Source organism: Terrapene carolina, unplaced genomic scaffold, assembly GCF_002925995.2.
Source record: "Terrapene carolina triunguis isolate 2854851 unplaced genomic scaffold, T_m_triunguis-2.0 Scaffold210, whole genome shotgun sequence".
Taxonomy (NCBI): domain Eukaryota; kingdom Metazoa; phylum Chordata; order Testudines; family Emydidae; genus Terrapene; species Terrapene triunguis.
Genome location: NW_020664561.1, coordinates 30,842,508 through 30,914,596, shown reverse-complemented (window position 1 = coordinate 30,914,596; position 72,089 = coordinate 30,842,508).

Here is a 72,089-nt window from a genome sequence, read left to right as displayed (position 1 = left end):
ACTAACATGCGCTGGTCAGAATGGATCTCCAACATTATTGTAAATGGCACACATTATCTGGTCCATAACAGCATATTTTGCATCAGCTCCTTGGCTTTTGCTTTGTAGCAGCATTCTATCATTTCATATTTGCTGCATACTCCATCAAGCTAATAAAACAGCTGTTTATTATGCATGACCTGCTCTGTTGTGTGACTGACTGATAACTGCAGCATTTTAAAGCCTACCACTATATTATTAGACCTACTGCCAGGCTCTTCATTATATTCCAGAAAAATTTCTTGCCATTGAACCTTTAGAGGAATGGTAATTTTTTTTTTTTTGGGTGTCATGGCAAGCTTACATGATGGTAAATGCTAGAATCTTTCACAGCCAGGATCTAACTACATAGTGTTCAGATGAGATGAGTTTGGACACAAAACAAATCAAGAAAACATACTTCATGATACTATATTGCCCTATTTGCATTGGCCAGGGAACTCATTAGAACTTAGCTCTATTCCAACAAGAAATTTGAACTAGCTTAGAGGTGTCCTTTGTTAAAAAGGTGTCACCATAGGCAGGTAATAAAAATCCTATTTAGGGGTTACAGAAATAGAGGGCTTTCCTCCAATCGGTGCAGGAGAATGCAGTGAGGGGGTTCCTTTTCTGGGAAAATTCAATCTGTTTGACGTATTCTCATGCATTCCAAAGGCATAATATTGGCTATTCAGAAGCATCCTTATGAGCCAGGGATAAGAGACATTTTTGGCAGGGCTGGTTTAGCAGTATCCAAAAATGGGGGAATTCCATCAGACTTCATTTTTAACATTGTTTCCCTCCTCCCTCTACTCCACGACAGAAGCAAGATTTGTTATTGGCTAATAGAATCTGATTATTTAAAACACAATTTAGTTCTGATCACTTTTTAATCCACGCTACTTTTTAAAGTTACCTTAAAATGAAGTATCACATCACCAATAGTAGTGAAAGCCCCCCCATTATTAAACCATGGCCCCTAAAGTCTAAATGGCTTAGAGCCTTCATAACCAGGAGACTTTCCCTGTGGCAAACTATCACAGCTGAGATCAACAGATGTGCTTGAGCTGGACCCCCATCAGCACAGAGGAGAGGGAGTGATTGGCAGGGCATTATCTGCAATAATCTTTTTCTTCTGAAATACGTTCTCTACCCCTGGGTGGCCAATAGTTGAATCTGTTGATGTTCAGGTTCAGTTTTGGAATGTGTGTGTGAAGGCTGCATAGGAGGTGATGAAAAGAATCTGGGCCGAACCTAGGTGCATGTGAACCAAGTGAAAGAGCTGAAGCTATGCCACTCAAAGCAAATGCCATGACAAGATGAAAACCACTATGATTCTCAAGTCAGTTTCTGCTCACTGAATGCTGCTGTAACTCATCCCTGTTGTTAACCACAGCTGCATCCCTCCAGCCTCCCGTGCTTCCTCAGCCCAAAGGCCCCTTGCTTTGCGCTCAGAAAAGCCATCTGCTCAGTCAACACAAATGATGTGTCAAGTATCCTCTCCAGAGGACTGGGGAAAGTGGCAAGGAAGTAGCGCAGCACTCAGGGGGCCGGTGGCAGGAGCTGCACTATACAAGAATGGGGAGGGGAGTACTGGGAAGTAGGCCTATTTTGGGGGTGAGAAGGCTCCTCATGGTCTTGTGTCCCTGGTGCTGAGTTGTCCCCAGTCCTTCACTGACTACATTCTCAACAGGATTATGAAGTGCTGAGCAGAGTAGAAAAGTGGTAGATTGGACAGTTGTCTAGCATCAGTCAGTGTTATGGCCAAGGTGCTAAAGAAGAACAGCAGACTGTACAATAGGAATATACATATCAAGTAGATTTTTTCATATAAGATGTACAGCCCAAAGGTAGAATTAGATAGGATGAAATTCTTTGAGCTACTCAATTATATTGCACTTGTCACCCTGGTACCAGAGTGCATCACACATTCTAACAGTAAATATGTTAGGGATATTATACACATGTGCACAACCCCATGCTCTGGGTGTCCCTAAGCCTCTGACTGCCAGAAGCTGGGCCTGGATCACTCTAAGGGCCTTCTTCGGTTCATTCCCTCTGAAGCATCTGGCAGCTGCCACTCTCAGAAGTAAGTGGATACTGTGTTAGATGGACCATTGGTCTGACCCAGTATGGCCCTTCTTATGTTCAAACACACAAATAGACACTTCCTGTGTTTCTTTATCCTCATCACCCAATTAATGACACACCTTGGAAAACCTGTCACTGCCAGTAAGAACAGAGTGCCACAAGAGCAGAATCTGTAAATAGATGAAGTCCTTGCACAGGCAGACACGCATTGCTTTCAACTACTTTGATTTCAGATTTGGCCCAATGGCTCTGGATGGCACTTACTCAAATAAGATAGTATGTAATATTATTCACTGTCAATAAAAATAGCTCCGTCCATCCATCACTGTAAACATAGACAAGAGAATAAGTCAAAGGCCAAGATTCTCAAAAGTGCCTTACATTCAGGAAGTGCTTTGTGCAGAGATGGGCTTTTCTACCTATTTCTTGTATTGTGTATTGTGATAAATTACGCATTTCTAAGTTGTTGTTCATATTCATCTAATATTTCTGTAGGAATTGTATGCATCTTAAATAATACATAACATTCTCTGGTATCATTTTTCTCACAAGCAGTCCTTTGAGTTTTAAGAATTAGAGAGTGTGGTAATAACATTAGCCCATATTTTTCTCAGTTTCCGGGGGGGTGTGGGTGTGTGTGTGGGGGGGGGGGGTAATAGGGCCCGTTGCCACATGAGCCCTCATGGCCAGAGGTGCTTTTGCATGCCCTGCCCCTGTTTTACCTTTCACCAGGGTTCCTTCAACAAACTCTCCAGTATCTTTCAATGACAGCCCTCCTTAAGGTCTTTATTATTTTATTATAATAAAATTAAATTAAATTAAATTAACAAAGTTCTCAAAGCAAACACAAAAGAACATTCTTTCACCCTGGCTTAAACTGTGTACAGTGCCTCCTCCCTGAGGAACTGTCCCTTCCTCTTGGACCACTGCAGGAGACCCTCTCTCCCCCTGCAGCTGTCTTAATGCAGGAGCCCCATCCCTATAGCCTTTTACCCTGGGATCACCTGGCTCAACCCACAAGGTGTGGCTCATCTTGTAATTAGGACTGGTTTAGCCCCAGGCTCTCCAGCCCATGGACAAGCCACCCTGTTACAAGGGGGAAATCAATTAATTACTGAGTCTGTTTGAAAAGTAGTTTGTAGAGTGTGCTTCTAGCTGTGGAAGGGGGGGAAAATGAACCTCAGTTTTACCAGTTTTAGTGTCTTTTATGTATTCTTGAATGGCATACATTTCTTCTTGGGATCATTTATGGCTGGAGTGTCACAACTCAATGGCCCCCTCCTTCAGGGGGTCCCACGGGGAGGCAGATCAGCCTTGTATGTTGCTAACACTGGTGCAGGCATTGCAAAGCATGTCGGGAAGGGTCAAAAGTGCAAATGTGGAGTGAAAGATTCCTTTGCAGGTTGCGAGAGGCCAAAGGGGAAGGAAGGGAGCAGAGAACGGGTTAACTCGACACTTCAGCTAGCTCAGTCCGAAGATAAGACGCTGACTCCAGCCCAAGGCCGCAGCACACATCTGACTCTCGGCTGCAGGCCAAGAAAGACAGGGACCTATTTCACTCCGACCAGCCGTGAGAAAGGAGGATTCAGCTGAACAGGACTGCAGGGGCTGCAAAAACGACCGAGACAGTGAAGGCCACTGTGGGGGAAAACAACAGTTTTCATGTCCCTGAAGCCAGTGTGTTTTGGGAAAGCTGAGGAAGCTGCAGAAAGCTGGTATGGACTGGTACAAAGAACATGGGGGAAAGAGGTCTCTGGACGAAACGCCCTCAGAAGAACCCAGAGCTTAAAAACCCTCCAGAGAGCCGAAGCAAGTCAAAGATCAACAGTGGACCCTGGATGACCCGTGCACAAGACAAGAACTCCTGTCCACCCTTCCCCCTCTTCTTCTTACGTTACACCCAGGCTTGGCCAGCCTCGGGTAGTGCGGGTGCGAGTATGAAAGTGGGTTAGGGCTTGGGGCACTAACGCTTTCTTCCTTCCTCTGAGTGACGTGCGGAACCCCCAGCACTCTCTGCTGTTATTTTATTGTTTTATTAATAAATCTTTAAAACTTAGACACTTGGTGTGCTCCTCCATCTCCTCCCCTAAAGATCCTGTGGCCTCAGCCTGATCACCTGATGCCCCGGGCAGATTAGTAACATAAATCTGTCACAGGGGCACCATAGATGCATTCACAAAACATAAATACATTTTTCTCTTCTCAAGATGAAAAGAACCATACACAGGTCATACCAATTATATTCAAAGCTCTGGTTTCTATGCCTTTGTTTTAATTGTAATAGGAGTAATTCCATTTGCAGCCAGATATATGGTAGTCCAGGGGTGGGCAAACTTTTTGGCCTGAGGGCCACATCGGGGAATAGAAATTGTATGGTGGGCCATGAATGCTCATAAAATTGGGGTTGGGGTGCGGGAGGGGGTGAGGGCTCTGGTTGGGGGTGTGGGCTCTGGGGTGGGGCTGGGGATGAGAGGTTTGGGGGTGCAGGAGGGTGCTCTGTGCTGGGATCTAGGGGTTTGGAGAGGGGGAGAGGGATCAGGGGTGCAGGCTCCGAGCAGCGCTTACCTCAAGCAGCTCCCGGAAGCAGTGGCATGTCCCTTCTCTGGCTCCTACGCATGGAGTGGCTCCTAACCCTGCTAGAGCACTGGAGTGGGGCCATGTGGCTGTTTCCGGGAGCTGTGTGGTGCGGACCCTGACCCTGCGTCCCAGAGCCGGGCCATGCCGCAGCTTCCGGGAGCCGCATGGTGCGGCCCCCGACCCGGTGCCCCAGCTGGAGCGCCGGAGCGGGGCAAGCCCCAGACCCTGCTCCCCAGCAGGAGCTTGGGACGGCTTAAAATGGTTTGCAGTCTGGATCTGGCCCGCGGGCTGTAGTTTGCCCACCCCTGTGCTAGTCTCTGTACAATACACACATAAAAATGGTCCCTATCCCCAAAGATTTTATAATCTAGGTGTAAAACAGACAGACATGGGAACACAAAACAATGAGACAATACTGGTCATCAAAACAAGATGCTGTTACAGCACTACAGCTGCCTAACCATTGCAAGTTTTTTGTAGGCATTGCAGCAGAGGAGAATTTTAAGGAGTGATTTGAAGAAGCACGAGTCTGTGCATATTTACTTTATTAAATATGAATATTTTATAATAGTAACCTGAAGTACCAAAAGGATTTTGAAAAAAGGTTGTTAAAAACTCAAAACAGAATTCAAATACATTTAGGCCTAACTTTGTTTGCTCAGAGTGCTCTTTACTTAGATATGGAAAAAACCTATTGGGTTATCTAATCAGTCTCCCCACTTTGGAAATTACCTAGATGGCACTGGAATATATTCCTAATGTAACAGTGTGGATTATAATCCTCTCCTAGAGTCAGTTAGAGGGTTCATCTCCCCAAACAGTGAAGTCATTCTTTTGCCTTTATAATCTGAAACATTATTATCCCAAAACTCAGCAAAGTTTAAATCACTGAAAAGATATATAATAGGATTAAAAATCATCCTATACCATTTAGATCATTGACTTTGTCACATCCCAAATGATACTTAATTACTTATTTTTCCTAAATACTGGACTGTTTCCTTTGGGTTTGAGCCTTTAGAGTTTCATGTTTTCCAGTATTAGTCAATAACTAGGAGGACAAGAAATTTAAAGAAAAAAATTGAATGGCAAGATTCTCACATATCCATCTGGTTTGAGGAGCTGGGGCTATTAGAAATATACCAAATACTGCAAGAGTTTCCAACACTTACTATAACTGATTGTTCCATTGCCTTTGCAGTAAGATACTTAATATTTAATGCCTTGTACTCATATTCTGGATCTTTACCTCTTCCTTTCCCCCTCCCTCTCATCAGATTTCTCCCACAGCAATATCTCCTCTCCCGCTCACTTCTTATCTATTCTGCACTCAAGTTCCAACATATATTCTGTTCATGCCATATACTTTTGAGCTATTACAATATCTATTTTTACTTATTTACACACAACCAGAGAAGCATTTATCCTATACACCAGGTTTATTTGATAATTTAAAAACCTACAACTCCAAAAAGAAACTATATACAACACAATAGTAATGCCATTTCAGTACCAATAGAATCAAAACAGCCAAAAACAAAAAACCCAACCAACCACTGCATACTGAGATTCTTTCACAACCTGAAAGTTAGTTTGAAATCTTGTTTAGGCTAGAAATAAACATGAGTTTGAAGAGTCTCACCCGTTTTTCCATATCACATATCCAACTTCACAAGTCAGCCTGGCTAAAGCCTCTTCTGAAGAGATGCCTAGGACTAGCATCATGGGAGAGTTATAGGGTGGGACTGAGATGCATTTACAGAGCTGTATGGGAAGGCTTAGCAAAGCTTGTCTGCCCTATGCCTGGTTCACACCACTGGTGTGAGAGTTTCACTTTCCTGAGCACAAAACTCACCAAGTTTTACAATAATTGAGTAAAACAATTTAGAAAGCAAAAACAAAGGAAAGAGGAAGGGAGGTAGGAGTGGACTCACCTCTAGTCTGCCCTCTCATGGCTGGGTGTGGCAGTTCTCTTCTGTGTAGCACCTCCTGCTGACAGCCACTCAGGTACCAACATTCATTTTGCCTCATTTCTTGACTCAGTCTTTCAGGCCGGTCACATTTTACTCCCACCCCTTCTGGGTCAATAAACAAGAGTCCAATAAATAATTCCAAGACCTGGTATCAGGTCAGGTCTCCAGCCCCTGAGTCTGGGCCCAGTAGTCCTTACATCTCCCTCTCCAGGCTCTGAATTATCAGGGAGACTTCATGCCACCTTCCTGCTGGTTGATAGGGGAAGTTAGGCCCACCCTCTACACTGGGCTCAAGACCAGTGACCTTAGGACAGGTAGTTAAGGTTCACTCCACCAGATTCTTTTCTGCCTCCTCCCTGGACTTCTTCCTACTAAGCCAGGGGTGGCCAACCTGAGCCAGAGAAGGAGCCAGAATTTACCAATGTATGTTGCCAAAAAGCCACAGTAATACGTCAGCAGCCCCATCAGCTCCCCCTGCCCCCGCTCTCAGTGCCTCCCTCCCACCGGCAGCCCCACCACTCAGCGCCTCCCCTTCCCTCCCTGCACCTCCCGATCAGCTGTTCCATGGCGTGCAGGAGGCTCTGGGGGGGAGGGGCAGGAGCGAGGGCATAGCAGGCTCAGGGGAGGAGGCAGGAAGGGGTGGAGTGGGGGCAGGGCCTGTGGCAGAGCCAGGGGTTGAGCAGTGAGCACCCCCCCGGCACACTGGAAAGTTGGTGCCTATATCTCCAGCCCCGGAGTCGGTGCCTATACAAGGAGCCACATATTAACTTCTGAAGAGCTGCACATGGCTCCGGAGCCACAGGTTGGCCACTCCTGTACTTTCTCCTTTCTCCTCATCCTGTAAGAGGCTTCCTGTTTCTCACAGGTCCCTCTGTTCCTACTATCAGAAGAGTGACTGCAGAAAGAATGTCTGTCTATCACCCACCTCCCATTCCAAACTTCTGTTTATAACATCACCTAGCCCACTCCCCCTCCCCAGCTGGGTTTCACATTAATTAGGTCTGGTCCACCCTCCAGCTGGGCTAACTGAGCTTGCTGACTCCTGTTTGTTCAGTTCTGTGTGGTATAGGACCACCCCCCATCACAGATGGCTTTATTAAAACTGGCACTCAGGAAATCTGTGTTTAGTTCGCAACTCTGCCACAGACTCTCTGTGTGACTTAGGGTGGTACCACTTCTGTAAAACAGAGATAATATTGCCTTTCTTCCACTCTTTGTCTATCACACTGATTTATATTGAAAACTCTTTGGGATGGGCACTTTTACTTACTATTTATTTGTACAGTGTCTAGCATAGTAGGCCCTGATCTCAAATGGGGCCTATAGGCACATATTTAATACTAATAATTAAGAACAACAACAAACTACTTTAAAATATTAAGGGTAGAGCATAATCTATGCCGGTGGTCCCCAAACTTTTTATCTTTCTCCTCCCCTTGCCCCTGTCTGCGCCCCGCCCCCCTTCAGAGCTGGGCTGGGAGCAGGACCATGGCTCTGGAGGGGGGGATGCCGACACGGTAAGGGGGCCGAGGCTGGGGCCACAGCTGGAGGTGGGGCCAGGAGTGGGAGCAGAGCCTTGGACCCCCCGGCAGCTGGGGCCCTGGATGTAGGGCCAGCAGCAGGGGCACCGGGTGCGGGACCCGGGACCAGCAGCCAAGGCCAGGAGCGGAGCTGGGTGGCACTGCCTGGGCCCCAGTCATACCCCCCTCCAAACATCCCTCGGCATGCCCCACAGTTTGGTGACTTGTGATCTATACAAAACAAAGGAATTTTAAGTAGTTTCTTCCATCCCGTGCTTAACTCAGACGATCTTGCCCAAGTATTGCAACAAATGTTAATCCAATTGCTACAGTTCTCACTCATATGAGTAATCCTCGCTCTTATGAGAAATACCACGAATCCTGGTCAAATCCTAAACTCCTTATTCAGCCCTTATTTCTATCAGCTTCAATGTGAATTTGCCTTAGTAAAGACTTCAGGATTAGGCCCAGGGAGACTGCTTGCCTGAGAAGGGAGTATTAGTGTAAGCAAGGGTTATAAGGTCAGGACTATTAAGAGTTACTTTCATTTAAAGATGGCTGAAATCTTGGGAGTTAAAATAGAGGTCTTGTTTTCACTGCTAAAAAGGTGCATTTTTTTTATCTCAGGGTAACTAATGTATGTGAGCTATCCTGAGGTAAAAACACAGTGAAGACCAGTCACTTTAGTTTATCATAAGGTAAACTTGCCAGGGTGAGACCCAGGAGGGAGTATAGTTCTGTTTACCTGGTAAAAGAAACAGATGGTAAAAGTAAAGTGCCTGCTCTTCACTGTGGTTTTACCTCATAACTCATGCATGTTAGTTACCCTGAGGTAAAAAACAATGCACTTTTTTTTTAGCAGTGAAGACAAGGTCTGAGTTTCTGCACTTTTGTCACTTTGAGTCAAAACCTTAATGTTACTTTAACGTAGGTTGTTTGATGGCATTTACTAGACATATGCTCACAGTCACTGCACAATCTCTTCTCCTTGGCAAGACCACAAATGCTCAGACTGCAAGCAGTAAAGAATGAGTGACTGCTTTTTACAATTCTAAGAGCTGTAAAAAAGATAAATAAGACCTGGTAAACGATTTTAAGCACTCATTTACACATACTTTTAGTCTGTGTGCGAGAGGTCTCTGGCTTTCTCTCCCTCCCTATGTACATTTATAGCTACACATATATTAATATGTTCAATCTGAAAGCAGTGCCAGCATTTTAAACATGTATTTACTTTCCCATACACAATCGGATATACTAATATCTGAAATGATATTAATTTAATTTTAGTGTGGGTATCAACTGAAGCAGACTATTGACAGGCTGTGATCACTGGATTTTTCATGAATCAGTACTTTGAGAGTATACCAGGCTTTGTTACTTGGTCATAAAATAAGATAGAAATCCTGTATTATATTTTAGGATCAGTTTCAAGGTTTCATTAAATGTTAATGTCACCTTTATCCGAAGTGGGTGCATCTTGCAATATATTTACAGCGGTAACAGCACCATGACATTTGTATTCCAATCAATACCTACAGTCAATAACTCCAATCTGGCTTGGGATGCTGCAGAGAAAGCAGCACTGACAGCAGGCTATAAGGAAGCCTTGGGACACTGTAGGAGAAAAAGCTGCAGGCTGTTAAGGTGTTTGGTCCTGGAGAATTACAGAGGAGAACAGGACCTAGAGCCTTGAGAGAGCTTTGCTTCAGATTGTTTAAAATGAAGAGATGAAGCAACTGAGAAAGAGAGAGAGAGAGAGAGGCTTTTAGCCACAGACAAACAAGACACAATTTCCTTCTGTCTCCCCATCTAAAAAATACAGGATTCCATTCAAAATAAAGTGAGATGTTGTTTCCAGGGTGAGAAAAGAAATCTACAATAAAGAAAATAAGTAGATAATAATAGTTCACTAAAATGGAAGTAGCTGTCAGGTTTCATAAATTTAAATACCTGCTCCCAATATTGATTAACTTTTTACCCATACAAATGTATAATACAGTCATGCACTGTGTGAAAACAATGGCTTGGTGAATTGCATGCTATATCCATTCATAAATATAACATGCTCTGCAAGAATAACATGGAAAACAAACCACTCATTGTATCATTATATTCGTTAAACTGTTACACAAATTCTACCTAATGCCACTGCTTCAAAAGAGTGCATAGAACATTTAGCCCTTAAAGACTTAGGGGTATATTCTCTGCTTGAGTTGCATGTATAACTTCCATTAGTGTTAATGGAAGTATGCTTATGCATCAAGAGGGGGAATAGATACTGAAGATGTTAAAATGACCAACAATATGCCTGATTTTCGTCTTAAAATGGAATAAATTAGAATTAGTATTTACTTGGGGAAAAAACCTAAAACATCTCCTGAAGTCAACAATATTAATTTAATAGGAAAGCAACAGTGATGGGTAAAAATAAAATTCAGTCAACAGAAATGGGTTTGCTGTCCTCATTTTATGTAACTCATTTGAACACTCTATGGCTACATCTACACTGCACACCACTGGCAGTGACCAGATGTCCCGATTTTATAGGGACAGTCCCGATTTTTGGGGCTTTTTCTTATATAGGCACCTATTACCCCCCACACCCGTCCCGATTTTTCACACTTGCTATCTGGTGACCCTAACTGGCAGCAGTGTGCAGTGTACATGTAGCTATGTGCCGCAGTGCAAAATAGGCTGTGTCCACACTGCGATGTGTAGCTATGTGACAGAGTCACAGGTCCGATGCTCTGAAACCGCTCTGTATGAAGCCAGACAGGACTCTGGGTAGTGTGATTCTCCTCAGGGCACGCTGTCCAGGGCAAGGAGTCTCTTCAGCTATGGCCTTCCTGGATCTGACCTCAGCATTCAGCATCCCTGTTCACACCATACACTTTCCGCAGTGGGTCCCTGGGGAACCTAGAGCGGCCCTGCACCCCAACTCCACAGTTAGCTGTGACTCTCAGCCAGTGTGTAACACAGAAGGTTTATTAGTCAACAGGAACACAGCGTAGAAGAGAGCTTGTTAGCACAGAAATCAGTGACTTTCAGCAAAGTCCATCTTGGGGGGACCCCAGGCCGGACGCCCTAGACTCCCCCCTCTCTGAGTTCCCAACAGCAGACTGTCCAGCTTCCAGCGACCCAACCTCCAACATGCCTATTGCCCCTCCTCCTGGTCTTTGTCTCACTTCCCGGGCAAAGTGTCACTGGTCGCACCCTTCTCCTGGTTCTCAGGTTATGAAGGGCACTATCCATCACTTAAGTGCAGGCAGCTGGAGCCGCCTCACTTGCCCTGGAGGGCCTCAGCAAAAATCACACACCCTTATTCCCACCACCTAGGCATTGGTGCAATACACAGGGAAACTGAGGTACACACAGTATTCGTGCAAAACAGTAAGACTCACATAATAAGGAGGAAAAACCCACTTCATCACAAGCTACATGTGTCAGTGAAAGGCTCTGGCAGAGGGGAGGCAGTAGGGAAAGGCTTCAGCAGTTCCCTGCTGCTGGAATCTTTTCCTGCTCTGGGGAATGGCTCCAGTAGCTGCCACAGCCTTTCCCTGATGCCTCACCCCTGCTAGAGCCTTTCCCAATGTTTTCCCAATGCACTCTCCTACATGTAGGGTATACATACCCACGCCCTTCAGGTGTGTCTGTACTCTATGTACCTAAGCCATGCCTCACTGGCTACACTGCTATTTAAACCCGTGCCAGGAGGGCTATGCGGCTATGTACTCTACATACCGCCAAAAGAAGTGTTCAGTGTAGAAATACCCTAAGCTATAAATCCTTAGCATTGTGCTTGTAGTCCCTGGCTTTACTAAGTGAACAAACATATCTGAATCCCGAATAGTTCTGAAAAATTAGACTGTTGCATTTTTTAACTTTCTAGGACATTCACCTTAATTAAAGCTAGATTCTGGAACTGGATCTGAGGTATAGAAAAAATCCTAATCATCAATAGCACAAGATTTTCTGCATTGCAGTTGTAAGTGCTGTGGTACAATGATGGGTATTGACTCTCAGTGTTTGTCATGTACTGGTCAGTTACTATGAAAACCACAGCCCTGTAGCTGATCCTTGTCTACTCCGGAATAGTCATTTATTGGGTATGTGGGAAGTTCCCTGTACCTTGAAACAGGAAGTACTGAAATTGTAAACAAAGGGACAGATTTTAAAAGTATTTTAAGATGCAAATAGGACCTCTCACTGATTTCAATGGGATTTTGGTGCCTAGGCTGTTACAAAAATCCAGTTTGGCACCTATCTGCATCTTTAGGCACCTAAAATACCTTTAAAAAACTGGCCCCCAAATGTTTACTTAGTTCTGTTTTTGCCTTTCAGGATAGAAGCATGGCACATGGTTGTCAAATGTGCACGGCGAGAGAGATTTAGGGCCATACAGTGGCTGTCTCAGCACAGATGCCCTAGAGCCTAATCCAGAGTTCATTGAAATCAATGGATAGAATACCATTAACTTTGTAAACTCTTTATTTAGATTGAAAACTCTTTGTGGCAGGGAATGTCTACTACTCTGTTTGTATAGTGCCTCATGCAATGGGATCCCATTCTCAGTTGGTCCCTAGGCACTGTCATAATAATAAATAATAACATTAGATTTTATTTTATTTAGTTATTTATTTTTACAAACAAGCATCATCTATCATTTCAATGGCTATTTTTGTCATCACTGTTCCTTTATTAGGACTCAGTACTTTTTGTGGGTGCTAGTAATTATGAGGGACAATCTACAAGTGAGACAAGCATTCCATCTCCAATCATTCTCGTCTGTGATTAAGCTTCTGCAAGATATTTTATGTCACAAGATCAATGTCTGGAAAATCCATGAAACACTGGAGCCTTCCACCATTTGAGGCCAGAAGAAAGTACACAACATATTCTGTATTTTCTGTAGACTTTTAAGAGTAAAAAACTTTTTCATTTATCTGCCACCTTAAAGGTTGTAAGATTGTCTAAGGCTGATGAATGGAAGTGTGATGAAGTAAACGGATCTCTTTGAGACAGGTACCGTGTCTCTCTGTGTTCGTACAGCACTTATCACAACGGGCCCCTGATCCTGATCAGGGCTGCTGGGCACTTCTGCAATACAAATATTATTCAATATAAATATTACCATTATGGGAGGCAGTGTGCTCTAATGTATAAGGCACTAGAGAGGGAGTTGGAAGGAATGTATTCTAATCCCAGTTGTGCTACTGTCCTGCTGTGTCTCACCTTGAGCAAGAGTCACTTCATCTTGCTGTGCCTGTGTCCCCATCTGTAATAGAAATGTTACCTTCCTTTGAGGCCTACAGAGGAGAAAATGTGTAAGAGCTTTGTATGATTAAATAAGTAGAAACACTCTGACATCATGCTCTCACACTAAGTGTGCATTCGGTGCAGTGGGAAACTGTGTTCATGGTACTCAAAGTAAAAACACAAAGCAACAACATCAGAAAGCTAAGTGCTGCACCTATGCTGCTGTTAGTCTTGGCAGGCATCCAGATAAGAAATCAGTCATCTGTTGACAGCTGTGCAGTAAGATGAGGCAAGAAGAAGGGAAATGAGAGAGATGGAGAAGAGAAAGGCATGGCCTCCAATAATTCTGTTTGCATAGGTTCCCAACCAGCACAGGTAGCAAATGCTATGTTGTGGTGTTTTTAAAAATAAATATTCAGTTTACTGCTGTGCTGTCCACTCAGATTATTTTGAACTTAATAGCTGGTTGTATTTGTACACATGCTGCTCTGGCTCGGTTTTTGACAGATTGCCAGTTTGTAATCCTCCCTTTCAGGCTTTCATTGGATCTGTTTCATCCTGATGTTGTGATAAGTCTGCAAAATAAATAAGTAAAGACACATATGCACCCAAATCCCTTTGAAGTGCCAAGGCATTGGCCTTGCTTGCAAACCAGTGTGCTGTGTCCACCAGTGTCTGAGTCAGTTCTTACCCAGGTGTCAGTTCCACCTCTTTGTCTTTTCCAAGCTGCCTGTGTGTCAGTAAGTATCCCTCTGCTGAGTCAGACATGATTACGCAGGTAATGCAAATGCTCCCACTTCATTTATGCATCTATTCTGTTGTGCTCACCATTCACTTGTCATTCACTATGTCTGTGTTCTTGTCCATCCTCCTGATTGAGGGTAAGGGCCCAGGCAGGGACACATGTATCCTGGAGATGAATGAATGGCTGCACAGATGGTGTCAATGGGAGGACTTCAGCTTCCTCGACCATGGGATGATGTTCTGGGAAGAAGGACTGCTGACAAAAGATAGGGTCCATTTGACCAAGAAGGGAAAGAGTGTCTTTGTACACTGATTTACCAACTTAGGGAGAAGGGCTTTAAACTAGATTCAAAGGGGACAGATGAAAAAAGCCCACACGTGAGCACAAAACAGGCAACTTTAAGAGAGGGCTAGATGTTGGGGTGTGTGGGTGGGGGGCGGGGGGAGGGGCGGTTGGCAGAAACATGGAAAATGACAAAAGAGTCATTGGAGCAACAAGAGGGAAATCAATGGGGGAATCTGCTCAACATCTTAGATGTCTATACACACATGCAAGGAGTATGAGAAATTAATAACAAGAACTGGAAGAACTGGAAGTATTAGTACATAAGCTAAATTATTATTTAATTGGCATCACAGAGTCTTGGTGGGATAAATCTCATGACCTGTTTACTGGTATAGAGGGGTATATCAGGAAAAATGTGGAGGTATTGCATTATACATCAAGTATATATACACTTGTTCTGAGATCCAGAAGGATGTGAGCAGCAGACCAGTTGCAAGTCATTGTGTAAAGATAAAAGGAGAAAAAATAGGGGTGATATCATGATAGGGATCTGTTATAGACACCAAATCAGGAAGAAGAGGTGGATGATGCATTTCAAGAACAAATAATAGAAATATTCAATATACAAGACCTGATAGTAATGGAGGAATTTAACTACTCAGACATCTGTTGTAAAAGTGAAACCCAAAATGTTCAATAACTTCTTGGAATGTATTGATAACAACTTTTTATTTCAGCAAGTGAAGGAAGTAACCAGGGGTACAGCCATTGTAGACTTGATTCTGACCAACTGGGAGGAATTGGTTTCAAATTTGAAGGTGGAAGGCAATTTGGGTGAAAATGATCATAAAATGATACATTTCATGATTCTAAAGAAAGGAAGGAGGGAGAGTAGCAAAGTTAGGATAATGGACTTAAAAAAAATAGCAGACAAGCACTTTGGAGGACAGGACTAGAAACTACCTTGCCAAATTAGAGCATTAGTCTGAAATCAGCAAGAATAATAAAATAACACCACCACCACTTTTGAATTCTATAGCGTCTTTTCTTCAAGGATCTCAAGATGCTGAACAAACATTAGCAAATTTAGCCACACCAAACCTTTGTAAAGTAGGAGGAAGTATAATTTATGCCATTTTACAGATGGGGGAACAGAGGCACAGATTTGCCTAGTGTCACATGAGACGTTTCTGGTACTGTCAGAAGTAGGACCCAGATCTCATGACTCCCAGTTTGATGTCTTAACAACTAACACCAAACTGCTGGATACAAACAGATCTTGTAATTTCCCTGGCTGTCTAGCTCTAAGACTAACTAACCACTGCCTGCACTGTTTAGTATCATCACATCTGGTCTCTGTAAATCAAAGCCTGGGACAAGCATTCATGGAAGGGAGTGCTGGGTGCACTACATACTTTATTCAGTACATACATGAACCGCATTACAAAACACAATTTCCCCTCTGTTTTCATATGTAAAAAATATAAGATAACAGTAAAAGTAAAGTTTGAGTTTCTCCCTTTCTGAAGAACAAGGAGCCTATATTAAATTAGCCTATTTATTGCCTTTATATTAAAGGATAACCTTTCCTTTAAAGGGACTGAATGTACAGGGGTTTGTTAAAACATTAACTATAGTCACAATGGGTGGCTTCAATGGGCACTGTCACAGGGTAACTGAGGGCAGAATTTAACTCTCACTGCAAAGAAAACTAGAAATGAAAAAGAACGGTTAAACCTTTTAACAGCAGTAAACTGCAGTGGCAGAGGATCAGACAGGAAGAACACGTGCTGAAATAACCAAACAACCCACACATTTTTTGCCTGAAAGTTTCTAAAATTCCAGGAGATGGCAGTAAGTAACAGTGAGAAATTTGAATGCTGCATAGTAAAGATAATTTCTATCACTGAAACTAAAAGGATACTGGATTCATTTAGGAACTAAATGGCACAGATGTGGCAGGTACATGAAGGCATCTAAACAAATGAAACACATTTTTCACAGGCTGGTGGCTTCTAAGTCAGTCTTAGAAGGTGACATTTTCTTGATCCCTATACTGCCTCTTTGCATCTTTTCATTGGACAGGCACCACAGCTTTATGCCATGATGCAGCGGTGTGAGAACAAGGATTATTAGCGTTACAATATAGAAAACAATTCACTGTGTTAGATTAATAAAAATGCAGAATGTGTTTTTAAATTGCTCATTTTACATATAACTCTCTTTCACGGAGGACGAAATGAATTGAAGTGGGGTATGCAATTTAATTCATTACTGCTGTCAAATGGTAAGCAGCACTGCATTTGATTTGTTTCTGTGCCTCTTGCAGGTTGGTGTGGAGGTGCTAGTCATTACACTTCATTTTGTGAACTACCCAGGTGTTGAAAACAAATAAAAGAAAAGGTTACAGGGTAGAGTGGGAGCAGAGCTCGTTTTCTATAGATGTGAATAATATGATGGAAGAAAGAGCAAAGTTATATACCAGCTAGTCCCTAGTGCACTGATGCAAAGGTTGACTCCTTTGTCTAATTAGACTACATCAGCAGTAAAATCCAAATCTGAATGCATTCACTGTCACCTCAGTACAGTATGTCTTTGCTATGAAAGTAGAAGTGAACTGCTTTTTGAGTAATTATACTGAACAGTCTGTGAGCCAATTCATTAACAAAAAATTGTGTAAAATCCATCCCTCCTGCGAAAGCAACCACGTAGTTTGGTGCTTAATAAGACCCACCTTGTCAGACATCAGGTTTTTGTTGGCAACCTTTCGTCTGTGAGAGACGGTGGGAATTGAAGCCTATGATGTAGATGGTTCGCGAAGTCTCATGTGACTAAATAGTCAAATCTGAGGTTTACATGATCTTTGGCAGTTATTGCAAATATATGTATCTTGGTTGGGAGCTGCTTGCTTCCTACGGGCTCTTCTCTCTTGAAGCTGTAGGAGCCAGCTTCTGTCATGGACTTTGATACCCTGATGGAGACAAGACTGGTGCAACCCATTAGGCGACCTAGGCGGTTGCCTAGGGCGCTACAATTTGGGGGGCGGCGACCGCGGCGGTATTTTGGCAGCGGGACCTTCCGCCGCCTCTGTGGGGGGGCGGCGGCATTTCGGGGCGGGACCTTCTGCCGCCTAGGGTGGCAGAAAAGCTGGCGGCGCTCCTGGATGGAGACAATGGCACCACTTGTTACGATCACTTGCCAAGATTTCCCATTCGTCAGGATCAATTCCAAATTCCTTCCTATCTCGCTTCCATGTGATTTTATAGCAAAGACTGGGACGTCCTGTTGTTCATGTTCCCTTTGATATCTCCCTGTATAGCATGTCCTTGGTTATGCGGCCATCTTCCAACCTATTCAGATGGCCCAGCCAGTGCATTCGTCTTTGTTTGAGCAGGGCTGTCAGACTTGGTAAATTTGCCCTTTGAAGAACCTCTGCGTTGGTGACTTTAACTGCCATTTGTGTGGAGTATGTGGCGTAAACAACGTAGGTGGAAACCTAGCTCCTGGCATTACCCTGAATCACCAGAAAAGTCCTGCATCTGTTGGAGGATACTAGAATACAACATCTTATTACAAAAAGGGTTTTGTAGTAAGAAATGTAAAGTCCAGAAAACAGGGAAAGGGAATAAATGGCTTATACAAAATCAGGTGTATGTAACCAAACAGCCTCACCTATTACATGAAAGTAAGATTACGTTTATCTGCTTAATAGTGTATTAATGTTTCTTTTTCACATAACCAAGAACTATAGTAGCCAACTAGCCACAAGGAAGGAGTAGGTATAGGACAACTTTGCATATGCTATCGATGTGCTTCATACTAAAATAAGGGTAAACAAATCTTAAGCTTTGGGGCATAAACTGATTACCCCAGAGGTCAGGAAGGACCTTTTTCTCTCTATATACAGCTGTGCAGAATTGATCAGGTATATTTTTCTGAAGCATCAGATATTGCCAGTTCTGGAGGCAGAATAACAAACTGTATGGACTGATGATCTGATCCGGTATGGCTAATCCTATGTTGTTATTTCTCTTGCACTTTTTTTTGTAATATGATTTTATTGTAGTGTTTATGTGGGTAGAAATGGACACAGCTGGTACATTGCTTACTTGCTTAGAGCACACCCTTCACTGAGAAACAATGAAAGTGAATCAGAGTGAATGGACAGCACAATTATTAAAGCAACAACAAAACCTGTTTTGTATTTGGATTTGGAATGCAGATCAAACAGATGGCATGCTGTACATTTAACCTATTGGTTACGTTAGGGGTGTCATCATGTACATTTTTCATGGACATCTAACACTGTCAAGCCTAATAAACTTTTAGTTACTGTGCTGTTTCCCTGTGTGGACTGTTATTTCTTTGTTTATAGCCTGCTGGGTTATATAAGTTGTGACAACTTGTTAGTTCCAAGATACGTCAGAAAAAGGGTGATGACTTTTTTACAACTTTGTTATTTTTTCACACATGCCCTTTTTTATGGTAAGGCAATTGATTGAGTTCTTCATCCAATACTGTAGTTTACATTTGTTTCCTTATCCAGGGCATGGTGAGCTTCTTTATAGCCAGGAGCAGGATCCGTGTGTTCCTGGAGGCAGCAACCAACCCTAACTTCTCTGGGAATCTGAAAGTTTTACAGCAGTGAAAATTGATTGCAAAACCATTTCAGAACACATGGTTTAAATTAAATATATCTAAAACATACACCACATAATAAGGGTGCATCAAGTGTAACACTTATACAAATCTTTGTTCTGTGATGGCATCACGCCCAATAACAATTTTCACAATAAGCTGCATTACAGTTGGACCTAGGGGTTGCAAATAAGATAGGTGCCCCATTGTGCGAAGCGCGGCAGAAACGCATAATGAGAGACAGTCATAAGAGTTTACAATCTAAATAAACAAGATAGGCAAAAGGTGGGGGCAGAGAGGGGAAAGAATTATTATTATCCCCATTTGACAGATGGGGAACTTAGGCACAGAAAGAAGAAGTGGCTTGCCCAAGGTCACACAGGAAGTCTGTGGCAGAGCCAGGAACTGAACCCCAAATTCCTAAGTCCTAGTCCAGTGACTTAACCACAAGGTCAATACCTTTTTACACCAAAGTTGTGGAATCCTTTGTTTGTCCCCTGATACTGAGGGTAGTAATTTTAAAAAAATAGAATGATACATATTGTTTTGGGCAAAGGGGATTAAGTCCAGAGCACTCAGCTGCTGAATTCAGTTATCAGATAGAAATGGTAAAACAGAATCTTCGTGATTTAAAACATAAAGAACAGAACAAAACAAACACTCACCACAAACACACAAATACCTACTATTTGCTTTTTCTTTAGCACAAAGTGCTAGAAGTCAAGAAATGGAAATTTGTTTCTTGATACCAGAGAAGGAATTGTCCTGCTGTCTTGTCAGGATCTGAGCAGGGGAAAAGATCTGAAAAAGACAAGGGTATTAATTTGCTGACTTGAACATCTCTTAAATATTACACTTCACAGCCATTAGAACATTTTGCACTTACAGGGATTCTGGTTTTGCTATATGTAAAAATTACTGTAAAATTCAGTAGTGGGTTTAAGCCAGTCTAAGTCTGGAGGGAATCTAAATTAGAATGACTTACAGCTTCTTCCATCCCACTCAGTTTGTAAATTATATCAACCTAGACTCCCTCAGGTTTATTTAAACTCTCACCCACCTACCAATATGTAATTTACATTACTCTTCTCAATGTCATCTCTGAATATGATCCACTTAGTCTAGCTACTTATAGGGAGTCTACATTAGTTTAATACACATGATGGGAGTTAGAAGAGAAAGTGCATCAAGAAAAGTAACTAAAAGGAGGTTTGTAACACAGTGTAATTAAAGTAGGTCATTAAAGTGGGCCTGATCCTCATCTGATGTAAATTGGCATGGTTCTACTGAAGTCAATGCAGATAGGTCAACTCACACAAATTGAGGATCTGCCCCCCTTATTTTAATTTGTATACATCTTCTTCTGGCTCCTCAGTATTTAGATTATACCCACTCAGACTACCTTGCTCTCAGCATTGGTAAGTGGGTATAAGAAGTTTTAAAGGAGCCTAACAATATAAGGAAGTCTAATGTAAGGGAATCCAAGCTGGTCTAATTTACATTAACTTACAAATCATCTCTGAATTTGGTCTGGTCTATTTTCATCTTTCATGCAATATATAACTTTCACTATTCTGGAAATACCTTTCTTGCAGGAGTCTTGGTTCAGATTACAATGGTTCTCTACCCTCTGTGGTACAAGAAGAAAGCATTGACTTTATGTTATTCATTAATGAAAACAAGCAGACAAACTATTTAGAGGTTTGCAGCTGCATGTTGCCATCTTGATGGGATTTGGCTGACTGTATTTGATTCGGTATACCGAGTGTAGATAGAGAAAAATGCCACTTATTTATAGGGTAAGTGCCTAAATCCTCTCATGGATCCATTGTTTTACTTACTAATCTCAGAGAGTATTTAGAAATATAGAAAATGTGCCTATTGGCACAGTAAATTGATAGAATCTGGTTTCATATTACAGTACGGGAAAACTAGTTTCTTAGCTTAGTTTGTTCATCAGATGCTCCAGATGCTGCCACTTCTGTTGTCAGAAAAGCAGTCATCTCAACAACATCTCCTGTTGGCATACTCCTGGGTGATAGATTGAAAGGTGCACTCGGTATCTTCACATATCAAAACAACCCCCCAAAACAACCTTGCCAAGCTCATCATTAGAAGCAAACTCCCCACAGATCAGGACACACCAACTCAAAGCGGCACCAGACCCTGCCAGAACAACAGATACAAAACCTACAGACATATAGTCTCTGCTACGATGATCAATACCCTCCACAACAAATTTTTCAAGATCCATGGGTCCTATACATGCCTATCACAACATGTGGTGTACCTCAGTCAGTGCATTAAATGCCCCAACAACAACTATGTGGTTGAAACAAGACAATCACTACACTCTCCCATGAACTCACGCAGGAAAATCATAAAAGACAAAAACATCCTATCGCTTGTGGGGAAACACTTTTCACAAAGTGATCACTTCATATTTGACCTCTCATTCCTTGTCCTCAAAGGAAACCTGCATAATACCTGCAAAAGATTAGCCTAGAATTATAAATTCATAACTCTGCTAGACTTAAAAAAAATCAACAAAGATACTGGTTTTATGACTCATTACAACAATCTATAACCCACTAAATCTTCTTGGTCCAATGACTCCAGAGGTGTTAATTATCTGCTTCATCTTAAATGGTCTCCTGCAAAGTGTTTACCTTTATTTTAAACAATCTGTCCCACCTTGAATTGAACTGTGACACTCTGAGTATCTTTTCCAGACCTGAAGAAGAACTCTTTGTATCTTGAAACCTTGTTTCTTTCACCAACAGAAATTGGTCCAATAAAAGATATTACCTCATCCACCTTGCCTCTGTCAAAATGAAGAAAATCAGTTTGAGTCTTAAAATACAGTTGAAATTCTGCATATAAAGGGGAAATTGAATGATAGCAGATGATATATGGCACTAGGATTCTCAGTGTGTTGATAGTCTCTCAGTAAACTAGAATACCATATAAAGGACAAAGAGAAAATTTAATCACTCAGGGCTAAATTCCCTCTCAGTTACACCAGTATGAATCTGGAAACACACCAGTTAAGTGAATGGAGTTACTCCATGTTTACACTAGTGCAACTGAGAGCAGAATTTGGCCCACATTACATAGATAAGGGACAATGATTTATGTGAAATTCAAACCTGCTGTGATATTCTCAGTGGATTTGAAATTTGTTAAGAGATCCAGGTCTTTTGATGTGAGGAGAGATGACAAGCTTTATCACTGAATTGTAAGATGAAGATATAAAATTCAACATCTCATGACTTATGTCCTGTGCTTCAGATTAAAACCAGTATCTGAATTCTTCAATGTTTAAAGGGTATGTGAGAATTGGATTGGTGCCTGTCTCTGCTCCCACTGCAGTCAGAAGGAATTTTGCCCTTCATTTCTTTGGGAGAAGGTTCAGCCCCCTTGTTTGCCATTTCTGTGGCCTCTTGGAAGCTGGGTAGATTTTACAGGTGAGATGTGGGATTTCTGAGATAGTTGCTGACTCCACTGCTTTTAGAAGACCCTATGAGCTGATTGATGGGTTGGCATGAGTAAAAGCTCTGTATTTTGGCAAGGTGATGAATACTACTAGAAAAAGTAGAAACCAAGAGAAAATAACCAGGATGGAAAAGCAAACAATAATCCACACCTCACTGTAGGATATATGCTACTCTAATTTCTTAAAGACCAAAACATTCTGTTTATAGTTAATAAAGTAAAATGAGTAACTAAATAGGGTGTACCAGCGTGTCATTTAGTCTAATGTTAACATGGATAATACTTTTTCAAATAGCCATTGACATTATGAAACAGTTTCAATATGGTCCAAAATCTCAAATTTGAGAAATAAAAATACCTGCAACTAACCATGAATATACTAAAATAACATGTTTTAAAATAATGTATTTTATCTAGAGAGTGGACAAATGAATATTTAAAAAAAAAGAAAAGTTTCATATATGCTGTGAAATCACATAGGGCCTATTTTCAATCTGTGAGATAGATTCAAACTGCTTGCAATAAAACATAAGCTAAATAAGGGTGGTGTTCCAAATGTGAAATTTAGCGGTTTGCCTGGAAAAATACTGGCTTGGGTGTTCTTCTGCCTCCTGTTGCTTTGAAGGGAGAAAGAAACCAAAAGCCCCATTTTCAATTGACTTTCAACTTCCAACTCCATTGAAGTTGGGCAGAAATGAGGGACTCGCCCTTTTAGTTAGGTCAGTTAGGTATGTAAAGGCATTGGAATAATAATAAAAAATGTGTATTGCAGCAGCACAGGTTGAGTATTTTAAAATATGCATTTTCAACATGCACAAGTCATTAGAAAGAACAGAAAATCCCATATTGTAAAAATGCATAAATCAGTACCTAGAAGGCACATGCTGTCAAGGTACTGACAAGAAAATGTCCTGACCCTCTTCAAGGTGGTTTTGAAATCAAAGCAGAAGTGTTTTTCCCATAGTTTATAATGCTAACAAGAAAAATCTTTGTTCCAGTTGTCCTTGTAGCCGTTTCACAGCTGTACACACAAACCATGCAACAAAACTGAAAACAAAGCATTATATATGGTCATAAACTGAAAATTTTTAAAAAAACACACTAGTTGTTATCACATATAATAATTGGCATTAAATGCCATTTGTAGAAGGAAACCAGTGGTTATTGATTCATAGATTCTAAGGCCAGAAGGGACCATTGTGATCATTTAGTCTGAAGTCCTGTATAACACAGGCCATAGGACTTCCCTGAATTAATTCCTGTTTGAACTAGAATATATCTTTTAGAAAAAACATCCTGTCTTGATTAAACATTTTCCAGTGATGGAGAATCCACCACAACCTTTGTTAAGTTGTTCCAATAATTAATTACCCTCACTGTTTAAAAATTGTGCCTTATTTCTAGTCTGCATTTGTTTCAACTTCCAGCTGTTGGATCTTGTACACTGCCAATGATCTGTAAGTGGGAAATTGTACTGGATTATTCCCAAATGGTTTGGTGTAAGGGACTTTTTTTCCCCATTCAGCAGGATTTTCCATTAAACAAACTGATGCTAAGTGGGCTTCACTGTGTCTATATTATTTTGTTTTTTTTCCTAAGAGCCTGATCCAATCCCATTAATGTGAACAAAAATACTCTCGGGGTAGATTTTAAAGGGATTTAGATGCCTAAAGATGTGGATCGGTGCCTAATGGGATTCTCAAAAGTGGGATTTTGAAAATCTGAATGTTTAGATGCCTAAATGCTTTTAAAAATCTGCCCTCATTGACTCCATTGGTCTTTGGATCTGATCCTGAATCAGAGAGGTTTTGGGGTTGAGAGGCTGAGATAGGACTATCTATTTGTCTTTGAGTAGATAGGAACCCAGGATTGCAACACCTTTCATTCTTATTCAGTCTTCTGTGGCTACTGGAATGTCTGATACGTTGTTTAACCATGTAGTGTGTGAGATACAGAGGTAACGTAGATGAGTGTGTGTAAACTGAAAAAAGAAAATAATCTCATTTTTTAGGCAGCCTGAGATTAACTGCTTTTGGAAAGGGACTAATAGATTCTGCCTGGGCTCAGTTAGGCTGTGTGACAAGGAATTTGTAGCACATGGTCAGATACAGTATGTTATCATATAGCTAGAATAGTAATTAATAAATGGGCTGAGAAGACTTGTGGATTTAAAAGGATTCATTGTTCATTTTACGTGCAAGAAAATGGGGAAAAGTTATAAATATCCAAAACCAAAAGATTAGGTGAATCCTATTAGAATATATTTTCTGTCGTTCACAGTCTTGGCCTGTCTGCCACCCTGTTAAAAAGAATAAGTGGGTTGCAGCTGTGTGTTTTCATATAATTAGTATTGCAGTTTGGTGTGAAGGATTCAGTCAAGTTCAGCAGGACGGTTGCCAATCAGTGTTGGCTTTTGGCCCATTGATGTGTTGTTGCAAGTGACATTGTCAAGAGCTCATTTATTGGACCACTGCTCCTGTAAGTGATTGTCAACTAAAAGATTATATGAGGGTGTTTACAGTGACAAGGTGACTCGGGTTTTTCAGTCTTCTCTCGTTTCTGAGGATACTGCCAATGACCTGTTCGGTCCAGTATCAGTTTGATGGTGCTCTGTCACTTTTGAACTGATATGGACCACTTGATCTGAGAGACCTGAGTGGGTGCTGTAATTGATAACATTAACTCTCTGCTGGGATTTGCTTATTTATTTGCAGATGAGCTGTCTGTGTCGACTGGTTTTAGGAGCAATTTTATATCTCACATTTTTGCAAGAGGCTTTTTTCTATAGTTAATTATAGAATTATAATTGCCAATTAAGTGATAAGCCACAATAGGGCTTGTATTCCTAGGCAACTGGTGCATGCCTTAAATACGTTGTGAGGCACAAGGCCAAAGGCCAATCAGTGCATCAGTGGTGTAGGCATGAGCACCCGGATATGGCTTATTGCTGCTATAGGTTCTCAATTTTAAATTACATATGAAAAAATAATTGAAAGCACTTGGTGAGGGAGGTGGGAAAGGATTTTATGCAACACTTCTTTCCTATGTGGAAAATAATTCATAGTAGAAATGCAAGGAAAAATAGGAAGAGAAAGAATAATGAGAATGATTCTAAAGTTCTCTCTCCTTTTTCTTCCTTCCTTCACCTGAAGCCCTCCTCAGTTTCTCCATGAGCCAAGACATGCTTTTCACTTCAGTAACAATTAGACTTTCAGTCTAATTATGTGTCAGAAGCGGAAGTGCTGAGCAGTTCACAGATTTGGTTATAAAATGTCAGAAATGAAGTCAGCGGGAAGGGTCTCCTCGTTCACAGAAGGCAGGTGGGATTATACTGATAATATTTTCTAACATGTCCTGTTCTGTCAGATCCCTTTATTCTCACATTTGTTATTTTGTCTTTCTATGAAAAGTGTAATATCTTCCTCAGCTATCTGTGATGGTCACCTCCAATCTCTTTGTTAGCCACTGTCATTGGCCAAATCTTGGCTCCATACATTAGCATGCTCAGTACAATCACATGGTATAATCTGACTTTTAGTTTGATGTGGCGATCTCTGTTTGACAAGATGTTCTTCTTCCTTCCAAAGTGGTGTTTGCTTTCCCTTTGTGAAGCATCATTTTCATACCAGAAAGTGTGCCCGGGCTCTTTTTTTCTTCATGAGAGAATGTTAACTCCTAAATGCACTAAAATCAATACAATCCCCTCAGAGCAGAACAAATAGGTGATATCATTTCTATTATTATGCTCTTTGTTGTTGGACTGGAGAGGCAGAATGCCAGTATGTGTATTATTAAAATATCCAGGTACCTGATTTGGGAAGCAAGTCTAATAGAAATTACCAAGAGAGATTAGTTCATTTTTAAAACCTTGAGTCAAAAAGTCAAGGTTGCCCTGCTCTGCTGGACTTAGAAATATCACAGCATGTTGAAATTAATGGTGTCTAATGCAGTTTCACTGATTTTGACAAGACTAGGGATTTCTCATCCTCTAGAAGAACAGTCATATCAGCCTCTCTAAGTCAAACTGTGCAGACCAAGCAATGTGAGATGACTAGCATTTCATATATACTGAACAGCAGCACCACAAACTATATTACTCTTTAGTTGTTTATGTTTATCTTTTGCTGTCAAAATAACCTTTGGAATTAGACTCATATAGCCTATAATTTCTTACAGATGCTATTAACAGAAGAAAAGAGATGAGATCATTTAAGCCCCTTCATGTTCATATTGGCCCTGATCCAAAGGCCAGTAAAGTCAGAGGAAAAATTCCAATTGATTTCAATGGGCTTTGGATCAGGCCCCACATCCCTCGGCCTGCGCTGCTTCCCGCAGCCCCCATTGGACTGGAACAGCGAACCGCGGCCAGTGGGAGCTGCGATCGGCCGAACCTGCAACGCTGCAGATAAACAAACCATCCCAGCCCGCCAGTGGATTTCCCTGATCAGCCGCGTGCCAAAGGTTGCCGATCCCTGGGTTATATGGACATTTTGTGCTGAAAATACTTCTAAAAATCCACTCTCTCCATACATTCAGCTCTTTCATTGCATTTCCATTACTAATCTCCACATTGACACTACCTGGTCTCTCCCTAACAAATCAGATTCCACAATGAAAGTGAAAGATAAACACCACCCCAGAAATCTTAAAAAATGCTGGATTTTCCCCTTCCCCCGGACTTTTCTGTCATCTCCCTAACTCTATCATCTCCCCTCATCTGTTTATGACTTCTAATTCACAGCTACACTGTGTGTCCCTTGGTCATGTATGAGAACATGCTCACCTTAAAAGTTGCACAATCCAGTGTTTAGATCGGGGTGGCCAACCTGTGGCTCCGGAGCCACATGCGGCTCTTCAGAAGTTAATATGCGGCTCCTTGTATAGGCACCGACTCCAGGGCTGGAGCTACAGGTGCCAACTTTCCAATGTGCCGGGGAGTGCTCACTGCTCAACCCCTGGCTCTGCCACAGGCTCTGCCCCAACTCCACCCCTTCCCGCGCTCTCCTCCTCCTCTGCAGGGCCCTCGCTCCTCCCCCCCAGAGCCTCTTGTATGCCACGAAACAGCTGATCAGGAGGTGTGGGGAGGGAGGGAGAGGAGCTGACTGGCAGGGCTGCCAGTGGGTGGCACGTGCTGGGAGCGGGGGGTGGGAGAGAGCTGATGGGGGGCTGCTGATGTATTACTGTGGCTCTTTGGCAATGTACATTAATAAATTCTGGTTCCTTCTCAGGCTCAGGTTGGCCACCCCTGGTTTAGATTGTAAGCGCCTCAGGTCAGGGAGCTCGGAAGTGCTTCCCCACAGTCATGTGCCTCATGCAGTCATATAAATAAAGGTGAACAAAATGACTGCAAAAGTGAGTGCCCAAGGCTATTTCCGCAGAGCAGGTAGTGCTGTTCACCCACTTCGCACAGGTATATATGACTACACAAAGTGCCAGTCCATGGAGAATCAGGCCTCTTGCCTTCTTCTTTGCTTGTAAAACACTATGGCACAGCTGTAGCTGTATATAACAAATAAATGGATGCCATATCAGAACCCCAGTGTGCAATAAAATATAAATTACCCAAGTTTAATTTACAGCTTGCCAGTGGAAAGCAAATATGAATGTTAGCAAAAGCACTTTTTTATGTTCCCCACTCCAGTGATCCTATCTCACTTCATACACCTCACCTTGTCTGGCTATGTCGGAAGGAGGATGGGAGGCACTGGATGTGGTTTAATTAGGCCACAACTTTATTTTTAACTGTCTGGGAGCAGATAGTCCAGGTAGTTCCATGATCATTTTCATATATAACAAGGGGGCTTCCATATCAGCCCTCCCCCTTAGCCATCCTGGACCACAGACAAGCTGCTGCTGGGACCTCACCATCCCCCCTTGAATGAGGGTTGGGGAGGCTATTTCACCACTTCCATGGCTGGGCGGGTGCGTGCTGCTCTACCTGGTCCTGGTAAAAGAGGGCTTTTCCTACCTGGTATGGACCTATATAGTACCTCCTCTCTTCTGGTCACCTGAGGGGATGGGTCAGCATCCCCACTGTGCCCTGCCCTGCAGCTGCAGTAAAAGTCACTCCCTGCTTCTCTAACCCCTTAAAGAGGTACACACCTTCCTCCAACAAGCCCAACAATGGACACCCCCCCACCACCAACTTAATGTGCGGTATGGTCATTGTCAAACTGCCAATGTCTAGAACTGTCCAGAATATTGTTTCCAGGTAAAAGTATCCAAGAAAGTGTAAAAAAAAACAAACAAACTCAAAAACATAACACCATAGGAACAGTGATGCCCTATTATAAAGTGTTGGCTATTGCAATCAATTTCTTCTTCACTTCAGAGCCTTTTTTTTTGGCTTTGCTCTGTAGAATCATAGCTAATTTTGTGCTTTTGGCCTCTGTTATATTTCTGCACTTTGCTATTTTTAAAAAACCCTTTTTATTTTGGGGTTTTTCTGCTTATGTAGTTCTGAGAAGACGTAAGACAGAACTTCTGTAGGTGAGTTAGTTCAAGCATTACATGTTTGTATATTTTAGTTCACTAGGATGGTTTTGTCCATCAGAGTTCTGGAGCATTTTATCATCATTAGTATCTGTGAGAGTGTGTTGGTTTTGGTTTTCTACAATAGGTTACCATGCCATCATTTGACTTAACAGATGAATAAGTTTTAAAGCCAGAAGGGACCAATTCACTCAGTAGTGTTTGAAAATCACTGGTGCTGCAGGACAGACTAGAGCTGCCAGTTACCCTGTGCACTGAGCCACTCAGGGAGGGACTGTGCACCCTGCTCAGCTTGTCATGCTGTGGTGCTGCTCTGTACTGCCCTTTACTTGAGCCAGTGGCTAAATGCCACATTCTGGCCCATAAATAGTAATATTCTTTTTTTATTCCTAAAAGGTTATAGCATCGGGGTGTCTGAAGGCATGAAATGAAATGCAGTTTGTTTTTCACCATTCGCTTTTCTTTTGACAAAGAAGCCACATTTTCTCTCTAATTTTGTTGCAGACTTTTCTTCCACTGACAAGGTGCTTATACAGAAGAGTGTTTAGTGGGTGTCTGGTATTGACATTTATTGATGATCTCAACAAAGTTGCCAGTATACGCAAGCACAATGAAATACTTATAAACTAGGTGGCACATCTATTAGAGGACACTGCTATAAATACTGACTCTGCTTTTGCTAACACAGGGGTAGTTCAGAAGTAATTCGTTCAAAGTCCATAGAATTACATGGGTGTAAAATTGGTGCACGCAAGATCAGAATGAGGCCCACTGAGTCTTTGTCTCCCCTAGCATCATTATGTTTTTATATTACATATAACTTGTTAAATATAGAGAAACAAAATCAGCTGTTTCTTTTGCCTTTGGCTAGTCCTAGAATATTCAGAATGAATAAAGTCTCTGCCTGCAGCAGTGACTGGAAGGGAGAGGACTGATCCAGGGTTACAAAGTTATTCCCAAACATGGCTCCTTCAAAATAGATATGTGTGCAGCAAAGCTATTTATTAATTACTTAGTTTTCAATAACAATATGCATAGTTTGGGCTACACAACATAACTACTTAATACACTGCAGTATCACCTCTGAATGTTTGGGTTTAAGTCCCACTTTCATCACAGTCAATTTTAGCCTCTTCCCACAGCACAATTATCAGTCTCTGCTTAGAACAGGCCTGATGCTGAAATTGCAGGGTTTTTTCAGTTCAGGATTGTAGTGCGTTGGCAGAGGTGATGGCAACATTTTTCTAAAGAAATAAACAAAGCTATCCCAAAGTACCTAAAGTGCTTCCAAAATATTATTCAAAGCACAATTAAATGTTTAATGAAGATGGCTGTGCTAATTGCTATCTCAAGGATTGCTCTACCTCTCTCCATAAGGCTGCAAAGAGACAGTTCCATCATGCACCCTTAGTCTGAGATTTCAGAGTCACACCACTACCAATAGAGGCATAGTAATATTTTGGTAAGGTCTGGGTTTCCACATGGCTATCTGATCAGGACTTCGTTTCCTCTCTCACTTCGCTTTTTTATCTCCAGCTTGCGTCAGTATAAACTCTTCAGGCCTGGTTGTTCTCAGAAATGCTTGTGTATCCCAAACAATCAGAGGAAATGGAACAATTTTCAAATGCAGGTGCTGGATGTGAGACACTGGAATCCATTTTTAGCACCCTTATAAATGGCCTGGTTTTCAAACATGCTGAGCACTTGTAGTTCCCATTGGCTTCAAAGAAATTGCAGTGGGGATTATGGTTGCCCAGGACCGCTAAAAAATAGGGCTATTTATTTAAATGTCTAAATATGTATTGAGTTTCCTAACTTCAGAAGTTTGAACATTTTGGGCTAGGTGCCCTTGCCAAAGCAAAGTAAATAGATAAATACACCTCTACCTCGATATAACACTGTCCTCGGGAGCCAAAAAATCTTACCACATTATACTGAACTTGCTTTGATCTGCCGGAGTGCGCAGCCCCGTCCTCCGGAGCGCTGCTTTACCGCGTTATATCAGAATTCATGTTATATCGGGTCACATTATATTGGGGTAGAGGTGTACATAATTTAAATAAAAAAATATAGGTGAACAGATGCATACGTACTTTTCGAAATAAACATCTGCATGATGTGCTTTCCCATCCCACTTCATAGAGGAGTTACACAGTTGGGACACAGAGGCCCATTGGTTGTTCTGTACTCTATGTCAGCAATTCTTGTCAGGCCTGACATACTCACTACACCTCACACGCTGTTGTCATAATCTGTATGTAAAAGTTGTCACGTAAGGTTCCAAAAATCATTGTGTGGTATATGTCGGGGGTGTGTACAAGGAGTTATAAATATGTGCTAGAATTATGTTCTTAACATTTGTTTGGCAAGCAGTGCTTAAGCCCAGTCTGCCCTAGGTCATCAGGTAGAGACAATGAAGGTACATTTACATAAAAAGTAAACAAAGCAATCAACCTAGTGAATGAAGAGATAGTGAAGAGGCTATCATGATGGGTTGGGGGCGGGAAGGAGTCTGCAAAAATTAATGTGGTGTCAGCTCCCTGGTGGACACAGAAAGCTGTTCCCCCCAGGAAGGCTCCCGGCCTCCTGGAGCAAGATCAGGGAACTTTAGAAGATAGAAACAAGGATAGAAAACCATTTTGGCATCTATCGCTTGAGGGGCTAATAGGGCCACAGTTCTTGAAATCACAGAATGATGGATCCTTCAGTCAAAGGGGTTGAAGTCTCTGTGAACTGAATATGCAAAGGTTGTAACTTGCTGAAATTAAGTTTTAGTTTTAGAAGCATATTTTTACTATGGTTTGCTCATAATACTTCTGTCTTTTCCCCCCTATACTTGGTATCACTTAAATCTATGCCTTTTTGATTAATAAACTTGCTTTTCTTTCAGTGATAACCAACACGGTACTGTGGTTTTCATAAAAGTGTTTGGCAAACCCCAAGTAAATTAATGAGCTGCTGTTTATTGTCTATATAAGGGAGCAATAAACTTAATAACTTCTGTGAGTGTTCCAGGAGAGGGCTGGCCACTACCGGGAGAAAGTTTTCAGCAAATTTGGGACTGGGGTGTGTTGGAATTACCCTACAAAAAGAAACTGGGTGGTGGAAGCTAGGATGCGACTTGCATGTTTGTGTCGGCCACAGCAGCATAGCATTTAAGGCATCCAGAGTTGCAGGACAGGAGATGACACAACCCCTTACTGGTCTGGGGTGAATCCCACAACAACGAAGCTTATGTAAATCAGTATATCTCCATTAATTTCAGTGGCGCAATGCCAATTTATACCAGTTGAGGATCTAGTCCATGGAATGTGTATGTGTGTGTGTGTGTTTTGGGGAGGCAAGGATTTGAGAGGGGGGACAGGCAGGGAATGGGATATGTGTGTATGTCAATAGTTAGGAATTGCTCAATAAGGTTCTGATGGTGCAATGAGCTCCAATGCCTGAGTTAAGCCCTATTAATTCTGGTAGGCACAGACTCCACCTCTGTGGAGCTCATTGTTGGATTGGACCTACCCATGTCTTCTCGGCAGAGTTATCCTGGACTCTTTCCTGGGTATTAGCCCAAACTCACCTACCGCCTACACACAAAAGCCTTTTATCTGGGTTTGGAGGTGTGTTAAGCTGGGGTTCGTTTACTGTGGGTGTAGGTTAGAGACTCGGCTCTGCTTTAACTTGGGCTAGCACCTGTCCACATTGTAGTGAAGAAAAAGGCTAAATCACTCAATCATAGAGCATCTCAGCAGAAAGGACTATGGGAAATGCCCCCAAACATATGGATGAGTGCAGAAACAGTGAGGACATAGTAACTAGGGTATGGCTTTCTAGCATGACTGCTCACACCTGGGCTAGGGTAACCTGCCTGCCCAAACTCAGGTGCTGATCACAAGGGCTAACTCTGCAGGGAAGACACGCTCTAAAGGCCTGTATTTGCATCCAGCAATGCCAGTGGGGATGTTGTCATAGATTTCAACTGGAGCAAGATTAGGCGTTAAAACCAGGGAGAAGAGTTTGGTGGATGAGTATTCACATTAACCCAATGTATTATAAAACTTCTGCCTTTAGAGGTAATTGCCGTTTGTAAATGGGGTTCAAACACTGTGAGGCAGGGGGCATTTATCAAACACAATTTTTTTTCTGAAACAAACTGGTGAAAGAAATCTTAGAGAGTGTATAATACACTTCCAAAAGGGACACATTGCAGCAGAGGAACAGATGGTCAGAACCTGGTAGGTGAGCAATACTGTGAAAATGTGGTCTGTGCCAGTGTAGCAGAAAGGAAAAAAACACTCAGTGAGAAGTGCAGTGGTGCATGCAGAAGCCTGGTAAAACCTACACTTGAGAATCAGTCTGTGCATTTTGGAACTTTGGCTGTATTTGAAATGAGAGCTCATTCCAGACTATCTTTTCTTCTGAATAACATTTTTCACATATTACAGGACTTCTAGGGATTAAACACTGCCTCACAAATGTAGGCATATCGTGAATAACAGAAGTTATTCACCGAGCTTTCATGAAATGACAGAATGGTGCTGCGTGGTTATCACGGATTTCCAGCAATGTTATTGTATGTTGTCTTAATGAGCGTAAAGAGCAAAATGCTGCAATTCTTTTGTGGTAACTTGATGGTAACCATGACTACCACTTTATGCCCTAGTGAAATAAATCATCAATTTATAAAGTATCCTAATATACTTTATGCCACCTTTTCACTGAGTGATGCCATGAACTAAAATTCAGCCTGGCCTCTGATTTACTCTGAAAATATTTCAAGACTCTGCAGGCTATTCTAAGTTGGAGTCCAGTTGCTCTTTGAATGTTAAGTGATGTGGACTTCAAAATGGCAGCGGTTGATAACTGCAGATGATCATTTAGATTTCTTCTTTTTAACATCCAGTTATTGCCTTTAGGGTTAAGCACAACAGGGGGAGATTGACAATGAGGAATTAGGTGCTCTAGGTCTAGGAAAATACTGCAAAAATCAGGCTGTTTTCTGCTGTATGAGAAGACACATCCACTCGCTTCATAGTTTGTTTTCTTAAGATGTATTTGGAAGATCTATGAGTACTTGATGAAAACAGTGGAAGTATCATGAACTGCTCCTTTACTTTATGTAGTGTACAGATTTTAATTCATGTTAAAATCAGCCCTCTTGATCATAAAAAAACAACAACAGATAGTCACTTTGCTTGACTTCCATTTTCTTTTATTATTTATTTAAGGGGTGGGATGGCCAACCCACACAAGGCCTGATGGGGTTAAAGGTGGCGAGGTGGGCCAATTAACCACCCAGGCTGCAGCTGGAGGAGGGGCCAGGGAGCAATGAGGACTAATTAAAGATGAAGCTCAGCTGGACAGGAACAGGAATGGCCTGTATACAGTCCAGTAACTGAGAGTAGAAGGGGGCTACAGAAAGAGAGACTACAGTCACTCTTAGGGTGAGAGAAGTAGGTAGGAAGCAGCCCAGGAATATAGCAGTAAGGGTCAGGACTGTGCAACCCTTGACTGCTTGCTGTAGGGTCCCTGGGCTGGAACCCAGTGTGGAGGGTCACCTGGGTTCCCCTACCAGCCACTGGGGAAGTGGCACTGTTCAGGGGCAGTGAAAGGGAAGTCTGCTTGGGCCAGTGGGTCCTGGGAGACTTTGATACATGCACCCCTCTGGAAGGGGAAAACTACAATCACCTGGATGGAGGACCAAGCCACGAAGAGGGAGCAGTTGAATCCCAAGAGAAAGATGGAACATGCACCTGCAGGAGGGGGCATCAAGCTGGGAGAGCTAATCCCCAGCCGCGGCCACAAGGAGGCACTCCAGTTGTGAGTAGAGCACCCCGTGACAGGGGCATGTGGTGTTTGGATTGTTCCTTCCCACGCATTTAACCAAAATGTCTTTAGGAATGCAACATAGAGACCACTCTATGAACAACAATTGCATGAAATGCGTTGTTGCCTTGCTTGTCCTTGTAATGGGACCTGTTTTAGAGTCTTTATGTATAGTCTACAAAAACAACAAGGAGTCTGGTGGCACCTTAAAGACTAACAGATTTATTTGGGCATAAGCTTTCGTGGGTAAAAACCTCACTTCTTCAGATGCATAGAGTGAAAGTTACAGATGCAGGCATTATATACTGACACATGGAGAGCAGGGAGTTACTTCGCAAGTGGAGAACCAGTGTTGACAGGGCCAATTCAATCAGGGTGGATGTAGTCCACTCCCAATAATAGATGAGGAGGTGTCAATTCCAGGAGAGGAAAAGCTGCTTCTGTAATGTGCCAGCCACTCTCAGTCCCTATTGAAGCCCAGATTAATGGTGTTAAATTTGCAAATGAATTTTAGTTCTGCTGTTTCTCTTTGAAGTCTGTTTCTGAAGTTTTTTTGTTCAATGATAGTGACTTTTAAATCTGTAATAGAATGACCAGGGAGATTGAAGTGTTCACTTACTGGCTTTTGTATGTTACCATTCCTGATGTCCGATTTGTGTCCATTTATTCTTTTGCGGAAGGACTGTCCGGTTTGGCCAATGTACATGGCACATGATGGCATATATAACATTAGTAGATGTGCAGGTGAATGAGCCCTTGATGGTGTGGCTGATGTGGTTGGGTCCTCTGATGGTGTCGCCAGAGTAGATATGGGGACAGAGTAGGCAACGAGGTTTGCTACAGGGATTAGTTCCTGGGTTGGTGTTTCTGTGGTGTAGTGTGTAGTTGCTGGTGAGTATTTGCTTCAGGTTGGGGGGTTGTCTGTAAGCGAGGACTGGCCTGCCTCCCAAGGTCTACTTTTTCAGTGGTGGTTATATTAGAGAATCCTGGGTGCATGAAACATCTAATCAATAAAATCCTGCATTGTTGTTGGGAGCAGGGGATTTGTGGTTATTTTCCAACACATGGCACTGGATGAACTCCACCAGAGAGGTCCTTTGGGGCCATCTGCCTGTCCCAAGTCAGGATAAAGGAGGAGGGTTGGACGTGGGGGGGCTAGCAACTCCACCCCATAAAAAATCAACTTGCTACAGAAAAGCCAATAGAGATAACAGAGACTTTTAGCCTGGAAAAAGAAGGGTCTTCAACTCGAAGACGCATGACGCTGGGTGGTGAAAGTCGTGAGGAAGCCACTAAGCCGATTACCCTTCTTGCAACCAGGAGGATTACCATCGGTACATGGAACGTGAGGACCAGGTCTATACCTGGAACCAGCTAGAGCAAATGGCCCAGGATAAAGGACTCTGGAGATCTGTGGTTGGCGGCCCATACCCCGATTGGGGTGACGGGCATGAGTGAGGCACCAGATGGATGGAGTTAGGATGACTAGCCAAACTGCCACAGCTGCAATGCTTATGGTTTGCTGCCCACAATGGGGAGAAATGGCTACATACTGTACCTTCTCAGCCAGATCTGAGCCATACATCTTGTCAAATCTGTTTTCTTATAGATAGAAGGCATTGAACAGGCTTTTCAAGCCCAGGTATTCTAGCCCACACTTTTCAACTTGGTGTGGACAGGGCTTGGACTATTTTCCTGCCAAACTTTTTTTATTAGAGATTCTTTTCATGCAGTTAGTCCAGCTAAGCTTATGGAGTTGCTTATTCTCAGTCATAGTAGGTTGTAATTTATTTCCATTAATCAGTGTTATACCTATCTGTGTGTGGTATGAACAATAGAAAGGGGGTAATGAGGCATGATGTTTACTTTGATGAATTTTGTAGGAATACTCATCTTGAGAAGAAATGAACTGAAACCTACAGTCTTCTCTCAGGGAGCACCTATTAATGCATTTCACTGAATTTGCTTTTTTGTTTTCCCTCCCCTAGGAGAGAGCTTTTTTTTTTTTTTCCTTTGGTCAATTGAGTATGGCACAAGGGTAATAACAAGTCTAATAGATGCTGTAAACCACCACTTTTTAATGCATAATGTAATTGACTCAGAATATAGTGTCTATACTGATGGAGTCCCTGGTGCTTTAACTGCGGAAATTATGATTAGAAAGTTCCAGATAATGCTGACTGCTAATACATTAAACCACAACATTATACAATTTTCCTTCTATAGCACACTCACTTTTTTCTTTTGAATTATGCAGTGCCTTTGTAAATCGTTTAATGTTACTCTGGAATAGAATTCAAAGCTGCAAGAGGACTTTATCATTTTTGTGGAAACACATACAGACTAAATTTGCAGTGGAGCTGTATGACTAATATTTCCTCCAAACATCTCTCATGTGAAACTTTCTATTTAAACTAGCATTCTCTGGCAGAAGGGTGACTGGAAAGACAACATTTCTGTTATTAGCCAACCGTTGCTGAACAGAATGTAAAACAGAAACTGGCTAATGTTCTGTGTGCTGAAAGTGAGCTGCTGTAACTTCCACTGACTCTGATAGCAGACCCCTGTTCTTTTTTTGCTTTTGCAAGTCTACAAAGTCTGAAGACTCTTCATAGATAGCAGAAGTTGCTCTTAAAAGCATGAAAGGCCCCATAACTTTTTATCAGTGATGTGTGAGTGAAATTACTTGTGCTCTCACATTTAAGAAAAAAGCTCATACATTACTGCTAGCTGCCAAGTTTCATATATATATTTCAAAGATGTAAAGGATAATCTTTAAAATATGTTTTGCCTTTCTTAGCTGGTGAAATATGCACTTGTATATGGAGAATGGTAAGGGCTAGATTTTTGCAAGCACTTCCATTCAAGGTCTCATTGCCTCAGTGGGAGTAACTTGGGCTCACTTTTGTGATTCAGGGCCATTCTGTACTGAAATATCCAGATGTCTGGGCTCTTCTTTAGCCAGCAAAACACTCATGGTGTGATCAGATAGTCTCACCTGAATGGTACCCAAAAAATGTATGGGTCAGGTAGTTCAGTTGATACATGAAGAACTTCTTGAAAAATAGGTGAAGGAAAAAGAGAGGGGGGATTTAAAATAAGAGTAGTGTAAACAGGAAATATGTTTTCCCATTGAGCAAGGGGGGAGGAGAAAGAGGATGAGCTAGAGAAAAATAATCACCATGGGTCTGATTGTGTAGTCATTATTCAGGCAAAGTTTCCTTTGGGGAGTCAAAGGGAGTCTAGAGTAATAACTGTAGGACCAGACCTATAAACCCTAGCTTAAAATTCATTGGTAATAGGAACAAGACCGTTTGAAGGTGGCAGAAACATGGTGTCTCTATCTCTCCTAGTGTATTTTCAATATGTTGGTTTTAATATCTGAAATCACAGAAAAGCAATCAGAAGCTAAAGGCAAAACATGTGCTATGGATACTGAAAATCCTGAGAGCCAAAGCCTGGTTGAAGCAACCCCATGGACAGAGCTATGTGGCTCAGTCAGATTCTGTGCCATGGAAGTCTGCAGACTGGATGATCTTGATGGTCCCTTCTGACCTTAAAATCTATGAGACCACCTCCTACCCATGCATAGGGCCTAATTTAATGTCTCTGCCAGAGGTGATGCATGGGGGGGCATGCGGGGTCATGAGCCCCCACTAATTTGCTGCTTGCCTTGTACTGAGCATGTTCAGTGACATCTGCTGAAGCCACTGCCCTCACTGTGCCCCACCACTATTGGCAGGCACAGGTTGTCTCTGCTTTACCAGGAACCTGGAAGGTGACCTTAAGTAGGCACTATGTCTACACAGCACTTCCTCAATACTAGAAGGAATATTTCCATGGCTGGTTGACAGTCACCCTCTGTGCAAACTCAAAGGATTTATGTGCTTCTCAGACATTTTCTTAAATACCCTCAGAGGATCCCAAGAAAATTTCAACTTCTAGTTTCTGTTCTCCCATTCCTCAAGCTCTCTACAAGGCTGATGTATTTGTGAGATTATTGCCCACACTTAGGGTGCCCAGATATTCCAATTTTATAGGGACAGCCCCCGATATTTGGGGCTTTGCCTTATATAGGTGCCCATTACTCTCCACCCCCAGCCCTATTTTTCACACTACACACTACACACGTCTGGTCACATTGCACTGCAAATTCTGAATGCCTGGCAATGCTTGCAGCAGGTGTTTTTCATCTTTTAACAGTTATTTTAGTGGCGGAGAAAGTGGAACGGGCAGGCAGGCAGTATGACCTTTGGTGATGTTTAATTTTATGGGATGATTTTCTCAGCACTCTCATTCTCAGAAGTCATTCTAAGAGGTCAATACCCCAAGGGACATTAGCCAGAACAGCACCAGCAGTGCTGATAGTCTGCTCCTCTAACTCACATTTAGTTGGAATTTAAGTGTATGTTAAAGCTAGAATGTGAGGTAGGTTGTTAAAAGCCAGTGAAATTAATCCAGTGACTATTATCTTGAAACAGTGTAGAACACTCAAACAATGACAATGCAATTAGAATTCTTCTCTGATTTTGGTAGGAAATATGCCATGATGCTATTAATGCAGCTGGTGAAGCTGTAGTGCAAAGAAAATGAAATACATGCCCAATCTGACTGCTTTTCAAAACCAAAATAAAGAGTATGTATTTCTTCCATAACTTTGTGCTAAGGAGGGGAGCGATTGATTCTGCAGAGCCACTGTTGCTAGTTGTGAATGATCTATGAAATGAGAGGAGATAATGCAGTACAGTGAGATAAACCATGCTTTGCAATTACTGCTGTTCCTTGGCTATATACTGTGAAATGTAATTGAGAAATTGAAAAGGCCATGAATAAAACCTCTGCATCTGAACACCCCTAGATCTTGGGGATAATGTGAACCCAAAATGACTCAAATTTTGCAGCTGGCCCAGATCTCTATCATGGGCCAAACCAAAGCCCTGGATGTGACCAAGGTCTGAACTTTGGGGGTTAATGAAATCCAGCCCACGTGCTGAATTTTGCAGTTTAGACCTATCCCAACATAGAATACAGCTCAGCCATAGAAAAGAGCTCACTAACTTTAGAGATTCTTAAGTGCATTGGATGCTACTTCCACTGGGCTGTGTTATCATTTGAAAGAGTGTTGGTTGCTGGCTATATGAAAGGGATTTGATCTCTATTATTATTATTATTATTATTAAATATTATGATTTATACTGCAGTAGCACCTGGAGGTCCTAATCAGCGGTTAAGACCCCATTGTACTGGGCACACATGACAAAAAATAAGGTTCTTGCTTCAAAAAACTTACAATAAGTATCAAATGACTGATAACAAATGCATACAACAAACAGATGGGGAGAGCACAAAGTAACAGTGAGACAATTACGATAGATGTAATAAGCAGCAGTCACAGCACACCAGCTGCCCAGCCATTGCCAATCTGACTTGAAATAGATTGTCCTGTGAAAAATGTTTCCATTATTTTAGGGCCCAATCCCACAATTCTTGCTCATCTGAGCAGTCCCATTGATTTCAATAGTGGCAATCATATGAATAAGAGTTGCTCATATGAGCAAGAGTTGCAGGTTCAAGCTAACAATGCTGAGAAAACTCTAATATCTATTAAATCCCTTCTCACATTCAGATAATAAACACCGACTAACCATAGTAGGAGAGTCAGCACATGGATTTTTACTGCTACCACAAAGGAAAAAAAAAGGTGTACAGAATTTATGCTCATTCAGGAGAGCAGCCACATTTTGCTGAGCTCCGCCAGCCCACCTGCTGTGTTTATTTTGTTTACTCTTTCGAAACTGGCTTTCTGCTAGCACTGGCAGCAATATCACTTGCAAGAGTTTTAGTAATGCTAATTGGTTTTTGAAATGCCTAAAAATAAGCTCTGTTTTTCCAAAGAAGCTGCTTTCAAACTAAGGGAATCAGATTCAAAAGGTAGTAGCACCACATCTAGCACTGTAGCTCCAAGGTAGGGAGCAGGTCTGTGGGAGCTAGGGCTGGATTTTCCATTCCATTACACTGGTCTGATGCTCATGTAATTCCACTGAATTCAATGGAATTACAGTGGCATAAAACTGGTGTAATATGGTAGAGGATGAGACCTTTAAAATCTAGACTCCCTAAAAGTATGATTTAGGAAATAAAAGACTTGCTGGCTTAAAATATTCTTTGAATACTATTGAAGGTAGGGGAGAAATAGTCTCATCCAAATTGCTCGGAGTTGAAACTTATGTTTTTGATCTTGAAAATACGGTATCTATCCAAGAAACAATTCTTACTTATCTGGTGGATAGGAACATAGATAGATCAGCTTGAAAATATGACAGACACCAATGGACATCTACTTAGGATGCCTGAGTGTATGGAAGAAGGAGGCAATGAAAAGTTCTTTGATGCATTGTTAAATGATTTTTTTTAAGTTCTACATTCCCAGCAACCTCAGTTTCCCTCCTAGCTGCTAGACATTTTCTTTCTAGAGAAAAGGAACTGACCTTTTTGTACTTGGCCTCGCTCCAGGACCTTCACTTCATCCATGACCCAAAACAACAGAGTACTTTTCATTCTGCAAGATGGAAGCAAGACTACTTCCCTAACCTCACCTGCACCACAATCACAGGCAATCATCCATTTCAGTCTATAAGCAGTGTATTGAAAAAACTTCCCAAATAGTCAACATTGCCCATACCTGTTGCACTGATTGTGAGCACCAATAAAAACTCTTGCTGGAATTATCCAAAAGTAAACTAGCTTAGCTTTACACTATAACACCTGTATCCCACACATCTCTATTGAAGAAGCTTACATGCGAGTCACAAAACCCATCTATGAAGCTGCCACCAAGTCAATTTCAAGAGGTAGTTGTAAGATGTGCATTCCCTGCCTAGATGAAGAATGTGAAGAATCCTCAAGCAACCTGAAGAAAGTGGGGATCTAGGCATCACAACACATCTTTTCAATGACCTGAACATGTGTATAAGAGCAAGATGGGAGCAGGTTACCATGGAACTAAATATGGTAACATCTGATTGCAAAGCCAGAAAACTTGGAGCTGCTCAATCCCCCCTTCCTTCTCCAGCACACCATTGCCCAGTCTCTCCAAACAGCATTGCTATCCATCTGATAAATGTCACAATGCTGAGTAAGGACAAGTTTGAAGGAGAGGTGAAGAAATGTTGGCAATATAAACAGAACGTACCTTTCACCACAGATGAAATAGAAAGGGTGATGAAAACATTGAAAAGAGGTAAAGCCTGTGGGTTTGATAACATCTCCCCATCATTCCTAAAGAAAAACTAGCAGACAATGGCTAGCTATCTTTCAATCTAGAGTGATCCACGAGAATAAAATACCTAAGATCTGGCACATAACAAAAGTAATAGCATTGCTAAATCCTGAGAGAGACCACTGACTTGCAACAAGTTGCCACCCCATCTCTTTGGTAAGCTGCATGTAAGACGTGTCCTTCAAAGAACTGCCCCCACTTTGCCCCCACTAAGTATGGATCAAGCAGGTTTCAGATACATTGTAGTACCTGTGATCAAGTGCTAACTCTCATCACCAACATTGAGACTGGCTTCCAGACCAGGCAGAAGGCTGGCACACTATTCCTAGATCTTATGGCTACATGTGACACAATCTGGCTATACAGGCCTACTGTACAAACTGTCATTGGTACTACCAAAATGGGTTGTCATGGCTGTGGAACTGCTGCTGACGTCACCATTTCCAAGTTTCACTTGGACAGACAACTGCCCCCCTGCCTCCTCCCCCCCCCAAATCGAACCATAGCTCCTGGAGATCTCAAAACAACCATCTACCTCAAGGCTCAGTTATGGCACCAACACTTCTCAACCTCGTCACAAATGACCTTCCCAACACACTGCCAGGCATTTTATCTCTGCAGATGACATCTGTCTGGTGGTAAAGGACCTGAATTTTAGTCATCTAGAAGATGTCCTGAATGCTGACAATGAAAGAGATGGCCCACTGTTTAAAAGGTGGAGATTTAAACCTAGTACCAAAAAGAGAGTTTCCAGTTGCCTCCATCTATTCTACACAGAGGCCAACAAACAGTTTAACATTCCTGAATGGACACAGGCTGGACCATGACCCAAAGGCTGTGCACATAGCTGTTGCATTGGACCATACCTTGACTTTCAAGGAACACCTTACCAAGACCTCACTGAAAAATATTAACAAGAAACAACCTGATCAACAAACTAGCTGGTTCTACCTGGAGAGCCAATGCGCAGATACTAAGAAATTCCAGGCTTGCCTTGGGCTATTCTGCAGCAGAGTAGTGCTTCCTGGTGTGACTCAGCTCTTTTGGCACAGGACTAGTAGAAATTCATCTGAATTAAACCATGCATATAACACCAGGTACCATGAGACTGACCAGCCTGCCTGGATACCTGTTCTGTCCAACATCGGCCCTTCTGATATCAGGCCTTGCAGAATTTTCTCCTTAAGGTGCATGACATGCCACAACCACTCTATTTAAAGAAATGTTTAATCCACCAAGCCACTATTTTAGCTGAAGGCACCCTGTTTGGACAATTCCACTCCGGGTGGCATAATAGGTGGCAAGAATAAACTTCAAACATAGCCAATGCCTTTCTAGTGACGGATCCAACTGTCCATCCCCCTGGTTCTGACCATCCAAGTCATCTTTAAGTAAGCCCAATTGCTTCAGATGTGGAGTGATCAGATGTGCAGCTAATGATTATAAGTGAGGCCTCTGTGACTCTGCCCTTTGTTGCTGTGACCAGTTTGAAGATGCAGTTCACATATGTACAGGCTGTAATCACCAGCAAGGGCTGCTTGGTTTCCTCAAGGACTTTCACAATGCACTTCTCTCAGCTATTGAATGGTTTAGGACAGTTAGACTAACATGCTTGATTTGACCCTCTATGTAGATGCATACATTTTTATATATAGAATATATATTTCAAGAAAATCTATCTCTGTTTCTAACTCCAGAACAATTTTGATTACTTTGAGTGACTATAATGATCAAAAATAAGCACTCAGAAAATCTCAGTTGTCAAAGACCCTCCTAGATGCTAAAAACAAGAGAATGTTTTGCACAGTCCAGGAAGATATGCCATAAATTGGGATGGACAGAGGCAGTCCTATATCCAGTTAGAGTGTGTCCACAAAGTGGAGGTCATATATAATCTTTCAAAACACCAGATGAACTCAAGGCTTCTCTTGCTTCATAAAAGAGTAACATGGGGGTCAGATTATGATCTGAGTCACACTGGTGTAATTAAATTTACAACTATGCAGCTGAGATCACAATACCGCCCACAGTTTTCTTAATCATGAGAACAAGAAAATTAACAGGTAGATATCCAGAATGTGAGAATCTCTGAGCAACAACAGTTTATTGATAACCATCCATGAGTTATAATCTAGATTCCTAACTGTAGTATATATCAAAGAATAACATTATACATTTTTTTTTGCTTCAATATGACAATTTTATAGATGAGAGCTTTTCCTTCCATATTAACTTCCCTGAATGACGTGGGTGCTAGAAGACATTTGACCCATGCTAAGAACAATTAGCCAAATGGCTGAGAGAATGTGCTAATAAATTGTTCTTTCAGGCAGTAGTTTTGTAACTTGAAATGAATCTTAACTAAATGACAATCTTAATTCTTCAAGTACTAGCTGGAAATAAAGGTTTTAACTGCATTGCACATTCAGTACACAAAAAAACCTAGGACGGTAGTAATGATGCATGTGTGTACAGGTTGATTCAAAGCACTATTTAGCACACTGGGGACCTTAAATCCCTCTCCATTGACTCCAGTAGCAACATCATGCAGAACAGATGTTATTTTCTTTCTTTTGGTCTCTCCAGGTTTGTTATACATTATGGAATATTTTGATTTTTTGATTCACGACATTCATCCCAAATGATTTCCTTTGTAAATTCATGTTCTTTTTTGTTTTTCAATAGCTTTGTTTCATTGCTGTAATGAATTCCCCTGGTGCGAACTGTCATCAGTGTAATTTTTATCTACAAGGAAATGTGTATAGCCTTGGTGAGATCTACTTGTGGAGCTTCCAATGACTCTAACAAGTCTTAAATTGTTACTTAATTAAACACAGTGAAGTGAAAGGAAATGAGAGAGACAAATGTTACCTCAGATTCTTGAAGGGAAAGCTGCTCTTATTTGTACTGCAGTTTAGGTCTAGCTGAAAGTTAAGGGCTAGAAAACACTGCAAATGAGTATCAGAGGGGTAGCCGTGTTAGTCTGTATCCACAAAAACCCCGAGGAGTCCAGTGGCATCTTAAAGACTAACAGATTTATTTGGGCATAAGCTTTCATGGGTAAAAAACCCCACTGCTTCAGATGCATGGAGTGAAAATTACAGATACAGGCATGCATCTGAAGCAGTGGGGTTTTTTACCCACAAAAGCTTATGCCCAAATAAATCTGTTAGTCTTTAAGGTGCCACCGGACTCCTCGTTGTTTTTGCAAATGAGTGTCCTTCAGTTCAGCACGTTCTTAACAAGCTGCCACATTATAAAGTTTCTCTGTTTTTCCGTTACCACTTACCCTGAAATGCAGTAATTGGTCTGTGAGGAATCTCACAGTATGTCCTATTTATTTTATGCTGGACTATTCTGAAAGAAAAAATGTAAATAGATCTGATCATGCTAAGCTATGTGTGCTGACTTCCATGCTGCACTTAGATGACCCTCACGGTTAACTTTAGGTACACTCAGGCTCCAGATCACACTGAGGGGTCACATATGAAAAATAGTAGTGTGTTTACCAATCCAGTCCTGCCGCCCACCCAGTTACTCAGACAATGGAAGAAATCTTATACAAGAAGGCAATGTCAAGTAAAGAAACAGGGAATCATTCAGATTGGAAGAAGGTAGGTAAAATAATACAAACTGTTTTTGTTTTGCCCATAGATATTTATCACCATTTTACCAGGATTGGCCTTGGGTCAGAAATAATGCCTCTGGGCCTGATTCGAAGCCCACTGGAGTCCATTGGAAGCTCCCATTGATTCCAGTGACATTTGGCTCAGGCCTTCTGAATATGGTAGGAACTGGTGTGTTAATTTGACATTTGGCAAATCAAAATGACAATCAATAGAGATGAAATGGACCTATTTGGTGAAGTTCAAATGTCATTAAACAAATAGAGGGAAGAATTTCAAACTAGGGTTTTACTCTCCTTTTTGAGGATCCACCTATAATGAATTTCTCTTGTGAGGAGAGAGAAGAATGAGAGGACCTGATCAGTCTCCATTGAAATCAATAGAAAGGCTCCAAGTGACCTCAGTGAACATTGGATCAGGCCAGCAGTGAGGGCTTTGTAAAGAGAGCCAAAGGAGTAATCTAAAGGGATGATGAACCAAGGAAAAAGAGTGCATGGGGAGAATCGTATTGAGGGAGGTCTTATGAACAAGGCACTGTGCATATGCATGATTGAGAGTTCCAGGCAATGAGAGTGCTGCTTTCTTTCTGGGAAAGTCGTGGTGCAATTAGAATAGTGATGAGAACAGAGCTCACTGGACTAATACATTTCTGAAGAGGGCAAGGTTTGAGAGGGTCTCTCTGTTAGGACAAAAATAGCATAATTATGAGAGAATTTTGCATGTTTCGTATGCTCTTGACCAGATGCATCTTGAAACTCTTCCATCTAGGATGACAAGCCAGAATAAGGTCAGTCCCACTGTGAACCTGGAGCTCTTACCACTTACATTTTCATCTTACGAGAAGCTATTTTGTTTTGTTTTTATTTTCAGTTTCTGGAGGCTTTTGCAATTAGAGGTAGAATCTTGTCTGTGCCCCTATTTAATTATCCATTGGCTGTTGTATGTCTGAGTGTTTATTATGCACCACATTCTGTCCCCATTGCCACAGCTATGACAGTGCACTTGACAGTGGAACACATGAAGTTCCAGGAGCCTGGATGGATTAGTGGGCACAGGTGCCTGGGTGGGGACAGAAGATATACCACTGAATGAATCTTCCAGTACCCTTCTGCTAGAGAGGGACCGTGTTAGGACTATAAAGGGTTAGTTTCGCATAACTAATGAACAGTCACTCTGCAACCTGTGCAGGAGGCTTCCTTTCCTCTGCTACCCTGCAGAGATGTCCAATACACATCTGTGTACTCAGAGTGCACTGGGTCTCAGACACATAGACTTTAAGGCCAGAAGGGACATGATCATCTAGTCTGACCTCCTGCACATTGATGGCCACAGAACCTCACCCACCCATTCCTGTAATAGACCCATGACCACCAGCTGAGTGTGAAGACTTCAGTTCATTAGATTCCGTGGTGGTCCCTGGCATGTTGATTTCTCTGTCTCCAGTGGTTGTACAGCAGTCTCTGGCTTTATTCTCATTGAGTTTTGTCACAGGAGAGGGAACTTGAATTTCATACATTGTTCACTCTCTTTAGTAATTCCAGAAAGACCATGCACATTCCTAATGGAGAAAAAAAGTCATACAGATACTACCTGTTCCCTATAAAGCTCCTTTGGGGCCCATTGCATGAACTTAAACTTTATTTCATTGCAAGATTACAAGAACCAACATGTGAAAAATTATATTCCATGCAGCATGTAGAGAAGTAAGATTTCATTAAAAGTTCTGTTCAGTCAAACTGGGGATTCATTTATACAACACTGAATTGTTATTAAACTCCCATCCTTACGTTAACACAAAGCAAATGAGAAGAGAGTCTATTTTTTTTGGTGGGGGAGGGGTTAATACTGAAAATGCTACTATACAGAGATTTTTATTAGAGTGTAAAAGTTTTACTTTGAAATACATACTTTTGGGTATTATTATATTGCTATTAGTAAGGCTGACATTTATATTTTTATCAAATTATGAGATGTGATTGTTCATGTAAACAAAAGGTGAAAATTTGTATGGAAACATGGAAATATTTGTCAATTGCTTCAGAATACAAGATCTCATGAAATATATGGATACGAGAAGTTACAAATTTTGAACTCGATTAAATACATTGGTTAGTCTTAAATAGTTAACCAACATACTTCTCAATATCTTAAGCAGGAAATTGCATGACACAAATGTGGAAAAAAATGGTCCCAAAATGTATCACACCATTGTTTGAATTTGTGTAAAACAAAGCTCTTTTAACCATCGATGGACCCAACACAAACATGCATGTGAAAAAAGTTACTAATAAGGCACCAGATTGTCCTACTTCTGTTCATGTTGAGTAGAACCTCACATTAGAATAGTTTAAATGAAGTCAATGAGGTCACTTGTGCAGTAAGATGCTACTCAGTGTGAGTAAGGGTATCAGAACTACTCATTGAGTAACTTTACTTACATTGTCAAGTATTTGCAAGATTGGAATGAAGGACAGGAATGGTAAGAGGAGAAGGAAATGGAGCAGGAAAGATTTCCCTCAGACATTAGTATAGTAAAACACCTTAGAGCCAGGTATTTAGGTGCCTAAAGAAAATAGTGCCTAGCTGATCACTGAAATTTCAATGGGAGTTAAGTGGCTGGACACTGTGCAGACAGACATCTAGCAGGATTTTCACCTTTGGGTGCCTAAATACCTTTGGAAATCTGGCCCTTAGCAACTGCTCCTGCTCTCACTGAAGTAAAGAGCAAAACTCCCATTGACTTAAATGATGCAAGATCAGACTCTTAAACATCTGCTTTGTTTTAAGCACATGAGCAGTCCCGTTGAAGTCATTGGGACTACTTCTATGCTTAATGCTAATTAGCTATTTAAATACTTGGTTGGATTGTGGTCAGAGGCTTTTAACTTAAGCTCCAGCAGGGATTAATTCTGCACACAGAAAAATAAGGTTAGAGGCATCACAGGTTCTTCTTTTTAAAACCAAACAAAACTGTATTTATTAGTGAAGTTCCTTGTTTGATTCTTCCAGATAACTTCCTCCACCATTATTAGTCAGTAGAGAATTCAGCTTATAGAGTTCTTAATATATCCTTAGCTTTAAACCACGTTGTATATATCTTCCAATTCCATATTCCAACAAAGAAGAGTTAAAATCTTGGTATTTACTCCTCATACTTTTTTTTTTCTTGTAAGTGTTGTGAGTGAACTTAATGGATTCATGAAAATGAGCAGTTACGAGAACTAAATACAGCCATGTATAGTGACCTTATATATGGCCTAGAGCCCACAATAGACAAGTATTAATTTGAATCAATAATTAGTGCATCCTAGTTCTGATTTGCAATATCCTTGGATTCCAGCCCTGGGCTTCTCCTGAATGATGATTGTGGGTGCATCAAATAGTTTAGTGATATCTAGGATAAACCTATCATACACTTTCACAAATGAACTTCATGGCTTTGAACTGAGAGTCAAGATTTTCAAAACTGAGTGCCTTAAATTTAGCTCCTTCATTTAGGCACCCATATTTGAAAAATCTTGGCCTACATCTTCAAAGATAAAGGGCTATTTAACAATTACACTGTCAATCACCTCATTTCTCATTCTGTTTAAACGTGTTCATAGCTTGGCTCCATTTCATCTGAGCAATAGCCTAGTTCTTTATTCACTGGGTTGCCTTTTCTGCTTTGCCACTTGCTTGGTCTGCATGTTGGGACTGCATGCTTTTGTCTACTATGATCTTTGATTGTGGAATTCAATTCCCATTTGCATTACAGGTGCAGAATAACTGTTCTTTAAAAAAATATAAACTAAAGATGTATTTGTTTGGCTTGGCTTATTAATATTTGATTAAAAATAAATGCAAAGTGACTTTGTTCAATGCCCTGGAATGCTTGCACAAAGGATGCTTTATAATGTAAATTTGATTTGATAGTTCTGTAGAAGCTAGACACATTTGGCACTGATCTCAGAGTCACTCATCCTTAAGTTAAACCACAGTAGACAAAAAAGAAAACCTGTTAGGCTTTTTTGTGTGTTTGCTTGGTAGTATATGAAAACTAGACAGTCTAATTTTTCACTCTTTTCATTGCTTCTTTACTGACAGGAAAGTCGCATTCTTCATTCAACACCTTACTATAAGAAAGAGACTTTGTTGCTTTTCTACAAAAGTTCTGCATTGCCTTGCATATCAGCAACAAATTTAATTTCACTACCTATTCATACAGCTGCACTGATATCAAGTAAAAACACACACAAAATAAAGAGTATATTTTTGGGGAAAGCTATTAGACATGTGAAGTGCATGAAGGAAATAACGCAGGGTTTTCTAGCTTGCCCCTTTTATAGAATGTAAAAGGGATCCTTCTAACTCTTTCATTTCAATTTTCCCATGTTTTTATGAGTATTCTATATCTTGGTGAGAGTCTCATTTCTTTACCACCATAACCGATCAAGATGAGTTAAAAAAAATTAAGTGTAATGAAAAGCAGGAAACAACATAGCCAGTTCCATTCTCACAGGCTTTGCAAGGTCATCAACCTGAGTGCTACTGTTATTGCTCTGGCTTATGTCGTTCCTGTACACTCTATTAGTGGGACACTTAATGAAGAGTAGTATAATGTACCAGTAGCAACTGGCTGGCCAGCCTGAAAAATAGCAATTGTGAGCAGCAATAGTGGTGGTGTTGGCAAGTTGTCCTTCATGTAGTAAAGTATACAAATACTATATAAGTATATACAAATGCACATGGAATAAGAAACAAAGAATAATAAACAGACATACTGAATGATGGAGGTAATGATCTACTGGGCAAAACTGAAACCTGATAGGATGGTTATGCTACAATGTAGACACTAGTAAGCAGGGCCAGCTCTTCTGTTTTTGCCACCCCAAGCAGCGCGCCGAATTGCCGCCGTGGACGGCGGGGGCAGTCCGTGTGCCGTTAGGGCGGCACGCGCGTTTCCGCGGCGGCGGCAATTCGGCGGCAGCTTCCGTCTTCAGCCGGAAGACAGAAGCGACCGAATTGCCGCCGCCACGGGCAGCTGAACATAGAAGCTGCTGCCGAATTGCTGCCGCCGTGGAAATGTGCGTGCCGCCCTAAAGGCACACGGACTGCCCCCGCTGTGTGGGGCAGCAATTCGGCGCACTGTTTGGGGCGGGCAAAAACACATGGACTGCCGCCCCTTGCAGATTGCTGCCCCAAGCACCTGCTTGGAATGCTGGTGCCTGGAGCTGGCACTGCTAGTAAGACAGAGAAATCACAGAAGAAATGGAGCAGTGACACTGTTACATGTTTTTTCCAGCACTAGCAAGCGACAAATTGCCAATGGGGTGGATGGTAGTGAAATTCCTGGTAAGGTGAGAATGAATAAGAATAAAAATTGTGTAATACATCATTGTCTTCTGAAGACCATCAAGACTTGAGGAGAGTGGGATCCGGGGACCCTGTGGATCCATGGACAGAATAGGCCCACTGCTCCTCCTGCATGTTGTAAGAGGTGACTAAAAGGGGGCTGCCTGGAGAGGGATGGGCTCCGCCAGGTTAGAAATTTGCCCAAGACACACCATATGATGAGCAAATTAACCATGTCCATACCAGACTGATCGCAGCCCAGGTTAATAATGACTGCACCATCTGTCTCCCACCAGGGCAGACGCGACAGGTATACTACTGGTGTAACCACAACAAAGAGGATCTGTGGAAGAGATAACATCACCATAGCCACATGGAATGTGAGGACATCGAGACAAATAGGGAGGTTGAAAGAACGCACATACAAAATGGAACAATACACCTGGCACCTCTTAGGAATCTCTGAGGTCAGATGGAAGAATTTTGGAGAGGTACTAACAGAAGGCGGTCATGTACAAACATGTCAACGGCATAGGATTTCTTGTGCATAAAAATATCAAGAATTCAGTATTACGATGCCGTCCAATGTTCAGCAGGCTTATTTTCATCCGTCTAAAGCCAATACCGTTTAATATCACAGTGGTACAAGTCTCCGGCCCTACAACAGACTATGATGATGAGCAAATTGAAGATTTTTACAATCAGCTCCAAGACATCATTGATAAGGTACACAAGAAAGATATCCTGATTGTACAGGGATACTGGAATGCTAGAGTGGGTACTGATGCACAGGCAGATTGGCGAGATTATTGTGGCCCTTTCTGTAATACGGTAACCAATGAGAGAGGATTGAGACTTTTGGAGTTTGCCAGCTATAACAATCTGGTTCTTGCAAATACATTAGGAGCACATAAAGCATCCAGACGATCAACATGGCACTCACCCAATGTTCTAAATCAGAGTCAGACTGACTACATCATGGTGCAAAACTGATTTCGTTCTGGGATTAATAGAGCTAAAACAAGGAGCTTCCCCGGTGCTGATATTGGAAGTGATCACGACCTTGTGATGCTAAATTTTTGGCTGCGGCTAAGGCAAATAATCAGGTCAAAGTTCACCAGCACCAAGTTTGTCTTAGAAAGACTCAGAGACCGAAACATTGGAGAGCCATTCCAAGCAATGATCGATGGAAAATTTGCCCCACTACTTGCTCTAGAGGAAGATGTAGAAACAATGACCGACAATTTCAATGCTGTAATGAATGAGGCAGCAATGGACATCCTTGGGAAACATTGTAAGAAGACAAAACCATGGGTTACAAATGAAATACTACAAATGTGTGAAATTAGAAGAGAACTTAAGAGAGACAAGAACAGCACTGAGGGAGCTGATAAATACAGAGCGATTGGCAGAAAGATCAAGAAAGGAATGAAGGTGGCCAAGGAGATATGGTTTGAAAAACAATGCTCTAAAATTGAAGAGTGTATCAATAATAAAAATAGCAAATGAGCCTTCCAGGTTGTAAAAGATCTGACAAAGGAAAGATGGACCAAAGCTAACGCAATTCAAGACAAAGAAGGGAACAGTCTTACAGAAGAAAGGGACATCATCAATAGGTGGACAAACTACTGCTCTGATCTATACAACCACAAGACAAATGGAGATCCTAGTGTCCTAGACAGCCCAGAGTGGTTGGACTCCCACTGTTGGAGTCCGGCAAAGCTGCCTTCTTTTGCTCACGCTGTTCAACATCTACTTGGAGCGCATAATGACTGATGTCCTAGAAGATCACATATGCACAATCAGCATTGGGGGGTGAACAATCTCAAATCTTCGGACACTGATGGCATGGCAGGCAGCGAAGATGAACTTGCCAACCTTGTGAAACGATTGGATGAAACCTCTGTAAAATATGGCATGGAAATCAATGCAGAGAAAACCAAGCTGATGACAAACAAATGTGATGGGATCAGCTCACATATCACTGTCAGTGGACAAGAGCTGGAGACAGTGAAACAGTTCAAGTCTTTGGGGGCAATCATCACTGATGAAGGATCCAAGGCAGAAATTCGGGCAAGAACTGTGCAAACAACAGCAGCAGCAGCAAAGCTAAAGCGAATTTGGAGGAATAAAAAAATCTCCCTGGAATCGAAACTGAAACTACTGCACGCATTGATCATCTCCATTTTTCTGTATGCATGCGAGACATGGACCCTTATGGCAGAACTTGAATGGAAAATACAGGTAGTAGAGATGAGATACTTCAGTAAAATCCTGGGCATCTCCTACTTCGACCATGTCACTCATGAAGAGGTCTGCAACATCGTCACCCAATGCGCTGGGTCATATGAAGACCTCCTGATGACCGTGAAGAAGCGCAAGCTGAAGTGGTATGGCCATGTAACAAGATCATTTGGCCTATCCAAGATCATCCTCCAAGGGACAGTAGAGAGGAAGAGAAGAAGAGGTAGATAGAAGAGATGGATTGACAACATAAAAGAGTGGACAGGAATGGACTTCATGGAAACTCAAGCACTGTCACACAGTCGTCAGGGGTGGAGACAATGGTTGATTGCTCATCAATGATGGTGCCCCAATGACCAATGCGGTTATGGGAGTGATAATGATGATGATAAAGACAGAGAAATCACAGAAGAGATGGAGCAGTGACACTGTTACATGCTTTTTCCAGCACTAGCAAGTGACAAATTGCCAGTGGGGTGAATGGTAGATAAATTCCTGGTAAGGTGAGAATGAATAAGAATACAAGTTGTGTAACTGATCACTGTCTTCTAAAGACCATCAAGACTTGAGGAGAGTGGGAATGAGAAGTTTCTGGGCTAACGCTAAGGTACTCTCAGTCTCAGGATTCTATACTTAAAAGGGGATTTTAACTACTTAGGCATGTCAGGAAGCAAATATTACCAAACATGAAGCATCAGCCTCCATCTCCTTTTTCCTTTTAATATTTAACCCAATCACACAAAAATTAATTGCGGACAAATCCTGGACCCTTACTCAGGCAAAGGTCTAAAACAAAGCTTATTTAAATTTAGGGCTGAATACTGTCTGCATGATTTGGTCCCTAGAGGCTAAAATGTTAAAATCCCATGTGGGAAAGAAGGCTTGGGAATCTGCCTAATGATCTGAGGAGGTGATGTTAGTGGCAGGAACACCCTGCACTAGAAATAGAAAAGAGGGAGTCAACCACACACACATCCTGCTTCAGGAAGAGGCGAAACAACAGATCTTACCAACAGCCTGAAGCACTGCTGCTAGTGCAGGGATCATTTGCAAGTCTGCTGATTTGGTTTCTGTTGTGCCTCTCTTCTCAATATCTCCCCATTTCACTTCAGGGCTGCTTGTAATAATTTCTTTTTCTCCTCTGTTTTCTTGTGGTATGGTGAAGACGAGGATACAAAACAGCAGGGAAAAGGTTTCTCATTTGAATCCAAAATTCTAGCTTCCTCCCCTAATAGCTCTTGATTACTTCCTCTCTGTAATATGGCCAGACACCATTCCCCAGGGTACTGGTTTTGTTTTAGCAGTTGTAGCTAGTGGGGCTTTTTGCACTTCTACTGTATCAGTTCCCAGAAATCTGCAACTTTAATGGAGGAAGCAGAGTTTTCCTTGCTGCTGTTTGCAAGGTTATTTACCAGAGGGAAGCTCTCCTTTCCAGTAAGTTGAATATCTTCACAAGCTTCATTTGATAAAACTGAGTTTCATTGAGAAATTGTTGAAGATACTGTTTTCACTATTACTAAGACAATTGAAATTTGGTAAATAACTTCCTTGCAGACCCTTGCTTAAACCTGAACTCCCATTGAAATCAGTGGAAACAGGATTCCTTCATAAACTATCTCCCCCCTCCCACATGTTATGAATCTAATTCCCATTGATGACACTGGACCAAATTCTCTGCTGATGGCATAACTTTATCATCATCCATGGAGTTATGTCAGCAGAGGATTTGGGCCAATGAGTTTTTTGATATTGACATTCAGTGTGAGCAGGATCAGAAACTCTAGGTCTGATTCTCCATTGCATTGCACAGATAGATGTAGGAAATTTATATATGTTTGCTAGTAGAGCATATAGGTAATTTAATACAGATGAGAAAAATAATCAGGAACTAAGATACACAATGAGAAAGAGAAACTAGGACTTGTCTACATGGGGTTTAAACCATATTTAGTCAAATTAAGCCAGTTTGAAGACACTTGCATATGCAATGCAACACAAATCATCAGAGTACTAGCTCCACACTTATCACGAACTTTGGAGTTCTCATTCAAAATGAATTAAGTTTGATTTGAATTGAGTTAGTTTGGTTTATTGTTTATGTGCATGCAACACAGCTGCTACTCTAGTCCTCCAACTGCTATCACACACTGCTTTGCAGGCGACTGTTACTGACCCATCTGTTTACCTGTGTGTGATCCACTGCTTCAGTGTCAAGTTGACTGAATGTCCCTCTCCTATTTAAAATATGGTTCAGGGCCAGAATTTACTCATTTGTTCCTGGATTTGAATACATCAACCTTGCTGTGATATTACCCCAGAAGCCTTATAACATCCCTCACGCAGCCACTTGGAGCCATGCTGAGACCCTGGATCTCTTCACCATCTGGGGAGAAGCATCACTGCAGCAAGCCTCTTGTGGCCAGCCACTGGAATAAAGATCTATTTATCGACATTGCTCAGCAGATGGCTGAGGGTCCATATTGGGATATTGACCAATGCAGGATAAAGGACAAACAGCTCAGGAGAATGTACATGAAATCCCAGGATGAATGCATATTCATTTTCATCATCTGAGTCAGCAGAATGATCACCAGCAGAAGGCTGATTTTCTTTTTTGGTGGTTCAGGTTATGTAGTTTCCGCATCTGAGTGTTGCTCTTTTAAGATTTCTGAAAGCATGCTCCGCACCTCATCCCTCTCAGATTTTGGAAGGCACTTCTGATTCTTAAACCTTGGGTCGAGTTCTGTAGCTATTTTTAGAAATCTCACATTGGTATCTTCTTTGTGTTTGGTCAAATCTGCTCTGAAAGTGTTCTTAAAACAAACGTGCTGGATCATCATCCGAGATTGCTATGAAATATATAGCAGAATGCAGTTAAAACAGAGCCAAAGGCATACCGTTTCTCCCCAAAGAATTCAGTCACAAATTTAATTAACACATTATTTTTTAATGAGCATCATCAGCATGGAAGCATGTCTTCTGGAATGGTGGCCGAAACATGAAGGGGCATACAAATGTTTAGCATATCTGGCACATAAATACCTTGCAACGCCGGTTACAAAAGTGCCATGTGAACGCTTGTTCTCACTTTCAGGTGACATTGTAAATAACCAGGCAGCAATATCTCCTGTAAATGTAAACAAACCTGTTTATCTTAGCATTTGGCTGAACAAAAAGTAGAACTGAGTGGACTTGTAGGCTCTAAAGTTTTACATTGTTTTGTTTTTGAGTGCAGTTATGTAACACAAAAAATCTACATTTGAAAGTTACACTTTCACAATAAAGAGATTGCACTGCAGTGCTTGTATGAGGTGAGTTGAAAAATACTATTTCTTTTGTTTATCATTTTTACAGTGCAAATATTTATAATAAAATAATAAAGTGAGCATTGTACACTTTATATTCTGTGTTGTAATAGAAATCAATATATTTGAAAATGTAGAAAAACATCCAAAAATATTTAATACATTTCACTTGGTATTCTATTGTTTAACAGTGCGATTAATCCCGATTAATTTTTTTGAGTTAATTGCGTAAGTTAACTGCGATTAATTGACAGCCCTAATTCAGACACTATGGGGGATAGCTGCATAGGCATTCCCTAGGGTATAGCTCACAACTCCCTTCCACTCCTGCAAAACTTCTGGAGGGAACATCTTGCTGCTCTGCCCTTTGCCTTTTTGAATAAGATCATTCTCTGACTCCTAGTCACCTGCCTCGGTGTAAGGTCATTGAGAGTCAGGACAGCTAAAAGGGGATGTACAAGGGATTACTAGCCAGCTTGCTCCCAGATGTCTCCCATTAACCACTCTGAAACAGTATAAGCATAACTGCAACCCCAAATTGGGAACATAAATCCTAATCCCTCAAGACACAATGGCAAACCAAAACAGCATATACTGCCCAGACAAAAATCCCAATACAGACTCCTCATGTACACCGCTTATGTTGGAGGTTCCCCCTAGACTGGGAAGAATCTCATGGACCATATAAAAGTGCTATAGCCTCTTTGGAATATGAGAGAGGCCACAAAAACCACTTGTGTTTTTTCCTACCCCTACAGCACTTGCGGCAGCCAGACACTCAAGGACAAGGCTTTTATCAATGACTTACTCAGGTATGGGGGAGGGAATTTGGGATGAAATGTTTGCACATCTCACTGTAGACTCCCAATCACTCCCAATAACAATGGAGAGGTAAAGTTGTACTCAGGAGAGCCGCCAGCTTTTCTGCCGCCCTTGGCGGCGGAAGGTCCCGCCCCGAAATGCCGCCCCCCACAGAGGTGGTGGAAGGTCCCGCTGCCGAAATACCGCCGCCGTCGCCGCCCCCCAAATTGTAGTGCCCTAGGTAACCGCTTAGGTCACCTAATGGGTTGTGCCGGCCCTGGTTGTACTTGAGGACAGAGAGGGGGGGAAATAAATGGAGCTTTCCTGAAAGATCACTGGAGTGGCTAAAGACACCATAACGGTGGCAAAGGATAGTGTTGCCATGGCAAAAGACATGGAGATGCAGGGGCAACTCCTGGAGACAGTATAGGGCTGGAATGCTGTGCTACAGCACATGCTGCTGCCAGGCCAGCAGGCAATACAGTGCTGTAAGCCAGGACCCAGCCAAATTCTACAGCCCCCTGGACAAAACAGGGAACTGGAAACACCAGCAACTATTCCTGCTTTACCCTTGCAGCAGTGCCCATTTGCTTCCCAGATCCAAGCTCAGAGCACCAAGAACATCTGCTCCTGGGAGCCCAGTTCTTTTGAGCCATATAACACCTAATACTACAAACCTCACAATTCAATACCAGAAGACACAAGAACAAAAAGAGGCAGAGGCAGAGGCAAGGCATTTACATGCCTGTGACTTGATTCACTCCTCCTTTGGATGTGTTATGCTGTTCGCTGCACTGCGCCACATTGAATTGGTTTCGGTGTTGTTTTAATTACAGGTTTATTTTTGGTTGCTACATAATACATTGTTTAATAGCAATTTAAAATTAATTTATAAAGCGCCAAGGCATTTTACACAGAAACCCTTTCAACTGTAAATTATCCATTATGTTTTACAAAAGTAAGTAGGCACAGACCCAAGGTAAAATAAGGATTGCCACAATGTTCTACCACTCAGAAACAGGACTGCACTGCTCACAATCCATTCTCCCTACCCCCACCCCCCAGTGGATTGATGGCTGGATGTTCAGCTGCACATTCTCAGGCCTCAGTCTCAAAGTAGGAACAATAGCCATCCCTGACAGCATTGCCCTGACTGTTTCCACTTACTATTAGATGCCTTGAACCCTCAAACCACTGAGTAAGTCTCTGCACCTCTGGCTCCCACCTATCGTTAAGATTTTCTCCCTTACTCACACAAATATTGAACAACATAAAACACACAGCTATAATCTTTGGTATGTTTTTTTCCAGCCTATTCCACAAGCAGCACCATTTTCCTTTTGAACAGTTAAATACAGATTCCATTATCATTCTGCACTTACTGAGTGAATGGTTAAAAAGGTCTTTCCTTCCGGCCATGGGGCCTGTGAATGGTTTCATTAACTCGGGAGCAGAGGAAAAGTTGGGTCTCCCACGATAAGTGGAGCAATCTCCACACCATTAATGTCCATTGATTCTGGGGCCAAACTCTCCTTTCTCCATTAAGGTGAGTAGAGCTGAGTTCCGAGAGATCCTAGCATTGTGGACCCTTCCAGGCCACCCCGCCTTTATGTCTGTAAACTTGCTCAACAAGTCCTTGAAGTACCACAGAGAAATACCCCTTTCTGTTCATGAATTCTGAGCCTGGGCATGTGTGTAGGCAAATAATAGGCTCATGGGTCCCATCAATTGCCCCAATACATTTTGGGAACCCATGCCCGGAAAGCCATCAGTAATCTCCTGAACATTAAAAACCTTTAACCCGATGCAGCAGTACTTTTTCCAAGGCTCCACACAACTGCATGACAATGACACTAACAGTCAATCTCTACACACCAAATTGGTTGGCTATGGACTGATAACATTCAGAGGTGCAATAGCTATCTGCTTCCCTATGGGAATAGGGAATTGCATTTTGGTGCACTGCTGTTGCAGCTCCAGGGTTAGTTCAGCACAGATCACAAAAAAGGTTGCCTTTGCTATACTGAAGTTCTCTCACCACTGCTGGTCAGCCTGGCTCGTCAGAACAATCCTTTCTCACCAAATTGATGCTGGTTTTCTGAGCCCACAAATGGTGCTGCATGGTATGAAGCTGCTCCAGGAACAGCTCCTCTAGTATCAATTGCTGTGATGGAGTGTACAAGCCCACACTAGACTGGAAGCAGTTGAAGGACATTACTGGGCTCAGGTAGTGCCAGCCTACCAGCCCTGTAGAGCATGTGCCACCTGGAGAAAAGGGAGTAATTTAGCTCAGAAGGGAGGAGGAGGACAGACCTACCCTGAAGGCCCTTGATGAGGGCACGGGAGAGGCCTCCCTGAAGGACTAAGACTATATGCTGAGCCTAGTTTGGTTGCCTTTTCTTTTTCTTTTCACCTTATCTTGGTCTGGAAGCTGGGAGAGAAAAGCAGGGGCAGGGTGACCCAGGGAGGGTAACTTAGAGGGCACCTTTGAAAGGTCAATAGTATCTGGACCCGGGTTGGAGCCTGGTGGAGTGGGTGGGCCCTGGCTCCCCTACCACAGGAGGGGACTACTATTGGATACTTGGCTGAGCCCAGGTCTTTCCACCTGGAGAAGGGAGGTTGAAACAAGTCTATCCGCAAAGTTATTTCCCAAACAATTGGGCGTTATCCCACCTAGTCTCCCTATACTAACAAGAGAAAAGGAGAAGAGTTTATACTTAGAGAAGTAGTCCAGTTACTCCTACAAATTGGTGTGATTGAGACACACTAAATGTGTATTATTGATAAACAACTGTACCCTACAATATTTTTCTTAAATATTTTTTTTCAGCATGATCTACACTGTAAGCCTATTTTACAACTTCTTTATAAACTGGGTATTCTATATTTAAAAAATAAAGGAAAAGATAGTCAGCTGATGTAAATAGCCCCAGTAAAGTTGATGGTGCTGTGTTGATTTACACTAATTGGGGACCTGGCCCAATATCACTTTTGTGTAATAAAATACTTGTTTACATGTGAAAATGCACAGTTCATCAGACAAACTATGAGCTTGAGGTCAGTTCTTCAGCTGATACATCAGCAGCACTAAGGGTAACCAGATAGCAAGTATGAAAAATCCAGATGGGGTGGAGGGTAATAGGCACCCATATAAGACAAAGCCCCAAATATTGGCACTGTCCCTATAAAATTGGGACATTTGGTCACCCTAGCGGCACTGTGACGCCAATGAAGCTACATGGGCTTACAGCAGTTTAGGATCTGGCCCATGGAGTCCACTAAAAGCCTTTAGTGCATTCTGGTGACTCTTAGGTTACTTTCTATGTCTGCTTCCCCTAAACTTACAGCATTTTTAGGTGCTAGCCAGAGAAATACAATAAAGAAACCTAAATGAGTTGTACTTCTGTTTTGTTTTTTCCCACTGCTCTGTTTTTCATTTTCACTCTTTTATTACCAACTCATTCTCTCGCTATACCATTTTCTCTCTCCCCTCTCCTCCTCCCCTTCTTTCCCTCCTTTCCGGTCTTTGGAAAAAACCTCACTCCCTCTCATTCTTGATTGCCTGTCCCCTCCACTGTCCCCACTCCCCTCCATTCTCTGCTGTCAAGTCTTTTGTTATCTCCCCACTCAGGGACAAGCAAACATGGGCTTTGCAGGCCTCAAATACTGTCTCTGATTGCTTTTTGATGTCTTGTGGCAGTGATCTATTAAAATGATAATGAACCCCCCCCACACCAAGTCTTCACAGAATTGTATATTCTCCAAGGTAAATAATCCAAGTACTTCTCTCCTGTGCTCATGTCTGGATTTAGACATAATCATCATCTGTCTAGTCTACAGGTATCCACATTGTCTTACTGTAAATCAGAAATTTATTCCTATAAATCATTTGTAGAATCTAACTTGACTTGGTATATAAAATAACCTAATCCACTACATAATACGAATAGTGTAAAATCTATCAATTTATGGTAAGTCTTTTTGGATGACAAGGGCCCTAACGTAATAAGAAAAGAGCAAATGTAACAGGGAATCACTAATACGTTGCAAATATTACTAATGGGGAATGAAAGTCTTAGATCCTGAAAATGAAATGATAAGTTCACCAAGTCTGTAGAGCCTTTCCTCAGAATATAAAAGTTTTATTAGATAACAAAAACACATGAAGGAAAATCACTTATGTTCACCATGGTAGCATTTAATGTAAAAAATGCAAGCGCTGATCTTTAAAACTCTTTTGAAATGAAGCAGGTTCCTTTCATCCTTCCTTCTTGCTATTGCAGAGCCTCTGCTTGCTTCAGGAATATTTAAGCATGTCCACCCTCTGCAATAGGCATCAGCACAGTGGAAAGATCCAGCTGCCTCAATGCTCAGCACTACTTCTTCTGTAATTTAGATCTAGAGAGTAAGAATATGTTGGCCTCAGTAAAAAGCCTTATGTACTTCATGCATCATCATCATATTCGCTGGCTCAGAACACTCTGGCCTTGTTCAATTGACTGGTTGTTAACCGTTTTAAGGAGAGTGAATTGTGTATACTTCCTGGCTGTATGTGCCCAAACCTGACATCCTTATAAAGTTAAACTCTCAATTTAAAAAAAAAAAAAAAAAAAAAAGACAGGATTTAAAATGAGTAAGGAGTTTAAGCTTTAACCCTGTTTGTATTATTTTACTGTATGGTAATGTCAAATGCCTTTTTGAAAGTTAAGCTGATTATATCTCCTCCGTTATCTCTTTCAATTCTCCCTGTTATCTTTTTAAAAACTCCACCAGATTCCACAGACTAGACTTACTCTCTTATGAAACCATGCTGACTAGTTTTTATCACCTCATATTTCCCCAGATGTTTTGTGATTTCATCCCCTATTAATTTCTTTAATATCTTGCCTAGTACTGCCCACTGTGTAATTAATTGGCTCTACTATTGTCCACTTTGTAAAGATTGAAGTTAGGTTTGCTTCTGTCCAAAGAGTGATGAAAAATACAAATGGACAAAAACTATTCAGCCTCCTCTTTCAGGATTTGATGATGTTGTTTTTGTGATACTGGGGCTTTGCCTATCTTCAGATATTTTAACTGGTAGCATTTTATTTTATAATTCTTCAAACTCTTGTCACTAATCTTTCCCTCCTCCCCTGACTTTATTTTTATTTTTTGTATCTTTTTTCTGGTTTCCTTCATGAATACAAATGAAAATAATTTTTACTTTAAGCATATCATGCTACTCAATTAAACTCTCTCCAGTGTTCCTTAGGCCTTGTCTAAATTAAAATTGCTCCAAAGTAACTAATTCAATTTATTACATTACTAATATTGATGCACAAAGTGGGGCTTTAATCAATGACCAAAGAGAGGATTTGAACATAAGTCTCTATGGCTGAAATGTTAATGTATTGACACACTGTGCTGCCTAGTACCTCATTCTAATTTTTCAAAATATGTTTGTAACCCACAGTATAGCATCACAATAGTAAAAGGCCCCCAAATCATTGCAGTTTGACTTTGGAGAAATGATTCCTACATTGGGATTATTTCCAAAATTGTGTATAATATATATATATATATATATATATATAATTACTGAGGATCATACAAGAGTCATAATGGAGTATACTGTATATAGTATTTTGTATTGTATTTTAATGGCATAAAGCTTCTTAAAAAAAGGGGGTTACTCCATTATGACTCTTGTATGATCCTCAGTACTGAAACATCTCCAAACCAAATTCTGTGAGTTCTAATTATTTCATTTAGGAGTAATCCATCATGACTGTGGTACCTCATGATAATGCAGAATATATTTCCTGGGAATTAAATTAATTTACATTGGCATTGTAGTCAGTGCTGAATCATCATTGCTAACCAGTACAAAAAGTACACACCCACCTTCACAAGGGACTCTTTCTGGTTCCATGTTCTGAGCTGACTGCGAAAGGCACTTTTTGAATTGAGTACAACCTTTAAAGTATGTTGCATTAACTTTTCATTGCTGTGCCATGTCTTATCTTCTTACTATGATGATTTAGCCTAAATGATGATGTTGAGTCCATGATAAAAAATTAAAATGATACAAAATTATTTTTAGTTGGAAGGACTGTACACGTTGATCATAGAGCTTCAAAAGTAGGAGCAGAGGAGACTCATGGGTAAACACTAAAATTCAGTTTGAACCACATGTGAATGCCGACTATTCCTCTCTACTACACTCTCAAATATGGATAACCATTATCTTACTGTTAGTTCAGATTGCACTTACAACATCAAGAAAAGAAAATGAGGCTGCTATTCTACATTATATACTTCAGTGAATTGAACTTGATTTAAACTAATTAATTTGGGGTTTCTGCATAGGTGTAGTTTGACTTCTATATTTGGGGAGGGCAGGGGCAGAGGAGCCAGCTCAGCAGGGAGCAAGTACCTTGGGGAGCATCTCATGGCGTCCAGGCTCTGCAGGCAGGCGCTGGCTTCAGGGGGCGTTGCCGGCCAGTGCCAGGCTCCTTCGGGGGAGAGGCAAGAGTGCATCAGGGGTGCAGCTTGGAGCTGTGCCACTCACCCTGCCTGGGGAGTGCCTGGCCCTGCAGAAGCAGTCCAACTCGGGGAGCAGGGCAGGGAGGGCTGCCAGGCTGCCAGCCAGCACCCTGGCTCCCACAGCATGGAGAGGCAGGGCCTGAGTGGCTCCCACCAGCTTCTGAGCTGCCAGTTCCTTACAGGAGGCAATGGTTTTCAAACCGTGGGGCGTGTCCCCCGAGGGGGCTGTGCTGCAGAGTTGGAAAACTCTGGTACTAAATGAAAGGCAGAAATCGAGAGGGCAGGGGGTCTCATGACTTTGCGTGTCCCTTGACATGTCATCTCTGGTGGGGGGGCAATACCCATCATTCCCCCCAAGTTCCACACTTGGGTTTCTGTTTCCTGTAAACTACTACATGACAAAGAAGTAGGTCACTCTGTAATATCTGAAGTCTAAAAATAGACACTGGTGTGATGGGTTGGGTCACCGAAACCCCCTTGGGACTGCCACCTGATGTGCTGGGACTACCTCTGACCCCGTTTTCCCTGCCAGCTTGGGACTTCAATACCTTGCCTGGTTGTGCCAGACATACTAGCCTGCTACAAATGCAGACCCAGGTCTGAACCACATCCCCCAAAAGCTGCAGGCTTAACTGAAAACAGTGTAAGAAGTGCTCCTGTCTCCAACACCCAGGTACCCAGTTCCCAATGGGATCCAAACCCCAAATAAATCCCTTTTACTCTGTATAAAGCTTATACAGGGTAAACTCATAAATTGTTCGCCCTCTATAACACTGATAGAGAGAGATGCGCTGCTGTTTGCTCCCCCAGGTATTAAGAATGCTCTATAATATATAATATAAATAATAATAATTTGCCCAATTAATAAGTAAAAATGATTTTATTAAATATAAAAAGTAGGATTTAAGTGGTTCCAAGTAATGACAGACAGAACAAAGTAAATTACCAAGCAAAATAAAACAAAAACACGCAAGACTAAGCCTAATACAGTAAGAAACTAAATGCAGGTAAATCTCACCCTCAGAGATGTTCCAATAAGCTTCTTTTACAGATTAGACTTCCTCCTAGTCTGGGTCCAGCAATCACTCACACCCCCTGTGGTTACTGTCCTTTGTTCCAGTTTTTTTCAGGCATCTCTTTGGGAGTGGAGAGGCTATCTTCTGAGCCAGCTGAAGACAAAATGGAGGGATTTCCCAGGGCCTTATATAGTCTCTCTTGTGGATGGAAACCCCTTGTGTTTTCCTATGCAGAATCACAGCTACAAGATGGAGTTTTGGAGTCGCATGGGCAAGTCACATGTCCATGCATGACTCAGTTCTTTACAGGCCGACACCATTATCTACATGTTAGGTTGAACGTTCCCAAGAAAGCTCAGATGTGGATTGGTATCTTTCAATGTTCATTGTTAGTTAAGTACTCCCAATTACTTGAATAACCCCTTCACACTATGCTGACCAAATCTGTCTTATGTACTTCCTACAGCAAACACTTTGAATACAAGCATAGAGCCAACGCTCATAAATTCAGATATAAAAATGTTACATGCATACGAATAGGATGAATACATTCAGTAGAACATAACCTTTGCAAAGACATGTTACATGGCATATGTAGCAGACAACATATTCCAGTTATGTCATATTTACATTCATAAGCATATTTCTATAAAGCATGATGGGGTGCAACATCACAACTGGAAGTTATGATTTCACAGCAGTGACACTCACCATAGCTCCAGAGATTTTATATTATTAGGTGGGTATTTTCATGCTTAACATTAGCATGGCTGTGCTGATCAAAATAAAAATATTGGTGGCATTCCCTGACCACCACTTTATATGTAAAAAGCTGCAATACGTCAATGTCACCCGGTTAAACACACTGACCCCGATTATCAGGTACTCTATTACTGCACCATTTTTGTACCTCCTGAACGCTGAGGCCTGACAAGGCCAGCATGGCAGGAACTGTTTGCCCAAAGTCTGCCTGTGAGCAACCTGGTAGGGAAGGGGAAGAAAGGAGTGGTGACTGGGAGGAGCCTTAGCTCTGCCCCACTTACTTGCCACCCAGAGTACTTGACTGGACACTCAGAGGTAGGAAAATTGCTCTTCTTCCCAGTAGAAGAGTGAAGTCAGGAGATAATTTCGCCTCAGAGGCAAAATTACCTCCTGGCTTCACCCTTCTAAGTCACATTGCTTGTCAGAGCTACTGCTAGGGTGGCAGAGTTTGCACAGCCTTGAGCAAGAGGTGGTGTATAATCTGCCCTTTGTGACTCCAGCTGCAGGAAGGAAGAGCAGAGTAAACCTACTTATATTGCTTTCTGTAAAGAAGTAGCACAGGAGATGGTGAAGAAGGATTAAGGGTGGCTCCCTCACACCACTAGCCAGCCAGCGTGCACCAGGGGAAATAAGCCACACCAGGAAAAGTGATGAAGTAATTTCCTCTCCTCTGTAGAACAAGCGGGAAGTAGTGGGAGGATTATGATTCAGAGTATGTCTATGCTGCCAAAAAAAAGAGTGTGTTCTTTGAAGACATGACAATTCAGTTTTTAACTTGGGTTAGCTTACCAGTTTGAATTCAGCCCCAGGCTGCCTTTTAGGCTTTAATGGAGCTGCTAACCCAAGTTAAAGGCAGTTTTTCCTCATCTTAATTGCTACCTGAACTCAAGTTAGCTGGCATGTGTTAGCTAACCTGAGTTAAGAACACTTATTTCCTTTTTTTTGCAGGGTACACCTACCTTCAGCTCAGCTCCTAGGATGATGCAGCTATGCATCAAACCTTACTCAGGTCAGGTTCTGTAAAGTTGCAATCCAACCCATAATAGGAGACAAAGAACTTCTCATTAATGGGGGTTAATCCTTCCCCACTTTTTTTAAAGTAAGGACTGAGGTCCAAATCCTACTTCTCTAACTCATGCAAGTGTCACATTGACATCAATTGCACTACCTATATGAATAAAGCAAGGAGGATTTTGCCCAAAACAACTGAATGTCTTCAGGAATCACTTATGAAATAGAGGATGCTTAGATAGATGATGGAAAACTGGGACCACAAACTAGAGAGGGAAAGGTATAAAAGCAAAGGTCAGGAAACAACGTGGTAGAAGAGAAAAATACAGCCCTGTGGCACAGAAATCAAAAATACAAGCCAATTTTCAGAGGGATAGCGCCCTCTATCTTGTATTTCTGTCTGACGCACTTTGACGATTGATTAAAAGCTGCCACTATCAACAAATGAGTATTTCTACAAGAGAAATAAACCAGACAGGAGTTACAAAAGGTACATAAATAAAAAACCCATAAACAGCTAACAAATAACCAAGCATTTTGTTTGAGTCACTCTGGGATCATTGTTTGTTTCATTATATACAAGGTCCTTTAATACTGTACTTGGTTGCTTAGCTTTAGTGGTTTTCATCTCTCTTCTTTCATATAAATTACTTTTTGAGATTGCTATGCTTCTTCCTTTGTTGATCAGAAGCCACTGAGAATTGGAATTGAAGGTGGTAACTAAATCGGAACAGCTCTGGACATGTCTCTGTCAAGCTCTGGCTAAGAAATTTTCTGTTTCAAGCAGCATTAGAGAAAATCATAGGACACCAGATAATATTTTGAAACAACTGTGATTTTGCATAAGACAGGAGCAGCTTCCTTTTATTGCTATAATGGGTGCAATGACATCATTCCTTAAGCTTCTCATTTTAGAAAATGTGGCTAGACACAAAACATCAACATTTATGGGCTGAAATCAGTGAACAGAATTTCTTAATGGTGTATTGGGGAAGAAAGCATTGAATGCCGATACAGAATGCATGGAGGTTGAAAATAGTTGAATGGACCTTCTTTTCTTGGCTGAATGTGTATTTTGACCCAATTCATACCTGAGGTTCTCCACAGTTGACCTTCAACTTTCCATCCCCTCAGATGATTTCTGCCTTTTGAGGTATCGAGCATGCTTCTAGTTTGAGCTGAATGTTACCCAGAGACAGATCTTTCAGGCTAGAAAAGGAAATTAAGTAGTCATGGTGTGAGAGACAAAGTACTGTTATGGAATAGAAATTGACTAAGTGATAGAAAATAAAAAGTAGGGATAAATAGTCTATTTTCAAGATGGCTAAAAGTTTAACAGTGGGGTGATCCCTGCTTCCGTCGTAGTACCGGTGTTTAGTACATTTATTGTTGATCTGGAAAAGCAGATGAATGTTGAAGTGGCCAAGTTTGCACCTGACAAAATTATTTAAGTCTGTGGAAGACTTTGGAATGTCAGAGGGACTGAACAGGGCTAGGTGAATGGGCAGCATGATGGCAGAAGAAATTCAGTTTCAGCAAATGCAAAGTAATACCATTCATACCCATTTCTGAGTTTTAGATTAACTTTGGAGAGGGCTGAGAACATGATTAGTAGATCTGCAACCACTTGTAACTACTGGTCAAAATGCACAGGAAGAGACTGGACAGTGGATCACAGACAGCAGTTAACTAGGGGCTATGAAAGACGTGTTCTACTCCTGTTTCTGGGTTGAGGAGGAGAATTCCTTCTCCTATGTCCCCATACAGATTTTGTGTTCAAGGCCCAGCAAGTTACTGTTTTTGTAATTGGACTTGGATTTGGTGCTTGCAGAAGTTGGAATATGCAATATTATGGTAAAGTGACCAGGTTGTATAGGTAGGTAGTATTTTCAAATGTGGTGTTTAACAGTGAGCAACGAATCCCATATTCAGGAATCCAAACTTTCCGCCTGATAATTCAGAGGTATTGTGCTCCAAAGGCTCTCATTGATAGCAGTGGGGGTTGTGCCTGAGTGAAGACTGCAAAACTGGCAAATTACAAGAAAACAACCTGGAGAAACAACACTCATAAAATAAATTGTAAGAACAAAATTTTTTATTCAGTGTTATTTTTCTTTGCTTTCTTTGTCCCGATTCTAACTTTAGTGGACAATTCCATTTATAAAACATCAAAGAACCTCAGCATGTTGAGAAAATTTGACTAGTGACTTAGAAATATTGAGTCTTTTGCTTTAAGTGAAACATGACTTTCTTCCTTTTTTTGGAATGAATTGAGCTCCTTGTCAATGAACCACTTAACAGCGCTCTGATATGAAGGACTGACAGGGAAGTCTAGCACATTCACACCAGTATTTTATAAAAACCAATTAACTCAACGCAATATGGCAGTTTTCTGATGTAGCAGAAATTATTTAGTAATTCTTGTATAAATCCTAAGGACTGCAGAAATGATTTCAGTGCAAATAGATTTAATGATTTTGGTGTAGGGAAAATGTCCCCAAGAAAGCCTTCAGATTGGACAAGAAACTATAATTGCCATTCCATGCCTAGTAGCTGATTTAGAGCAACTAGATTTTTTTGTTCCTTGGTATTAAGCTCACCAAGCTGGGCTTTGTGATAGGACTGTAAAAACAGCAATGATGCCTGTAACAGACAGAAGACTTCTAGAAATCGGAAGCATGTGTCCATAATTTGATCTAAAGCTGCTCAGAATCAGGAAATAAAATCCCATCATTTCTTAAAATTACACCTTTTTGGAGCAGAGAGCCTAAATCAGAGAAACAGCACCACCTTGCCTCTCTAACTCAATCATGGGCCATATAGGGTGACGGCTGCAGTAGTTTACAACTGTCCATTGTAAGTGAACATTCTGGGTGAATTTTTCAAGCCTCCGAATCCTGTTCCTTCCTTCATGGCCATGAGTTGCTCCAAAGGGAGCAGGACTGATGTAGTTACACATTAGAGTAGGTGTAAAATTTAGGTAACAGGATGTCCTAGAGGAGAATTTAGATACTCAGATATTATAGTGACAGGTATCAATGTAGGAAACTAGATAGCACCACAAAAAGGTCCTGCTATATATTTCTGTGGGGTTAGGAAGGTGGGGCAGGGGCAGGAAATGGGAAGAGTGGCAGGAAGGAATGATGGATCTACTACTGCTCAGGTTCACTGCCCAGTGCTTCTGTGGAAAGTAGGACAATGGAGGCTGCTGTAGTGAGCGGGTGAAGCATTTTCACTGCTGCTCTGTAGCTTTGCGGGGGAATGTCCCTGACAGAAATCCCCTCAGCCAGGGCCAGCTACATGAGATTGGTACAGAAAAATGAGGGCCAGGATATGAGCCACAGAATATATAGGAAGCACAGAAAAGAGCCATCAATTGACTCACAACTGCAATAATAAGTAGGAATTTTTGTGGGAGAAACTAAAGTTTCTGGTGCAACAGGAAGGGAGAGGTTTTGAAGTGTCAGCAGCTGCATGCCTAACAGACATGCCAGGTACATGAAAACTATAGTTACATTTTCAAAGAAGTCCAGGGAGAATATTTTGTGTTTGAAGTTCACATCGGTCAACACCCTCTTGCTCCTTTAAAGGAAGTGCGCTGTCCCACACTATCTACCACCCTTCACCTCACCCCCTGCAACTTGTACAGGTGTAGGAAGGGATGCTACTCCCCATGCTTCCCACAGGACTCTGTGGGTAGTACCTCTATCCAGGTACATGCACTTGGACAGTGCAACTTCTTCCCCTACCAAGCAGTTCAGGCTCATAAGAGCCTGAATTGCACCCATAATACATACACAATAATGCCATGGAGGAGCTAAACTAAACAGTAAATTAATTTAAAGAATTGCAAGTTACAAATAGGTAATAGAATTATTTATCGCCATATAGTAAATCTCTTTGGCTGAAAGAGCTGATTTTGCTATTTTGAAAGCTGAAAATGAATTTATTAGACTTTGAAGACACCCACAATATAATAAGGTTGGCTCTTGGGTCTGATACAAAAATATCTCCTCATCAAGTGTTACTGGTATTGGGCCTGATTGGACACTCACTTACACCACTTTTAAACTAGTGTAAACTCCATTGACTTCAGTTTAGTTATTTCCAATTTACAGTAGAATAGGTGAGTTCAGAACCAGATCTCTCGCATTGAAATTTCACACACAATACAGAATGCTAGTCACTGTCCAGACTCAACCCTTTACTCACATTTGCAAGAGACTTTATACAGATATATTTTAAATGAAAACTTAGATTCAAAAGCACAATTCCCTGGGAGTAGATTGATACTGTGGCAAATTCCATAGCTGCAGATTCACAGAATACTAGCTACAAGTAGCTATCTGCCTGTTTTATGTGAAGACGGTGCATATCCAAATAAAGGGTCATGATGACGGGAGGCAGCCAGACCGCCAAGGTACCACGGATATTGGTGAAAGAGGCATCTCAATCTAGAATATTCAAGTAACTGACCGTGTGGGGTTTATGGATGAGGGGATGTGCCCTCAATCTCTACCTTGGATTAAATTTCATGATTTTATGGCCACCTATGGCCATGATAAAATAAGTGTTTAGGACTGGGGTAGAGAGCCAAATAAAATAGTTTCTATGGCCTCAGTGAACTTAGGATGCATAAGTTAGTCATGTGGGGAATCCTGTTCCCTGACAGCCTGGTTATGGAAAGGGTATGGAAGATTTTTAGAGAATCAGGGTTGATTCACTTTGTATGTTACATGAATAATTTAATTGCAGGTAAAAATTATGGTCACTGATCATTTGCTTTTATGTGCTAATACTGTGCAACCCTAAAAAAAGATTTGAGGTAGCAGTCACCTTTCATTTTCATTGTCAAGTAGCAATCATATTGAGAGAGTCCAGAACCTCCCCATGCACAAATAGGTAATAGAAGTATTTAATACAATTAGATTACATGTAATATAGACATTGTGCATGAACAGACTAATGCTACAATATCCAACAATTGAGCTTTGCTGGTTAATTTTGGTTTGAGACATAGGTCATATGGACTATTTCTTCTTCCCTGATAGAATCAGATTACTTGTATGAACACATATATTTATGAATTCTAAGTTTGCTACAAATATTCTGCAATTCACTTAAAACTTGCCATTTTTACAAGGATAATAGGCAATACAGTAGTGAGTTCATTTACAAATGAGTAAATGTTAATAGTTTTTTCTTCTTGAAGTTTTCTTCAGCTATATTTGATACCAGGCTTTTGGGGTCAGTACAGAAGCTTGCTCTTT